The 71,615-nt window shown below is 44.3% G+C and overlaps 14 non-coding genes across 14 annotated transcripts; all 14 read left to right on the forward strand.

Moving 5' to 3' along the window:
- Positions 1-7,573: 7,573 nt before the first annotated feature.
- trnas-uga (transfer RNA serine (anticodon UGA)) lies at positions 7,574-7,656 on the forward strand. Its single transcript has one exon. It is a non-coding gene; the product is annotated as a tRNA-Ser (tRNA).
- A 20,542-nt stretch (positions 7,657-28,198) lies between these two features.
- trnar-ucg (transfer RNA arginine (anticodon UCG)) lies at positions 28,199-28,287 on the forward strand. Its single transcript is given in 2 exon segments — positions 28,199-28,235; positions 28,252-28,287. It is a non-coding gene; the product is annotated as a tRNA-Arg (tRNA).
- A 245-nt stretch (positions 28,288-28,532) lies between these two features.
- On the forward strand, positions 28,533-28,614 carry trnas-gcu (transfer RNA serine (anticodon GCU)). Its single transcript has one exon. It is a non-coding gene; the product is annotated as a tRNA-Ser (tRNA).
- Positions 28,615-32,349: 3,735 nt separating this feature from the next.
- trnas-gcu (transfer RNA serine (anticodon GCU)) lies at positions 32,350-32,431 on the forward strand. Its single transcript has one exon. It is a non-coding gene; the product is annotated as a tRNA-Ser (tRNA).
- Positions 32,432-34,681: 2,250 nt separating this feature from the next.
- trnas-gcu (transfer RNA serine (anticodon GCU)) lies at positions 34,682-34,763 on the forward strand. The gene has a single exon. It is a non-coding gene; the product is annotated as a tRNA-Ser (tRNA).
- Positions 34,764-36,687: 1,924 nt separating this feature from the next.
- Positions 36,688-36,776, forward strand: trnar-ucg (transfer RNA arginine (anticodon UCG)). Its single transcript is given in 2 exon segments — positions 36,688-36,724; positions 36,741-36,776. It is a non-coding gene; the product is annotated as a tRNA-Arg (tRNA).
- A 245-nt stretch (positions 36,777-37,021) lies between these two features.
- Positions 37,022-37,103, forward strand: trnas-gcu (transfer RNA serine (anticodon GCU)). Its single transcript has one exon. It is a non-coding gene; the product is annotated as a tRNA-Ser (tRNA).
- A 1,925-nt stretch (positions 37,104-39,028) lies between these two features.
- trnar-ucg (transfer RNA arginine (anticodon UCG)) lies at positions 39,029-39,117 on the forward strand. The gene is given in 2 exon segments: positions 39,029-39,065; positions 39,082-39,117. It is a non-coding gene; the product is annotated as a tRNA-Arg (tRNA).
- Positions 39,118-39,362: 245 nt separating this feature from the next.
- On the forward strand, positions 39,363-39,444 carry trnas-gcu (transfer RNA serine (anticodon GCU)). Its single transcript has one exon. It is a non-coding gene; the product is annotated as a tRNA-Ser (tRNA).
- A 2,248-nt stretch (positions 39,445-41,692) lies between these two features.
- On the forward strand, positions 41,693-41,774 carry trnas-gcu (transfer RNA serine (anticodon GCU)). Its single transcript has one exon. It is a non-coding gene; the product is annotated as a tRNA-Ser (tRNA).
- Positions 41,775-44,050: 2,276 nt separating this feature from the next.
- On the forward strand, positions 44,051-44,132 carry trnas-gcu (transfer RNA serine (anticodon GCU)). Its single transcript has one exon. It is a non-coding gene; the product is annotated as a tRNA-Ser (tRNA).
- Positions 44,133-46,056: 1,924 nt separating this feature from the next.
- Positions 46,057-46,145, forward strand: trnar-ucg (transfer RNA arginine (anticodon UCG)). The gene is given in 2 exon segments: positions 46,057-46,093; positions 46,110-46,145. It is a non-coding gene; the product is annotated as a tRNA-Arg (tRNA).
- A 2,367-nt stretch (positions 46,146-48,512) lies between these two features.
- trnas-gcu (transfer RNA serine (anticodon GCU)) lies at positions 48,513-48,594 on the forward strand. The gene has a single exon. It is a non-coding gene; the product is annotated as a tRNA-Ser (tRNA).
- A 2,248-nt stretch (positions 48,595-50,842) lies between these two features.
- Positions 50,843-50,924, forward strand: trnas-gcu (transfer RNA serine (anticodon GCU)). Its single transcript has one exon. It is a non-coding gene; the product is annotated as a tRNA-Ser (tRNA).
- The last annotated feature ends 20,691 nt before the right edge of the window (positions 50,925-71,615 follow it).

Raw genomic sequence — 71,615 nt, forward strand, 5'->3', positions numbered from 1 at the left:
GGGGTTAATTAAAAGTCAAGTTGTCTGGGGTCCTTTAGCGAAGAGTAGCAAGAACTCGATTAAACTCGTTATTAAGATGGAAAGTGAAGTAGCCCAATCCGAATCTATGGTCCTAAATCTAAGCAAAGGAAACTACGAATGCATGGGGGATGAATTGCATGGGGTATGATAGATTGGGAAGAGTCAATAAACGTCATGTCGGTGGATGGGCAATGACTAACATTTCAGGAACGATTGTATCAATTGCGGCATGTTATACTTTCCTTTCTGGTGTAAAAAAAAGGATGCTGGCCCAACCATGGTAAACAAAATAAATTAAGGATAGTATTAGATTCAAAGAAGAGTTATACAAAGCTGCCAGAAAAATTAGCAAGCCTGAGGATGGGGAGCAATTTAGAATTCAGCACAAATGTGCCAAGAGATTGATTGAGAGGCGAGAAATAGAGTGTAAGAATGAACTTGCAAGAACATAAAAACCGGCTGCAGTAGATTCTACAAGTTCGTAAAAAGGAAAAGATTAGTGAAGACAAACGTAGGCCCTTTACAGACAGAAACGGGGGAATTTATAATGTGGAACCTGGAAATGGCAGGACAATTAAATAAATACTTCAGTTCTGTATCAGGGAGGACATAAATAACGTCCCAAAAATGCTTGTGAACCAAAGGTCTAGTGAGCAAGAGGAATTAACGGACATGATTTTTTGTAAGAAAATAGTGCTGAGGAAACTACTGGGAATGAAGGCAGATAAATCATCAGGGCCTGATGATCTGCATCCCAGAGTACGAAAAGAGGTTGCAACGGAAATAGTGCATGCATTGGTTGACAACTTCCAAACATCTATAGATTAAGGAACAGTTCCTGCAGTTTGCACGGTGGCAAATGTAACCCCACTGTTTAAAAATGGAGGGAGAGAGAAAATAAGGAACCACAGACCGGTTAGCCGAACACCAGTTGTAGGGAAAATGCGAGAATCTCTAGTCAAGGATATTATAACGGAACACTTAGAAAATACCAAATGGATTAGACAAAGTCAACATGAATTCATGAAAAGAAAATCATGTTTGACAAACCTACTCGAGTTTTTGAGGATGTAACTGATAGAAAGGTTGAGGGAGAAACAGTGGATATAGTGTATACAAGGCCTCTGATAAATTCCCACGTAAGATGTAGTGTGCAAAATTAAATCATATATGATTGGGGGTAATATACTAGCATGGATTGAAAATTGGTTAATGGACAGAAAACAGGATCGATGGGCAGAGGGACCTGGTGTCCTTGTAAAATAGTCTATTGAAAGCATACATGCAGTGCAGCAAGCAGTTAGGAAGGCAGATGGCATTTTGGCCTTCATTCCAAGAAGATGTGAGTAAATGAATAAAGATTTGTTACTACAGTTCTACAGGGCCTTGGTGAGACCGCATCTGGAGTATTGTGTGCAGTTTTTGTTCCGTTACCAAAGAGAGGATATACTTGCCATCGAGGGAGTGCAGTGAAGGTTCACCAGATAGATTATTGGGATGGCAGGACTGTCGTATGAGCAGAGATTGGGTCGACTCGGCCTGTATTCTGTAGAGTTTAGAAGAATGAGAGAGGATCTCATTGAAACGTATAGCATTATGAAAGGATTGAATAGAGTGGATGCGGGGAAGATGATTCACCTGATTGGGAAGGTTATAACAAGGGGTCACAATCTCAGAATACGGGGTATGAAATTTAGGAAGGAGAAGGTGAGATTTTTTTTCATTCAGAGAGTGGTGCAGCTGTGGAATTCCCTTCCACAGAAGGCTGTGAATGCCGAGTCACTGAATATATTTAAGAGGGAGATAGATTCCTAGACACAAAAGACATCAAGTGATATGGGTGGAAAGCGTGAATATGGTGTTGAGATTGAGGATTCGGAATGATCATATTAAATGGCGGTGCAGACTCGAAGGGCCGAATGGACTACTACTGCTCCCGTTTTCTTTGTTTCTATGTTCTAGGATCTAAATGGACTTATACTCTCTTGTAGAGCAAGCTCAAGGAACTGATCGGCTTCTGCCTCTCCGAAGGCTCAAATTTGAGGCGTTAATGGCCTCCTCCTTTCCCTGTGCAACAGTGCAGTACGGCTGAATGGCCTCCATCTAATTCTGTGTAACAGGAAAGTGTGCCTCCTCGTCATCTATGCTGCAGGTACGAGCGACCGAAGGTGTTCTACTATTCTGGTATAAAAAGCCCAAGGATCTGAATTACTTCCTCTTGTCCTTTGCAACTGGCTCGAGGGGCTAATGGAATTCTGCTGTCTTTCTGTGACAGGTTCGATGGCTTGCTCTTGTTCCCATGTAATAGACTCAGGATCTAAGAGAACTCAATGGAAAAGTGGATAGGATTGGAGCCACTTGTGTAGCAGGAATTGCAGGGAACGCAGTTTCCCTTCTCTGAAGTATTGATTTGCTGCAAAATGTACTGAGCTGCCGCAGAAACACCAGATCATGACCTAAATTCTGACTAAAATCCGACCTATCCAGACTAATGCCACTTTCCTGTTCTTGGTCCATAGCCTTTTAGGTTACTGGAATTGAATTGCACATTCAAGGACTTTTAAAAGTGGTGAGGACTTCTGCCTCTAAATCACTATCAGCAGTGAGTTCCAGACTCTCACCAACCCTGGGTGAAAACAGTGCACCTCAAATTCCGGAAAACATCCTACCAATTACTTTAAATCTATGACGCCTGGTTGTTGGCCACTCTGCGAAGAGAAATAAATCCTTTCTATGCACTCGACCTAGGCCACTCATAATTTTATTCACTTCAATAGGGACCCCCTTAGCCTCCTCTGTTCCAAAGAAAACAAACCCAGCCGATGCAATATTTACTCAGAGCTAAATTCACCATCCGCCTAAATCTAACCTGTATGCTCGCGAGTGCTGTCTGAACATTCCTGTAATGCGGTGACCAGAGAAGTATGCAATAATCTAGCGGTGGACCAACTATAGTTTTACACATTTGAAGCATAATTTCCTCGATCTTATATTGTATGGCTCATCTAATGAAGGCAAGTATTCCGTATTGCTTCTCAACATAGAAACATCGAAAATAGATTCAGTAGTACGCCATTCGACACTTTGAGCCTGCACCACTGCTCAATAAGATCATGGCTGATCATTCCCTCAGTACCGCTTTCCTGTTTCCTCCCTTACCCTTGATCCCTTTAGCCATAAGTGCCACAATAACTCCCTCTTGAATATATCCAATGAAATGGCATCAACAACTCTTTGCAGCAAGGAATTCCACAGGTAAACAACTCTCTGAGTGAAGAACTTTCTCCTCATCTTCGTTCGAAATGGTCTCCCCCTTATCTAAGACTGTGTCCCCTGGTTCTGGATTTTCCCAACATTTTGAACATTCTTCCCGCATCGAACCTGTCCAGTCCCGTCGCAATCTTATATGTTTCGATGAGATCCCCTCTCATCCTTCTAAACTCCAGTGTATAAAGGCCCAGTCGATCCAGTCTCTTTTCATATGTCAGTCTAGCCATCCCTGGAATCAGTCTGGTGAAACTTCGCTGCACTCCCTCAAAAGCAAGAACTTCCTTCCTCAGATTAGGAGACCAAAACTGAAGACAATATTCCAGGTGAGGTCTCACCAATGCCCATTTCAACTGCAGTGAGACGACCCTGCTCCTCTACTCAAATCCCCTAGCTATGAAGCCAACATACCATTTGCCTTCTTCACAGCCTGCTGTACCTGCGTGCCAACTTTCAATGACTGATGAACCATGACACCCAGGCCTCGTTACACCTCACCTTTTCCTAATCTGCCGCCTTGGAGATAATATTCTGCCTTCGTTGTTTTGCCATCAAAGTGGATAACCGCACATTTATCAACATTATACTGCATCTGCCATGTATTTGCCCACTCACCTAATCTGTCCAAGTCAACCTGCAGCCTCTTAGCATCCTCCTCACGGCTCACACCGCCAGCTAATTTAGTTCCATCTGCAAACCTGGAGATATTACACTCAATTCCTTCATCTGAATCATTAATGTATTCTGTGAAGAGCTGGGGTCCCAGCACTGAGCCCTGAGGCACTCCATTAGTCACTGCCGGCCACTCTGAAAAGGACGCGTTTATCCCGACTCTCTGCTTGCTGTCTGCCAACCAGTTCTCAACACTTCGGTTCTATATTCACAAAGGAAGATACAGATCACCTTCCGAATGTACTAGGGGACAGTGGGTCTAGTGAGAATGAGGAACTGAAAGATATCCTTATTAGGTGGGAAATTGTGTTAGGGAAGTTGATGGGATTAAAGGCCGATAAATCCCCGAGTCCTAATATTCTGCATGTCAGAGTACTGAAGGAAGTGGCCCGAGAAATATTGGATGCATTGGTGATCATTTTCCAACAATCTCTCGACTCGGGATCAGTTCCTATGGACTGGAGGTTAGCTAATGTTACGCCACTTTTTAAAAATGGAGGGAGAGACAAAGCGGCTTATTATAGACCGGTTAGTCTGACATCCGTTATGCGGAAAATGCTGGAATCAATCATTAAGCAGCCCATTTGGAAAGCAGTGACAGGATCGGACCGAGTCAGCATAGATTTACGAAAGGGAAATCGTGCTTGACGAATCTTCTAGAATTTTTTGAGGATGTAACTAGTAGAGTGCACAAGGAGAACCAATGGATGTGGTGTATTTGGGCTTTCAAAAAGCTTTTAACGAGGTCCAGCACAAGAGATTGGGATACAAAATCAAAGCGCATGGTATTGGTGGTAATGTACTGACGCGTATAGAGATCTGGTATGCAGACAGGAAGCAGAGAGTCGGGATAAATGGGTCGTTTTCAGAATGGCAGGCAGTGACTAGTAGAGTGCCGCAGGGCTCAGTGCTGGGACACCAGCTCTTTGCAATATACATTAACGATTTGGAAAAAGGGATAGAGTGTAATATCTTCAAGTTTGTGGATGACACTAAACTGGGTGACGGTATGAGCTGTGTGGAGGACGCTAAGAGGCTGCAGGGTGACGTGGACAGATTCGGTGAGTGGGCAAATACATGGCAGATGCAGTATAATTTGGGGGCAAAAACACGAAGGCAGAATATTATCTGAATGGTGGCAGACTAGAAAAAGGGGAGGTGCAGCGAGACCTGGGTGTCATGGTTCGTCAGTCACTGAAAGTGGGCACGCAGGAACAGCAGGTGGTAAAGAAGGCAAATGATATGTTGGCCTTCGTAGGTAGGGAATTTGAATATAGGAGCATGGTGGTCTTACTGCAGTTGTACAGTGCTTAATGAGGCCTCACCTGGAATATTGTGTTCAGTTTTGGTCTGCTAGTCTGAGGAAGGACGTACTTGCTATTGAGGGAGTGCAGCGAAGGATAGACTGTTGGAAAATGATCACGAATGCATCCACTATTTCTCGGGTCACTTCCTTAAGTACTCTGGGATGCAATACATCAGGCCCCGGGGATTTATCGGCCTTCAATCCCATCAATTTCACCAACACAATTTCCCATCTAATCAGCATATCCTTCAGTTCTTCCTTCGCACTCGACCCTCGGTCCCCTAGTACATACAGAAGGTTATTTGTGTCTTCTGTTGTGAAGGCAGAACCAAAGTATTGGTTCAATTAGTCTGCATTTTCTTTGTTCCCCATTATAAATTCACCTGAATCCGACTGCAAGGGACCTACGTTTGTCTTCACTAATCTTTTTATCTTCATATATATATGAAAGCTTTGGCAGTCATTTTTTACGCTTCCGGCACGCTTCGTCTCGTACTCATTTTTCCCCCTCTTAACGAAACCCTTAGTCCTCCTTGGCTAAATTCTAAATTTCTCCAGGTCCTCAGGTTTCCTGATTTTTCTGGCCAATTTATATAACTCTTCCTTGGATTTAACACTATCCTTAATTTCCCTTGTTAACCACGGTTGAGCCATCTTCCCCGTTGTATTTTTACTCCAGACAGGGATGTACAATTGTTGAAGTTCATCCATGTGATCTTTAAATGTTTGCCATTGCCTGTCCACCGTCAACCCTTTAAGTATCATTTGCCAATCTTTTCTAGCCAATTCACGCCTCATACCATCGAAATTACCTTTTCTGAAGTTCAGGTCCCTAGTTTCTGAATTAATTGTGTCACTCTCCATCTTATAAAGAATTCTACCATGTTATGGTCACGTATCCCCAAGGGGCCTCGCAAAATAAGAATGCCAATTAGTCCCTTCTCATTGCACATCACCTAGTCCACGATGGCAGCTCTCTCGGTGATTCCTCGACATATTGGGCTGGAAAACCATCCATAATCTACTCCAGGAAATCGTCCTCCACCGAATTGCTACCATTTTGGTCAGCCCAATCAATATATAGATTAAAGTCGCCCAAAATAACTGCTGTACCTTTATTGCACACATCCATTATTTCTTGTTTGATGCTGTCCCCAACTTCACTACTACTGTTTGGAGGTCTGTACACAATTACCAGTAGCGTTTTATGCCATTTTGTATTCTGCAGCTCCCCCCATACCGCTTCCAATTCATCCAAGCTAATGTCCCTCCTTATCATTGCATTAATTTCCTCTTTAACCAGCAACGCCACGCTGCCTTCTTTTCCTTTCTGTCTATGCTTCACAAGCATCTTATCTACCTGCCCTGCTACCGTCAAGGATTCTGTGGACATGCACTCCAAGGTCATTTGCACCTCTACACTCATCAGTGGCCTCACATTTAATGTTTATTCGCTTTCCCTATACGCACTCCCCAAATGCATTATCGAACACTTCTCCGGGTTGAATTCCATTAAACCCCTGACCAGTTCTTTGATATCTACCTGCAATGTACAGTTTTTTTCCTCATTATCAGGCATACCTGGTTGACCAATCATTTAGTCACCTGCGCTATTTTGTATTTAGTGGCTCGGTGTCAAATTTTTATCGCATAATACTCTTGTGAAGCGCCTTGGACGTTTCGCTAATTTCAAGCTGCTAATTATATATAAGTTGTTGTTGTTTAAAATGTGTGTTACATAACATTATATAGAGATTGCATCACAGAAAGAGACAATTGTACCTAACTGGTGTTGCTAGAGTTAATGCTGCACACTACCCTACTTCACTTGATCCTATCAGCATATTGTTCTATTGCTTTCTCAGTCATGTGCTTAGGTAATTTCCCTTTAAAATGAATCTGTGCTATTCGCTTCAACTACTGCTCGTGTAGCATCTTTCACATTCTAACCACTTTTGGTAAATAAGATGCTCTTGAATTTTCCACTGAATTTACCGGTGACCTCCCGTTATGAACTCCTGCACAACAGCAAACATTTTCTCCACATCAACTCGATCAAATACCTTCATAATGTTAAAAATATATCTCACTTGTTTTTCGAGAAAGAAGCTCCCCAGACTGTTCAGGTTTTCCCGAAATGTAAATTCTTTTAGTTCTAACCGAAATTTTTCCTTCTTTGCTGTGAGATTCTGCGATTCTATGATTTAATTTTCACATCGTCTGGGAGATCCAATCGGGCAAGCATGCAGGCGGTCTCTCTGATAAATTGCACCGACGATTCGACTATTAAAGCAGCTCCACAGTGTAGCTGCGATGGCCGAGTGGTTAAGGCGGTGGACTTGAAATCCAATGGGGATTTCCCTGCGCAGGTTCGAACCCTGCTCGCAGCGATTCTGCTCTTTTTTTATCGACTCACGGGGATCTCATTGGAATCTGTTCACAATTCCCTCCACTGCCGTTTATTACACTGATTGACGCGAAGCTGTTGTTCGAACTGGAAACATTAATAGTTTATCGGTATTAATTGTTGGTTTGTTGGACACTATCTGCAAAAATCAGTGAGCAATATACACAGTATGAAAAAATGCCTTTTAATAAAGTCAAGTGCATTGTTTGGGAGGAACTCACCTTTAGTTAATGAGTGCGAACGAGGTTTGGTTTTATAAAGATGAACAAGTTTTGCCAAAATGACCACGGCAGCGTTTGACGTTGCAATTTTCTGATAACATCAGTGTTTGCATCAAAATAGATGCCTTATCCATTAAGCGACGTGGCCCCTGCAGTTTGCAGCAGAATAATGTACAGCACAATTATAATGGGTCAAAGTGTAATAGAAAGGCAAGCATGAAATCTCGGTGCCGCAATGCAAGGAGTTATCGGAACCCAGGACAGGGCTCTGAGCTAGTTAGAGTGGGTGAGAGCTCAAATCACAGGACCCCAAAAATGCAAAAGGCAGGAGGCAACAGAGCAAAGTAGCACTCGGGAAAGTGTAAACGACAAGGTGATCGGAAGGGACAATATGTATGAATATAAAGAGGCTGCAGGAGGGGTCAAAACTAAAATTCCTGGTTTAAAAACTAGTATTAAAACACTCTACCTAACCGCACGCAGCTTTTGAAATAAAGTAAATGATTTGACTGCACAACTCATCATAAATGGGTATGATTTGTTGGCCATTACAGAAACGTTGCAGGTTGGCCAGAACAGGGAATTCAACATAAAGCGGTATCTGACAATTTGGAAGGATAGACAAGAAGGGAAAGGAGGTGGGGTAGCTCTGTTAATAAAGGATGATATCAGGGCAGGTGTGAGAGACGATATTGGCTCTAATTAACAAAATGTTGAATCATTGTGGGTAGATATTAGAGATAGTAAGGGGAAAAAGTCACTGGTGGGCGTAGTTTATAAGCCCCCAAATAATAGCTTCACGATGGGGCGGGCAATAATCAAGGGAATAATGGAGGCATGTGAAAAAGGAACGGCAGTAATCATGGGGGATTTTAACCTACATATCGATTGGTCAAATCAAATCGCACTGCGTAGCCTTGAGGAGGAATTCATAGAATGCATACGGGATTGTTTCTGAGAAGATTATGTTACAGAACGTAAAGGGGAGCAAGCTATCTTAGATCTGGTCCTGTGTAATGAGACAGGAATAATAAACGATCTCCCAGTACAAGATCCTCTCGGAATGAGTGATCACAGTATGGTTGAATTTGTAATACAGTTTGAGGGTGAGGAAGTAGTGTCTCAAACGAGCGTACTATGCTTAACCAAAAATGACTATAGTGGGATGAGGGCAGAGTTGGCTGAAGTAGACTCGAACACATACTAAACAGTGGCACAATTGAGGAACAGTGGAGGAATTTTATGGAGCTCTTTCATAGTGCTCAACAAAAATATATTCCAGTGAAAAAGAAGGGCGGTAAGAGAAGGGATAACCAGCCGTGGATAACCAAGGAAATAAAGGAGAGTGTCAAAATAAAAACCAATGTGTATAAGGTGGCTAAGGTTAGTGGGAAATTAGCAGATTGGGAAATTTTAAACGACAGGAAAGAATGATGAAGAAAGCAATAAAGAAAGGAAAGCTAGATTACGCAGGTAAACTTGCACAAAACATAAAAATAGTTAGTAAAAGCTTTTACCGATATATAAAACGGAAAAGAGTGACTACATTAAATGCTGGTCCCTGAGAAGGTGAGAAGGGGGATTTAATAATGGGAAATGTGGAAATGGCTGAGACCACAAACAATTATTTTGCTTCGGTCTTCACAGTGGAACACACAAAAACCATGCCAAAAATTGCTTGTCACGGGAATGTGGGAAGGAAGGACCTTGAGATAATCACTATCACTAGGGGGCTAGTGCTGGACAGGCTAATAGGACTCAAGGTAGACAAGTCCCTTATTCTGATGAAATTCAACCCAGGGTATTAAAAGAGATGGCGGACGTTCTAGCAGATGCATTCGTTATAATCTACAAAAATTCTCTGGATTCTAGGGAGGTACCAGTGAATTAAAAAGCAGCAAATATAACGCCTCTGTTTAAAAAAGGGGGCAGACAAAAGGCAGGTGACAATAAGCCGGTTAGTTTAACATCTGTAGTGGGGAAAATGCTTGAAGCTATCATGAAGGAAGAAATAGCGGGAACCTAGATAGGAATAGTGCAATCAAGCATACGCAACATGGATTCAGGAAGAGAAAAGCATGTTTAAATAATTTACTGGAATTCTTTGAGGATATAACGGGCATGGTGGATAGAGGTGTACCGATGGATGTGGTGTATTTAGATTTCCAAAAGGCTTTTGAGAAGGTGCCACACAAAAGGTTACTGCAGAAGATAAAGATACATGGAGTCATAGGAAATCTATTAGCATGGATAGAGAATTGGCTAAAGAACAGAAATCAGAAAGTCTGGATAAATGGGTCCTTTTCGGGTTGGAAATCGGTGGTTAGTGGTGTGCCACAGGGATCGCAGCTGGGACCACAACTGTTTACAATATACATAGATGACCTGGAAGAGGGGACAGAGTGTCGCGTAACAAAATTTGCAGATGACACAAAGATTACTGGGAAAGAGGATTGTGTAGAGGACACAGAGAGGCTGCAAAGAGATTTAGATCGGTTAAGCGAATGGGCTAAGGTTTGGCAGATGGAATACAATGTCAGAAAATGTGAGGTCATCCACCTTGGGGAAAAACAACAGTAAAAAGGAATATTATTTGAATGGGGAGAAATTACAACATGCTGAGGTGCAGAGGGACCTGGGGGTCCTTGTGCATGAACCCCAAAATGTTAGTTTGCAGGTGCAGCAAGTAATCAGGAAGGCGAATGGAATGTTGGCCTTCATTGCGAGAGGGATGGAATAGAAAAGCAGGGAGGTCCTGCTGTAAATGTATAGGGCATTGTTGAGGACGCACCTGGAGTATTCCGTGCAATTTTGATCACCTTTCCTTAGGAAGGTTATACTTGCTTTGAAGGGGGTAAAGAGACGATTTAATAGGCTGATTCCGGAGATAAGGGGGTTACCTTATTATGATAGATTGCCTAGACTGGGTCTTTACTCGTTGGAGTTTAGAAGGATGAGGGGTGATCTGAAAGAAACATTTAAACGAATGAAAGGGAGAGACAAGATAGAGGCAGAAAGGTTGTTTCCACTGGTCGGGGAGACTAGAACTAGGGGCACAGCCTCAAAATAAGGGGGAGCCAATTTAAAACCGAGTTGCGAAGGAATTTCTTCTCCAAAGGGTTGTGAATCTGTGCACTTCTCTGCCCAAGGAAGCAGTTGAGGTTAGCTCAATGAATGTATTCAAATCACAGATAGATACATTTTTAACTAATAAGGGAATTAGCGGTTACGGGTAGTGGCCAATTCCGTGGAGCTGAGTCCTCGGCCAGATCCGCCATGATCTTGTTGAATGGTGGATCAGGCTCAAGGGGCTAGATGGCCTACTCCTGTTCCTAATTCTTATGTTCTTATAATGAGAGATTATGCAGTAGAATTGTATTTAGATCAGTTCCATACTTGCACTACAAACCAATCAGCTGCAGTGAGCCTTTCACTGATTGAAATACGAGAAGTCACAAATCCCCGGAGGATATGGAATTATTCAATTAATGCTGGAAACTCTCCTCAGGGCCACCAGCTCTTGGCAGAACTAATGTTTTGCAGCATTGCTTCAATGTATTACAGGTTTGGTGTGAGTTTCGTCCCTGAATGTTTCAGCTGCTCTAAAATACTTGCAGGCCAACCGCACCACCAAAAATAAAATAAATGACCCGTAATGGGTTCGAACTCTCCAATTTGGCGTTAATAACACCAAGCGCTAACCAAGTGAGGCAACCGGCCTTAATGCTATGTACTTTCTTATGGCACTTTTACATTAAAATGATAGCATTCTATAGTGACTTTTACCTCAGCACTTCCCAAAGCAGTTCAGAGCAAATTAATTACTTTTAAAATGTGATCACTTTGTAGTGTAAGAAATGCAAAAATGTACAGCATGGAAGGAGGCCATTTCAGCCAATAGTGCCCGAGGAGGCCGATCAAGGGTTTTCCAGCCTAATTCCCACTTCCCAGCTCTAATTTGTCCTATGGGTTACAGCAATTTAAGTGGCATTCAAGTATTTTTAAAATGTGTGAGGGTTTCTGCCGCATTGAGGCATTGAGTTTCCGACTACCATGACGCCCTGGGTAAAGACATTTCTCCTCACAGCTCGTCTAACCCTCCCCCTAATTCATCATCATAGGCAGTCCCTCTGAATCGAGGAAGACTTGCTTCCACTCTTCTCATTTGTTCTTCGATGGCTGTACAGTTCAATACGGGAACCACAGTCTCTGTCACAGGTCAGACAGACCGTCGTTGAGGGAAAGGATGGGCAGGGAGCCTGGTTTGCCGCAGCTCCTTCCGCTGCCTGCACATGATTTCTGCATGCTCTCGGCGACGATACTCGAGGATCTCAGCACACTCCCGCATGCACTTTCTCCACTTAGGGCGATCTATGGCCAAATACTCCCAGGTCACAGTGGGGATGTCACACATTATCACGGAGGCTTTGAGTGTGTCTTTTTAATATTTCCTCTGTCTGCCTTTGGCTCATTTGCCGTGGACGAGTTCCGAGAAGAGCGCTTGCTATGGCAGTTTCGTGTCTGGCATATGGCCTGCCCAGCGGAGCTGATCAAGTGTGGTAAGTGATGCAATGCTGGGGATGATGTCTTGGACGAGGACGCGAATGTTTGCGCGTCTGTCCTGCCAGGCGATTTGCAGGATCTTGAGGAAACATCGCTGGTGGTATTTCTCCAGCAACTTGAGGTGTTTACTGCACATAGTCCACGTCCCTGAGCCATACAGGAGGGCGGGTATTACTACAGCCTTGTAGACCATGAGCTTGGTGAAAGTTTTGAGGGACTCATCTTTAAACACTCTTTTCCTCAGGCGGCCGAAGGCTGCACTGGCGTACTGCAGGCGGTTTTGGATCTCGTCATCAAAGCCTGCTCTTGTTGATAGGAGGCGCCCGAGATAGGGGAATTGGTCCAACCAGAAATTAGTTTAAATCTATTCCCCCTGGTTGTTGACCACTCTGCAAAGGGAAACAGGACCTTCCTTCCAACTCTATCTAGGGCCCTCATAAAGTTATGCACCTCAATATAGTCACCCCTCAGCCTGCTCTGGTCCAAAGAAAACAGACTCAGCATTTCCAATCTTTCCTCATCACCAAAATTCTCCATTCCAGGCAACTTTTTTTGTAAATCTCCTCAGTATCCTTTCCAGCGTAATCACATCTTTTTTTTGAAATATGGTGACCAGAACTGCACACAGTACTCCAGCAGCGGCCTAACCAATGTTTTATACAGTCAAGTACAATGTCCTTGCTGTAACTAGCAGAGTTACGGACCGAGAGCTGTTAAGTGGGATTAAGCTGGATAACCTTTTGTTGGCTGGCGCAGATACGATGGTAAGTACTGCAGGGATTCCTATACGGCCAAGTTAATCTCGTGGATTAATTTGATCGCGCAGATGGAGAGGAGTTTTAACAGATTTTTTTCCCACAATTAGCCTGGGGGATTTTTTTGCTTTTTTGCGTCTCCCATGCGTTCGCATGGCTCGGGTTGGGGTGGTGTGTATAATTTTTCGGTGCAAGGATTGTAGAAGTTGTGTGGGGTGGACTTATTGGGCTGGGCGTTCTTTATCTTTCCGCCATTATCATACATCACAGGTTCATATATAGCCTTCAGGGTTGTTGATCAAAGGGCCTTGTGGCTTTTTGTCGGCTTGCATGTATACTATGGGCCGAATTGGCCTCCTTCAGCGCTGTGGATTTCTAGATTTCTATGTACTTTCAAAGCCCCAGACAATTCCTTCACAGAGCCAGACAGCTGCAACACATATTCAGACGGCTCTTTCACAGTCCCAGACTCGACCTTCACAGATTCACAATCTTCCGACACAGTCCCACACTCTACCTTCACAGATCCAGACTTTTCCTGCACCGACCCAGACAGCGGCTAAACAGACCCAGGCAGCTCCCGTACAGAGGGGTACTGATCCTACACCGAGTCAGACATTACTGCACAGATCCATACACTCCTGTGCAGACAGGCAAAGCGCATACACAGCATCAAAATGCTTGTGTACAGACTGAGACATTTCTTTTCAGAGACCCAGCTTCACCTACACAGGAGCAAATATGTCCTCATCAGCTGCAGACTACACCAAAACATTTCCAGAGAGCTTCGACAGAGACACTGACATTTCCTTCGCGCGAAAGTCGGCAGCTCCTGTACAGAACCAGGCAGGTGCTACACTGAAGCAGGGATTAACAGCACAGGCACAAACTTTCCTACACAAACCCATACAGCTCCGTTCAGAGACATTGGGACCTCCGAGACAGATTAAGTCCCTCCTACATAGACATAGACAGCTCTACCCTGGCCAAGGCATCACCAACACAGATCGAAGAACTCCTGCACAGATATAAGCAGATCTTGTACGGGCGCAGACTGTTCCGACAAAGGACCACACTGCTCGTTCACCGAGCCAGACAGCTCGCTTCGGAGATGCAGACATCTCATTTAAAGATAAAGACAGCACCGGTACTGAATTACAAAGCTCAATGCAGAACCACACTGACCAAGGGAGATCAACCAGAGACAGACACACTCCATCACAGATGCAGACTCTCCGGCACAAATAGAGACAACTCTTGCAGAGACCCAGTCAGCTCCAAACCTGACACATGGAATTGCAACACAAAACCCAACGCTCCTACACAAACCCGGACAACACTTAAACAGACACAGTCAGCTCAAATTCTGACACAGGCAGCTACAACACAGACCCAGACAGCACCTAAAGAGACCCAGAAACTATTACACAGAAACAGAAGGCTCTTACAGTGACACAGACACTCCTACCTATACTCAGAGAGCTTCTCATTGAATCCACTGCATAATGCTGCAGATCGGCTTAAAAGGACAGCATAGCACATACTGCCTTTCTGGCTATTCTGACCGTGTCAGCGTTTAAGATCCACTCGAATATTCTGGAGTCTTTCTTGATTTAAATCTATCAGCATAGCCATCTATTCCTTTCTAACTCATATGCTTGTATAGCTTCTCCGTAACTGTATCTATACTATTCGCTTGAACCATTCCTACGCTTTTGAGTTCCACATTCTCATCACTCTTTCCAGAAAGAAGTTGCTTCTGAATTCTCTATTTGATTTCTAGATTTCTTGATGACTATCTCATATTGGTGGCCTCCAGTTATGCTCTTCCCCACATGTGAAAACATTCTCTCTGTAAACACTCCATCAAAATCTTTCATAATTTTAAATAAATCTATTAGGTCACCCCTATAGATCAATCTTCAATAGAAAAGAGACCCAGCTTGTTCATTATTTCCACTTATGAATAACCTCCCATTTCTGGTAGCATCCAAGTAAATCTTCTCTGCACCCTCCAAAATGCCTCTATATCATCTTTATAATAGGATGACCAGAACTGCTTACAGTACTCTAAGTGTGGTCTAAACGAGGTTCAATACAGGTTTAGCATAACCTTCCTATTTTGCAATTTTTTGCCAATAGAAATAACCTCCACTTCTTAGTTACCTTTGACAATTTTTGTGATTTGTGTAGTTGTACTCAGAGATCCTATTGTTCCTCTACCCCACCGAGAGTCGTTTGTGCCAAGTAATTAGTAACCTCAATATGCTTCCTACCAAAATGTAATACCTTACATGTATGTGTGTGGAACTTAATTGAAAATTATATGCCCATTCTGCGTGTTTATTAATGTTGTCCTTAATTTGTTGCAGCCCTACTCAGTATAAATTTCCTCCAATTTGGTATCATTGGCAAATTTGCAAATTCTGTTTTTAGTTCCAAATTCTAAATCGTTAATATAAATTGTGAACAATAGTGGTTCCGGCATTGATCCTTTTGGAACACCACTCCCCATCTTCTGCCAATATGAATATCTGCCTTTTACCTCCAATCTCTGATTTCAGTCTTGAAGCTAGCTCGCTATGCATTCTGCTGCTTATACCCTGACATTGCTCAGCAGGTTATTATTGGGTATCAGAGCGAGGGTCTTTTGAAAATCGAGATACCTTATACTTATTGCATGATCAATGTCTACCCTCTCTATAACATCTTCAAAAATTATGAGTTTGGTCCAGCAGTACTTTCCCTATTGAAATCCATGCTGATTATTCATTTTTATACTTTTGGTTTCTAGATGTTCTTCTATTTTCTCCATTAGTAAGGGTTTCATTATTTTCCTATCTAAGTGGCAATCATACCCCTTGACCAACGAGCTGGTTAGCTGAGACAAGCAGGGAGTACAGCATTTAATTCCCGCCGAAAGCGATTCAGCGATTCCCGCTTTCTATTTTGTAATACAGCGACATCAAGTTGTTGTACTGTCAGTCTCGGATCAGTCTTTATCTGTTTAAAAGGATTGCGCTCTCAGTGCTGCTTCATTCAGTGTGTGTTTAAAAAATGCGATGTGCTAGCTGCCGTGGCTGGGTGGTTAAATCTTTGGATTAGGAATGTAATCGAATTGCTTCTGAGTAAGTTAGAGCCCTGTTCACAATGAATCAGTAGCTGCAGGCATTCGCACGTAATCCGCTCTGTTTGAAGGTCGTTTGAGGTGTAATTGTTCTGAATTATTTTGCAGCAACTTTTCGGCCACCTGTTCCGTCACGCTCACCCAATCATCCACTCGCGCGTGTCCAGAGGATTGGGACATTTCTATAATCCAGCAAAGAATGACTAAAAATATGGTTAAAAGAGGGTAGATTATGAATGTTAACTTGAACGAAATATAAAAACAGATGGTAAGAGTTTCTACAGGTATGTAAAAAGGAAAAGAGTGGCTAAAGTAAATGTTAGTCTCGTGGAGGATGAGACTGGGGCATTAATAATCGAGAACAGGGAAATGGCAGAGACTTTGAACACATATTTTGTTTCAGTTCTCACGGTAGAAGCCAGTAAAAACATCCAACTAGTGGATAATCCAAGGGCTATATGGAGGGAAGAACTTAATACTATCATTATCACTGATGAAGCAGTATGAGGTAAAATAATGGGACTAAAGGCGGACAAGTCCCCTGGACCTGATGGCTTATATACTATGGATGCATTGGTTGTATCCACCGGATATAAGGCATCAGGTCCAGGGGTCCTCTGGAGGACTTGCTTCCACTCCGAAAGTGAATTCTTTGATGGCTGAGCAGTCCGATACGAGAGCCACAGACCCTTTCACAGGTGGGACAGACATTCGTCAGGGGAAGGGGTCAGTCGGGCTGGTTTGCCGCACGCTCCTTCTGCTGCGTGCGCCTGGGCTCTTCATGCTCCTTGCATCGAGCCTCAAAGAGCTCAACGCCCTCCCGGATGGATTTTCTCCACCTCGGGCGATCTGCGGCCAGGCTCTCACAGCTGTCAGTGGAGATGTCGCACTTTCCCAGCGAGGCTTTGAGGGTGTCCTTATAACGTTTACGCTGTCCTCCTTTGGCTCGTTTACCATGAAGGAGTTCCGCATAAAGCATTGCTTATGGAATATCACATCTGGCATGCGTGCTATGTGGCCTGCCCAGCGAAGCTGATCGAGTGTGGTCAGTGCTTCAATACTGGAGATGTTACCCTGGTCGAGGACAAGGAGGTTGATGCGTCTGTCCTCCCAGGAGATTTGCAGGATCTTGCGGAGACATCGTTGGTGATATATCTCCAGCGACCTGAGGTGCCTTCAGCACATCGTCCATGCCTCAGACCCATACTGGAGGGCGGGTACTATTACAGCCCTGTAGACCATGAGTTACGTGCTAGATTTGAGGGCCTGGTCTTCAAACAGTCTTTTCCGCAGGCGGCCGAAGCCTGCACTGGAGCTTTGGAGGAGATGCTGAATCTCCACATCAATTTCTGCCTTTGTTGATAAGAGGCACCCCCTCATTTCCAATGGAATTCTTCCAGTCGCACAGCCTTCGTTCAATCAAAAAATATCTAGATTATGAATCAATTATTTATTTAATTAAAACAAATCATATTCAATTTTTTTTAAATAAAAATTAAATGTATTTATTTTCTTAAGTTGTTTAATATATATATATTTGTAAATTGGCTTTCAGTGGGCTGGTTTTATGTACCTCCCTCTTTCCTGCCTGTCTATCACCTGTGGCTTCAATAACCGTCTCTGTCCAGCGTGGTCCTGAGCCCCACTGCACAGTTGCCTTCAGGGATCAGAGAAATCTCACTTTATTCTTTTAAAAGAGAATTGCAGTCAGTCAAGGGTGATTCTGCATCTGGGTAAAAGGGATGTCCTTGCAGTCCCCGATCATTCTCTATCTGTTTAAAAGGGTTGGTTGTCAGTTCCGGTTCATAATCACTCCCTTTAAAACGGATTTTCTCATAAACCTGGGTCATCCTGTATAGTTTGAGAAGGAGTATGATTTCAGCTGCAATGACCGAATAGTTAAACTGTGGTGTTCCAATTTACATTGGGGTTGCCTGCGCCGGGTTTGCACACAGATCGCCGTGCATCTGTTCATAGAAACATAGAAACTTAGAAAATAGGTGCAGGAGCAGGCCATTCAGCCCTTCTAGCCTGCACCGCCATTCAATGAGTTCATGGCTGAACATGAAACTTCAGTACCCCCTTCCTGCTTTCTCGCCATAACCCTTGATCCCCCGAGTAGTAAGGACTTCATCTAACTCCCTTTTGAATATTATTAGTGAATTGGCCTCAACTACTTTCTGTGGTAGAGAATTCCACAGGTTCACCACTCTCTGGGTGAAGAAGTTTCTCCTCATCTCGGTCCTAAATGGCTTACCCCTTATCCTCAGACTGTGACCCCTGGTTCTGGACTTCGCCAACATTGGGAACATTCATTCTGCATCTAACCTGTCTAAACCCATCAGAATTTTAAACGTTTCTATGAGGTCCCCTCTCATTCTTCTGAACTCCAGTGAATACAAGCCCAGTTGATCCAATCTTTCTTGATAGGTCAGTCCCGCCATCCCGGGAATCAGTCTGGTGAACCTGCGCTGCACTCCCTCAATAGCAAGAATGTCCTTCCTCAAGTTAGGAGACCAAAACTGTACACAATAATCCAGGTGTGGCCTCACCAAGGCCCCGTACAACTGCAGCAACACCTCCCTGCCCCTGTATTCAACTCGAAATATGCTCATCTTTTCCAAAATCCACTCCTTGATTTTGCTCGCAATATAGACAACAACACATTGGATGCTGGTGGCAGCGGCCGCGTGGTCTAATGGATACGATATCTGACTTCGATTATAACTGCGAACTTATCAAAACATTGGAGATTCGTATCTTGTCGCGGTTAATTAACTCGTTGCGTGAAATTTTATATTTGTTGCGATTCTGCCGAAAAAACAACAGTCTCTTCGAGTCACTCACCTGAAGTGAAGGAAGGCTGTTTGCTTTAAGAATCTAATGGCACGTGTTCATCATTGCCGATCTGCATGCACGGGCAGAGCAAGCTGTGAAGTGGAATTTCTTGCACATTATTTCTGTTGGGTTGCAAAAAGCAGGAGATTAAAGGCTGACGCTGGGCTGAATAAAAGGCGAGGTGGCCGAGAAATTAAGACGATGGACTATTAATCAATTTTGTTCTGCACGCATGAGTTCGAATCCCATCCTCATCGCATTTGTGCTCAGCTTTGACTCTGCTGGTCACTTTGTCAATCACATTAACCTCATCGGCGAATTTCCCTTTCACTGACAAGAATGCTGCACTTTGATCATGTCATGTCTCAAATTAATAATATATTCGTCAAATGGATAACATTTGTCGGACTGCGGAGAGGGTGACTAATTCGATAGGTCTCTGAGTGACAGCACAAGCACGATGGACCTAACATCTTTTCTCACTACCGTCAGAATCTGAGAGCTGCACTCTTCACTGTCGGCGGCTCGTTGGTCTCGGGGTATGATTCTCGCTTAGGAATGATCACATTTGAAATGCGAGAGGTCTCGGGCCAAATCCTGAACGAGCGCCGCCATTTTTTATTCAAAGTTCCGCTCCTCACAGCCGCTTCACATGTGAGAAAGCAGATATATTTCACATTAAAACGTGTGATTTTGCGGCGATTGTTCGCACAGCGTCCAAATCCCAGAGCAAACTGAAACTCACACAACTGAGTAAAGTTAAAATATCTCAGAGGTACTCGGCTCTGTTACTCGTTGGATAACCGAAGCCTGTGTTTAGTTCCGGACAATACGTGATCAGTATATCTTCCTGTCTGTGCGCATCAGCTATCCTCAATGGGGAAACGCATACATTCAGCGTCAATCTCCACCTCTGCCCTGAATATGAAAGCGTCCTGTTTCTCCAGAGCTGAAAAGATGTGAGAAGCTGGCTTTTGAATTAGCCTCTTGGTTGCCGAATTCAGAGCCGACAGGAAATCAATCCGGGCTGGCCAAGCTTCCTGGTCTGATTAAAAGGCGGTGACACCCTATATTGCAAGCATGTTCTCGTCTTCTGGCCTCAACATTAGGTTCAACGTATCGGGTTATAAGCACCGCTCCCATTGTCTGGTAATGGTTCTGCTATTCCCACTAACACCTACTCTGGACCATCCTTTGTTACGTTATTGCCCGATTACCACCCACTTTGCCTTTCTCCATTGTGCCATGTAATATTTAATCACTCCTGCATTCCACTGTATCACAGACGTTCCCATTTGACCTTTCTCGCTGCGTATTATTTCCAGGCGCTATTTTTGTTGAAAAATCTGTAATCTTTAACTTTTTCCTAAAATATAGGAATGATTATCCGACAGAACGTGAAACCGGGTTCTTCATCCACAAAATCTGCACGACCTGCTGTGTTTGACATATTTATCTGTTTTTATTCATCCTGTTTCCGTGTCCCTTTTACGGGGATGTGCTGTCTGTCTGGGATCATTCTCTGTCTATTTAAAATGGTGTGCTATCAGCTCTGCATCATTCTGTATCTGTTTCAAAGCGATGTGCTGCCTGTCCCGGAGTTCAAATTTCAAATTTCAAAAACGGCCTTTAGAGGGTGCAGGAATTTTAGTTTGTTTGTGTGTTTGTGTAAGCCAGTGTGTGTGCAAATGTGCTGTGCGATTTTACTGTTATGTGAGAAAAATGCATTACATGCAGCTTGAAACCGTACTGATTTGATTGAACACTCTTTCGTGGACTCTCGGACGGTAGAAGAATCTGCTGTGGGATTTTGCTATTCCACATCTGAACGAGGGGAAAATACACATGTTAGAAATATAGCGATTTTATCGAGGGCTTACATGTGGGCTGTGTGATGTGATGACATCCTCCACCCTTATTTTTTAATTCAAATCAAATAAAATAAAATGAAGACAAGACGAGACAAGACATGACTGACTGACTGACTTTGTATATATATATATATATATATATATATATATTTATATCCATCTCCCAACTTTTTAACTTCCAAATTCAATGTACTTTTTCTGTTCCGCCTGCACCGGGCTCTATTACATTTGACCTCTTTCACAGCACAAGCAGCTGCTGTCAGATCCACCAGAAAGTCATACGCGACTTTAAAAGATCGCCTTTGTAGCCCACAGCTTCCCTCGTGTCTTGTCTTCCAGCATGGGCTTCCTGTGTTTGCGTATTTATTGACTGCACCTCCTCATTTCCAATCTAATTCTTCCAGTCACACAGCATTCGTTCAATCAAAAATATATGGATTATGAATCAATTATTTATTTATTTAAAACAAATCAAATTCAATTAAAAAAATAATTAAATGTATTTATTTTCTTAAAATGTTAAATATATCTATATTTAAAAATTGGCTTTCAGTCTGGGCTGATTTTACGTCCCTCCCTCCTTCCTGCCTGTCACTCACCTGTGGCTTCAATAACCGTCTCTGTCCCGCGTGCTCCTGAGCCCCACTACACAATTGCCTTCAGGGATGATAGAAATGTCACTTTATTCTTTTAAAAGGGACCTGCTGTCAGTCCAGGCTCATTCTGCATCTGAGTAAAAGGGATGTCCTTGCAGTCCGGGATCATTCTGTGTCTGTTTAAACGGGCTGGTTGTCAGTTCCGATTCATAATCTTTCCTTTTAAAACGGATTTTCTCATAAACCCGGGTCATCCTGTATAGTTTGAGAAGGAGTATGATTTCAGCTGCAATGACCGAATTGTTAAACTGTTGTGTTCCCACTTACATTGGGGTTGCCTGCGCCGGTGCACACCCAGATCGCAGTGCATCTGTTCATTTACTCGAAATATGCTCATCTTTTCCTGAATCAACTCCTTGATATTGCAGTTGCCCCGAATTTGCTCTCAATATAACCAACAACACAATGTACACTGACGGCAGAGGCCGCTTGGCCTAATGGTTAAGGCGTCTGACTTCGATTTATAACACAATCCTGCTTCGGTCAATTAGCTCGCTGCCAGAAAGGTTATATTCTTTGTTGTGATTCTGCCAAAAAAAAACAACCATCGCTTCCAGTCACTCAACTGAAGTAAAGGAAGGCTGTTTGCTTTATCAATCTCATGGCAAGTTTTCATCATTGTCGATCTGCATGCATGGGCAGAGCAAGCTGTGAAGTGAACTTTCTTGCACTTTATTTCTGTTTGGATACAAAAAGCAGGAGATTGAACGGCTGAGGCTGCGCTGAGTGAGAGATGAAATGGCCGAGAGGTTAAAGCGGTGGACTGTTAATCCACCATGCCCTGACACGGGTTTTTTCGAATCTCATCCTCGTCGGTGTTGTATTACAGCTTTGTCCCCCGCCTGGTCCTATTGTCAATCACATTTAACCTCATCGCCAAAATCCCCTTTCACTGACAAGGATGCTGTATTTGCTCATGTCATGTCTCAAATTAATAATATATTCGTCAAAAGGATAACATTTGCAGGACGATGGGGAGGTGGACTAATTAGATAGGTCTCTGAGGGACAGCACAAGTACGAGGGTCCTCATATCTTTTCTCACAACCGTCAGAATTTGAGAGCTACGCTCTTCACTGTGGCGGCTCGTTGGTCGAGGCGTACGATTCTCGCTTAGAGTTGCTCACATTTGAAATGCGACAGGTCTCAGGCCAAATCTCGGACGAGCCCCGCCATTTTTTACTCGACATGTGAGAAAACAGCCATATTTCATATTAAAATGTGTGATTTTGCGCGGATGTTCCCACAGCGTCCAAAACCCAGAGCAAAGTGAAACTCACCCAACTGAGTAAAGTTAAAGTATCTCAGACGTACTCGGCTCTGTGACTGGTTGGATAACGTAAACCCGTGTTTGGTTCCGGCCAATACTTGACCAGTGTGTCTTCCTCTCTGTACGCATAAGCTCACCTCACAGGGGATAAGCATACATTCAGCGTCAATCTCCACCAATGCCCTGAATATGAATGTGCCCTGTTTCTATAGAGCTGACAAGATGTGAGAAGCTGGCTTTTGAATTAGTCCATTGGCTACCGAATTCCAAGCGGAGAGGATATCAATCCGGGGTGTCCAAGCTGCCTGGTCTGATTAAAAGGCGGTGACACCTTTTATTGTCCGCATGTTACAGTCTTCTAACCTCAACATTAGGTTCAACGTATCGGATCATAAGTGCCGCTCCCATTGTCTGGTAATGGTTCTGCTATTCCCACTAACACCTCCTCTGGAACATCCTATGTTACGTTATTGCCCGATTACCACCCATATTTTGCCTTACTCCATTGTGCCATTTATTATTTAATCGCTCCTGCTTTCCACTGTATCACAGACGTTTCCATTTGACCTTTGTCGCTGCGTATATTTTTCCAGGTGCTATTTTAGTTGAAAAAATCTGTAATCTTGAAATTTTTCCTAAAATATAGGAATGATTATCCGACAGAACGTGAAACCGGGTTCTTCATTCACAGAATCTGCACGACCTGCTGAGTTTTACATATTTATCTGTTTTTATTCATTCTGTTTCATTGTCCCTTTTAAGGTAATGTGCTCTCTGTCCGTGAACATTCTCTATCTGATTAAAATGGTGTGCGCTCAGTCCCTCATCATTCTGTGTCTGTTTAAAAGCGATGTGCTTTCTGTCCCGGATTTAAAATTTCAAATTTCAAAAACTGCCTTTGGAGGGTGCAGGAATTTTAATTTGTGTGGTTGTTTGTGTAAGCCACACTGTGTGCAAACGTGTGTACGAACTTACTGTGCATTTCATGTCATGTGAGAAACATGCATTACTTGCAACTTGAAGCCATACTGATTTAATTGAACCCTCCTTCGTGGACTTTCTGGCGGTAGAATAATCTGCTGTGTGATTTTGCTATTCCACATCTGAAAGAAGGTAAAATACACAACTTAGAAATATAGTGATTTTAGCCAGGGCTTGCGTGTGAGCTGTGTGACATGATGATATCCTCCACCCGTATTTTGAAATTCAAATCAAATCAAATCAAGACAAGACAAGACATAACTCACTCACAGACTGTGTGTATACATGTATATATATATATGTATACATGAATGCAATCTGAACTTTTTAACTTTCACAATAAAAGTGCTTTTTCTGTTCTGTCTGCATTGGCTCTATTACATTTGACCTCTTTCAACAGCACAAGCAGCTGCTGTCAGATCCAGCTGAAAGACACACGCGACTTCAAAAGATCGCCTTTGGAGCCCACATCTTCCATCGTGGCTTGTCTTCCACCATGGGCTTACGGCGTTCGGGTATTTATTGACTGCACCCCTCATCTCCAATGAAATTCTTCTCACCACACAGCCTTCGTTCTATCAGAAAATATATCCAGATAACGATTCATTTATTTATTTATTTCAAACAAATCAAATTCAATTAGTGTAAAATAAAATTTAAATGGATTAATTTTCTTAAAATGTCAAATATATATATGTTTGAGTGTGGGCTGGTTTTACGTCCCTCCCTCCTTCCTGCCAGTCGATCACCTGTGGCTCCAATAACCGTCTCTGCCCCGCGTGTTCCTGAGCCCCACTGCACAATTTCCTTCTGGGATGATAGAAATCTCACTTTATTCTTTTAAAAGGGAACTGCTGTCAGTCAAGGCTCATTCTGCTTCTGGGTAAAAGGGATGTCCTTGCTGTCCCGGATCATTCTGTGTCTGTTTAAACGGGCTGGTTGTCAGTTCCGGTTCATAATTGTTCCCTTATTCTCATAAACACGGGTCATCCTGTATTGTTTGAGAAGGAGTATGATTTTAGCTTCAATGACCGAATTGTTAAACTGTTGTGTTCCAATTTATATTGGGGCTGCCTGCGCCGGTGCGCACCCAGATCGCAGTGCATCTGTTCATTCACTCGAAATATGCTCATCTTTTCGTCAATCCACTCCTTGATGTTGCAGTTGTCCCGAATTTTCTCCCAATATACACAACAACACAATGCACCTTGTTCGCAGCGGTCGCGTGGCCTGAAGGATAAGGCGTCTGTCTTCGATGAAAACCGCGAAATTATCAGAAGAGTGCTGCCACGGTCAACTTAGCTCATGCGTGAAATGTTTGATTCTTTGTTTTGATACTGCCGACAAAGCAACCAACTCGTCCAGTCACTCACCTGAAGTAAAGGAAGGCTGTTTGCTTAAAGAAGCTCATGGCAAGATTTCATCATTGTCGATCTGCATGCTCGGGCAGAGAAAGCTCTGAAGTGGACATTCTTGCACCTTATTTCTGGTAGGATACAAAAAGCAGGAGAATGAATGGCTGACGATGTATTAAGGCAGGGACGAGGTGGCCGAGAGGTTAAGGCGATGGACTCGTCGTCGTTGGCTTACAGCTTGACCACGTTTTGACATTCACATTTAACCTCATCGCAAAATTCCCCTTTTACTTACAGGGATGCTGTACTTTCCTCATGTCATGTCTCAAATTAATAATATATTCATCAGAAGGAGAACAGTTTCAGTACAATGGCGAAGGGCACTAATTAGATAGGTATCTGAGAGACAGCACATGCACGATGGGCCATAATATCATTTCTCACCACCGTCAGAATCTGAGAGCTGCGCTTTTCACTGTCGGCGGCTCGTTGGTCCACGATTATGATTCTCCCTTCGGAATGATCACATTTGAAATGCGAGAGTTCACGGGCCAAATCCCGGACGAGCCCCGCCATGTTTTACTCAAAGTTCCGCTTCTAACAGCCGATCGACATGTGAGAAAACAGACGTATTTCACGTTAAAACGTGTGATTTTACGCCGATGTTCCCTTACCATCCAAATCCCAGAGCAAAGTGAAACCAGCCATACTGAGTAAAGTTAAAATATCTCAGAGGTACTCGGCTCTGTGACTCGTTGGATAACCTAAAGACTTGTTTGGTTTTTGCCGATACTTGATCAGTATATCTTCCTGTCTGTACGCATAAGTTCACCTCAATTGGGAAAAGCATTCATTCAGCGTCCATCTCCACCTCTGCCCTGAATAAGTGTGCGTCCTGTTTCTCGAGAGCTGAAAAGATGAGAGAAGCTGTCTTTTGAATTCGTCCCTTGGCTGCCGAATTAAAAGCGGACAGGAAATCAATCCGGGCTCGAAAAGCTGCCTGGTCTGATTAAAAGGCGTTGATACCCTCTATTGTAGGCATGTTCTCGTCTTCTGGCCTCAACATTAGGTTCAACGTATCGGATGATAAGCACCGCTCCCATTGTCTGGTAATTGTTCTGCTATTCCCACAAACACCTCCTCTGGACCATCCTTTGTTACGTTGTTGCCCGATTACCACCTACTTTGCCTTTCTCCATTGTGCCATGTATTATTTAATCACTCATGCGTTCCGCTATTTCACAGACGTTCCCATTTGACCTTTCTCGCTGCGTATTTTTTCCAGGCGCTATTCTTGTTGAAAACATCTGTAATCTTTAACTTTTTCCTGAAATATCGGAATGATTATCCGACAGAACGTGAAACCGGATTCTTCCTCCACAAAATCTGCACGACCTGCCGAGGTTTACATATTTATCTGTTTTTATTCATTCTATTTCCGTGTCCCTTTTAAGGGGATTTGCTGTCTTTCCGAGATCATTCTCTGTCTCTTTAAAACGGTGTGCTATCAGACCCTCATCATTCTGTGTCTGTTTAAAAGGGATGTGCTGTCTGTCCCGGGTTTCCAATTTCAAATTTCAAAACCTGCCTTTGGAGGTTAAGGAATTTTAGTTTTTTGTGTTTTTGTGTAAGCTAGAGAGTGTGCAAACGTGCTGTGAGATCTTACTGTCATGTGAGAAAAATGCATTACATGCAACTTGAAACCGTACTGATTTGATTGAACACTCCTTCGTGGACGCTCTGACGGTAGAAAAATCTGCTGTGGGATTTTGCTATTCCACATCTGAAAGAAGTGAATATACACAAGTTAGAAATATAGCGATTTTAGGCAGGGCTTGCGTGTGGGCTGTTTGACATGACGACATCCTCCATCCTTATTTGCAAATTCAAATCAAATCAAACCAAATACAAGACATGACTGACTGACTGACTTTGTTTATACATATATATACATATGTGTATATTTATATATAATCCCAAATTTTTTACTTCCAAAATAAATATGCTTTTTCTGTTCTGCCTGCGCTGGGCCCTCTTACATTTGACCTCTTTCGCAGCACAAGCAGCTGCTGTCAGATCCAGCGGAAAGACACACTCGACTTTAAAAGATCGCCCTTGTCGCCCACATCTTCCCTCATGGCTTGTCTTCCACCTTGGGCTTACTGTGTTTGGGAAGTTATTGACTGCACCTATCATTTCCAATGGAATTCTTATCGTTACACAGCCTTCGTTCAATTAAAAAATACATAGATTAAGAATCAATTATTTATTTCATTAAACCAACTCAAATTTCAATTTTTTTTTAATACAATTTAAATGCATTTATTTTCTTAAAATGTTAAATATTTATATATTTCAGACTGGGCTGGTTTTACATCCCTCCCTCCTTCCTTGCTGCCTGTCTATCACCTGTGGCTTCAATAACCGTCTATGCGCCGCGTGGTCCTGAGCCCCACTGCACAATTGCCTTCAGGGATGAACGAAATCTCACTTTACTCTTTTAAAAGGGAATTGCTGTCAGTCAAGGTTCATTCTGCATCTGGGTAAAAGGGATGTCCTTGCAATCCCGGATCATTCTGTCTCTGTTTAAATGGGCTGGTTGTCAGTTCCGGTTCATAATCATGCCCTTTAAAACGGATTTTCTCGGAAACCCGGGTCATCCTGTATTGTTTGAGAAGGATTATGATTTCAGCTGCAATGACCGAATTGTTAAACTATAGTGTTCCAATTTACATTCGGGTTGCCTGCGCTGATGCCCACCCAGATCGCAGTGCATCTGTTCATTCACTCGAAATATGCTCATCTTTTCCTCAATCCACTCCTTGATATTGCAGTTGCCCCGAATTTGCTCGCAATATACACAACAACACAATGAATGGTGCTGGCAGCGGCCGCGTGGCCTAATGGACAAGGCGTCTGACTTCGATCACAACCGCAAAGTTATCAGAAGATTGCAGGTTCGAATCCTGCCGTGGTCAACTTAGCTCGCTACCTGAAATTTTATATTCTTTGTTGTGATTCTGCCGAGAAACCAACCATCTCTTCCAGTCACTCACTTGAAGTGAAGGAAGGCTGTTTGCTTCAAGAATCTCATGGCAAGTTTTCATCATTCTCAATCTGCATGCACGGGCAGAGCAAGCTGTGAAGTGGACTTTCTTGCACATTATTTCTGTTTGGATACAAAAAGCAGGAGATTGAATGGCTGACGCCGTCTTATAGAAGAGACTAGGTGGCCGAGAGGTTAAGGCGATGGACTGCTAATCCATTGTGCTCTGCACACATGGGTTCGAATCCCATTCTCGTCGTCGTAGGCTTGCAGCTTAACCACTTTTTGACATTCACATTTAACCTCATAGCCAAATTCCCCTTTTACTCACAGGGATGCTGTACTTTCCTCATGTCATGTCTCAAATTAATAATATATTCGTCAAAAGGAGAACAGTTGCAGTACAATGGCGAGGGGCACTAATTAGATAGGTATCTGAGAGACAGCACATGCACGTTGGGCCATAATATCCTTTCTCACCACCTTCAGAATCTGAGAGCTGCGCTTTTCACTGTCGGCAGCTCCTTGGTCCACGGTTATGATTCTCCCTTCAGAATGATCACATTTGAAATTCGAGAGGTCGCGGACCAAATCCCGGACGAGCCCCGCCATGTTTTACTCAAATTTCCACTTTTAACAGCCGCTCGAGATGTGAGAAAACCGACATATTTCACGTTAAAACGTGTGATTTTACGCCGATGTTCCCTTAGCATCCAAATCCCAGAGCAAAGTGAAACCCGCCAAACTGAGTAAAGTTAAAATATCTCAGAGTTACTCGGCTCTGTGACTCGTTGGATAATCTGAAGCCTTGTTTGGTACCGGCCGATACTTGATCAGTATATCTTCCTGTCTGTACGCATTAGTTCACCTCAACTGGGATAAGCATACATTCAGCGTCAATCTCCACCTCTGCCCTGAAGCAATACGGTGGAGGAGGATTTCCTGTACTGCATAAGGGATGGTTTTTTAGACCAATATGTCGAGGAACCAACGAGGCGGGAGGCCATCTTAGACTGGGTGTTGTGAAATGAGACAAGATTAATTAGCAATCTTGTTTTGCGAGGCCCCTTGGGGAAGAGTGACCATAATATGGTGGAATTCTGCATTAGGTTGGAGAATGAAACAGTTAATTCACAGACCATGGTCCAGAACTTGAAGAAGGGTAACTTTGAAGGTATGAGGCGTGAATTGGCTAGGATAGATTGGGGAATTATACTGAAGGGGTTGACTGTGGATGGGCAATGGCAGACATTTAGAGACTGCATGGATGAACTATAAAAATTGTACATTCCTGTCTGGCGGAAAAATTAAAAATGGAATGTGGCTCAACCGTGGCGATCAAGGGAAATCAGGGATAGCATTATAGCCAAGGAAGTGGCATACAAATTGACCAGAAATAGCAGCGAACCCGGGGACTGGGAGCAATTTAGAATGAAGCAGAGGAGGACAAAGGGTTTGATTAGGGCAGGGAAAATGGAGTACGAGAAGAAGCTTGCAGGGAACATTAAGACGGTTTGCAAAAGTTTCTATAGATATGTAAAGATAAAAAGGTTAGTAAAGACAAACGTAGGTCCCCTGCAGTCAGAATCAGGGGAAGTCATAACGGGGAACAAAGAAATGGCGGACCAATGGAACAAGTACTTTGGTTCGGTTTTCACTGAGCAGGACACAAACAACCTTCTGGATATAAAAGGGGTCGGAGGGTCTAGTAAGGAGGAGTAACTGAGGGAAATCCTTATTAGTCTGGAAATTGTGTTGGGGAAATTGTTGGGATTGAAGGCCGATAAATCCCCAGGGCCTGATGGACTGCATCCCGGAGTACTTCAGGAGGTGGCCTTGGAAATAGTGGATGCATTGACAGTCATTTTCAAACATTCCATTGACTCTGGGTCAGTGCCTATGGAGTGGAGGGTAGCCAATGTAACCCCACCTTTTAAAAAAGGAGGGAGAGAGAAAACAAGGAATTATAGACCGGTCAGCCTGACATCGGTAGTGGGTAAAATGATGGAATCAATTATGAAGGATGTCATAGCAGTGCATTTGGAAACAGGTAATATGATAGGTCCAAGTCAGCATGGGTTTGTGAAAGGGAAATCATGCTTGACAAATCTTCTGCAATTCTTTGAGGATGTTTCCAGTAGAGTGGACAAGGGAGAACCAGTTGATGTGGTATATTTCGACTTTCAGAAGGCTTTCGACAAGGTCCCACACAAGAGATTAATGTGCAAAGTTAAAGCACATGGGATTGGGGGTAGTGTGCTGACATGGATTGAGAACGGGTTGTCAGACAGGAAGCAAAGAGTAGGAGTAAATGGGGACTTTTCAGAATGGCAGGCAGTGACTAGTGGGGTACCGCAAGGTTCTGTGCTGGGGCCCAAGCTGTTTACATTGTACATTAATGATGTAGACGAGGGGATTAAATGTAGTATCTCCAAATTTGCGGATGACACTAAGTTGGGTGGCAGTGTGAGCTGCGAGGAGGATGCTATGAGGCTGCAGAGTGACTTGGATAGGTTAGGTGAGTGCGCAAATGCATGGCAGATGAAGTATAATGTGGATAAATGTGAGGTTATCCACCTTGGTGGTAAAAACAGAGAGACAGACTATTATCCGAATGGTGACAGATTTGGAAAAGTGGAGGTGCAAAGAGAACTGGTTGTCATGGTACATCAGTCATTGAACGTTGGCATGCAGGTACAGCAGGCGATTAAGAAAGCAAATGGCATGTTGGCCTTCATCGCAAGGGGATTTGAGTACAGGGGCAGGGAGGTGTTGCTACAATTGTACAGGGCCTTGGTGAGGCCACACCTGGAGTATTGTGTAAAGTTTTGGTCTCCTAACCTGAGGAAGGACATTCTTGCTATTGAGGGAGTGCAGCGAAGGTTCACCAGACTGATTCCCGGGATGGCGGGACTGACCTATCAAGAAAGACTGGATCAACTGAGCTTGTATTCACTGGAGTTCAGAAGAATGAGAGGGGACCTCATAGAAATGTTTAAAATTCTGACGGGGTGAGACAGGTTAGATGCAGGAAGAATGTTCCCAATGTTGGGTAAGTCGAGAACCAGGGGACACAGTCTAAGGATAAGGGGGAAGCCATTTAGGACCGAGATGAGGAGGAATTTCTTCACCCAGAGAGTGGTGAACCTGTGGAATTCTCTACCACAGAAAGTTGTTGAGGCCAATTCAATAAATATATTCAAAAAGGAGTTAGATGAAATCCTGACCACTAGGGGAATCAAGGGGTATGGTGAGAAAGCAGGGATGGGGTACTGAAGTTGCATGTTTCAGCCATGAACTCATTGAATTGCGCTGCAGGCTAGAAGATCCGAATGGCCAATACCTGCACCTATTTTCTATGTTTCTATGAGTGCGTCCTGTTTCTCTAGAGCTGAAAAGATGAGAGAAGCTGCTTTTTGAATTCGTCCCTTGGCTGCCGAATTAAAAGCGGACAGGAAATCAATCTGGGCTGGCAAAGCTGCCTGGTCTGATTAAAAGACGGTGACACCCTATATTGTAGGCATGTTCTCGTCTTCTGGCCTCAAAATTTGGTTCAACGTATCGGATGATAGGCACCGCTCCCATTGTCTGGTAATGGTTCTGCTATTCCCACTAAGACCTCCTCTGCACCATCCTTTGTTACGTTATTGCCCGATTCCGACCCACTTTGCCTTTCTCCATTGTGCCATGTATTATTTAATCACTGCAAAGTTATCAAAAGATTGCAGGTTCGAGTCCTGCCGCGTTCAACTTAGCTCGCTCCGAGAAATTTAATATTCTTTGTTGTGGTTCTGCCGAGAAACCAACCATCTCTTCCAGTCACTCACCTGAAGTGAAGGAAGGCTGTTTGCTTCAAGAATCTCATGGCAAGTTTTCATCATTGTCGATCTGAATGCACGGGCAGAGCAAGCTGTGAAGTGGACTTTCTTGCACATTATTTCTGTTTGGATACAAAAAGCAGGAGATTTAATGGCTGACGACGTCTTATAAAAGAGACCAGGTGGCCGACAGGTTAAGGCGTTGGACTGCTAATCCATTGTGCTCTGCACGCATGGGTTCGAATCCCATTCTCGTCGTCGTTGGCTTGCAGCTTAACCACTTTTGACATTCACATTTCACCACATCGCCAAATTCCCCTTTTACTAACAGGGATGCAGTACTTTCCTCATGTCATATCTCAAATTAATAATATATTCGTCAAAAGGAGAACAGTTGCAGTACAATGGCCAGGGGCACTAATTAGATGAGAGATAGCTCATGCACGATGGGCCATAATATCATTTCTCACCACCGTCAGAATCTGAGAAGTGCGCTTTTCACTGTCGGCGGCTCGTTGGTCCACGGTTATGATTCTCCCTTCGGAATGATCACATTTGAAATGCGAGAGCTCACGGGCCAGATCCCGGACGAGCCCCGCCATGTTTTACTCAAAGTTCCGCTTCTAACAGCCGCTCGACATGTGAGAAAACAGACGTATTTCACGTTAAAACGTGTGATTTTACGCCGATGTTCCCTTAGCATCCAAATCCCAGAGCAAAGTAAAACCCGCCAAACTGAGTAAAGTTAAAATATCTCACAGGGACTCGGCTCTGTGACTCGTTGGATAACCTAAAACCTTGTTTGGTTCCGGCCGATACTTGATCAGTATATCTTCCTGTCTGTTCGCATAAGTTCACCTCAATTTGGAGAAGCATACATTCAGCGTCAATCTCCACATCTGCCCTGAATATGAGTGCGTCCTGTTTCTCGAGAGCTGAAAAGATGAGAGAAGCTGCCTTTTAAATTCGTCCCTTGGATGCAGAATTCAAAGCGGACAGGAAATCAATCCGGGCTGGCAAAGCTGCCTGGTCTGATTAAAAGGCGGTGACACCCTATATTGTAAGCATGTTCTCGTCTTCTGGCCTCAACATTAGGTTCAACGTATCGGATGATAAGCACCGATCCCATTGTCTGGTAATGGTTCTGCTGTTCCCACTAACACCTCCTCTGGACCATCCTTTGTTACGTTATTGCCCGATTACCACACACTTTGCCTTTCTCCATTGTGCCATGTATTATTTAATCACTCCTGCGATCCGCTGTATCACAGACGTTCCCACTTGACCTTTCTCGCTGCGTATTTTTGCCAGGCGCTATTCTTGTTGAAAATATCTGTAATCTTTAACTTTTTCCTGAAATATCGGAATGATTATCCGACAGAACGTGAAAACAGATTCTTCATCCACAAAATCTGCACGACATGCCGAGTTTTACATATTTATCTGTTTTTATTCATTCTATTTCCGGGTCCCTTTTACGTGGATTTGCTGTCTGTCCGAGATCATTCTCTGTCTCTGTAAAATGGTGTGCGATCAGACCCTCATCATTCTGTGTGAGTTGAAAAGGGATGTGCTGTCTGTCCCGGATTTCCAATTTCAAATTTCAAAACTTGCCTTTGGAGGTTAAGGAATTTTAGTTTGTTTGTGTGTTTCAGACTGGGCTGGTTTTACGTCCCTCCCTCCTTGTCTATCACCTGTGGCTTCAATAACAGTCTCTGCGCCGCGTGGTCCTGAGCCCCACTGCACAATTGCCTTCAGGGATGAACAAAATCTCACTTTATTCTTTTAAAAGGGAACTGCTGTCAGTCAAGGTCCATTCTGCATCTGGGTAAAAGGGATGTCCTTGCAATCCCGGATCATTCTGTGTCTGTTTAAATGGGCTGGTTGTCAGTTCCGGTTCATAATCTTTCCCTTTAAAACGGATTTTCTCGGAAACCCGAGTCATCCTGTATTCTTTGAGAAGGTTTATGATTTCAGCTGCAATGACCGAATTGTTAAATTATAGTGTTCCAATTTACATTGGGGTTGCCTGCGCCGGTGCGCACCCAGATCGCAGTGCATCTGTTCATTCACTCGAAATATGCTCATCATTTCCTAAATCCACTCCTTGATATTGCAGTTGCCCCTAATTTTCTCGCAATATACACAACAACACACTGAATGCTGCTGGCAGCTGCCGCGTGGCCTAATGGATAAGGCGTCTGATTTCGATGATAAACGCAAAGTTCTCGGAAAATTGCAGGTTCGAGTCCTGCAGCGGTCATCTTAGCTCGCTACGTGAAATTTTATATTCTTTGTTGTGATTCTGCCGAGAAACCAACCATAGCTTCCAGTCAGTCACCTGAAGTGAAGGAAGGCTGTTTGCTTCAAGAACCTCATGGCAAGTTTTCATCATTCTCAATCTGCATGCACCGTCAGAGCAAGCTGTGAAGTGGACTTTCTTGCACATTATTTCTGTTTGGATACAAAAAGCAGGAGATTGAATGGCTGACGACGTCTTATAGAAGAGACGAGCTGGCCGAGAGGTTAAGGCGATGGACTGCTAATTTATTGTGCTCTGCACGCATGGGTTCGAATCCCATTCTCGTCGTCGTTGGCTTGCAGCTTAACGACCTTTTGACATTCACATTTAACCTCATCGCCAATCTCCCCTTTCACTTCCAGGGATGCTGTACTTTCCTCATGTCATGTCTCAAATTAATAATATATTCGTCAAAAGGATAACATTTGCAGTACAATGGCGACGGGCACTAATTAGATAGGTATCTGAGAGACAGCACATGCACGATGGGCAATAAATCATTTCTCACTACCGTCAGAATCTGAGAGCTGCGCTTTTCACTGTCGGCGGCTCGTTGCTCCACGGTTATGATTCTCCCTTCGGAATGATCACATTTGAAATGCGAGAGCTCAAGGACCAAATCCTGGACGAGCCCCGCCATGTTTTACTCAAAGTTCCGCTTCTAACATCCGCTCGACATGTGAGAAAACAGACGTATTTCACGTTAAAACGTGTGATTTTACGCCGATGTTCCCTTAGCATCCAAATCGCAGAGCAAAGTGAAACCCGCCAAACTGAGTAAAGTTAAAATATCTCACAGGTACTCGGCTCTGTGACTCGTTGGATAACCTAAAACCTTGTTTGGTTCCGGCCGTTACTTGATCAGTATATCTTCCTGTCTGTTCGCATAAGTCCACATCAATTTGGATAAGCATACATTCAGCGTCAATCTCCACCTCTGCCCTAAATATGAGTGCGTCCTGTTTCTCCAGAGCTGAAAAGATGAGAGAAGCTGCCTTTTAAATTCGTCCCTTGGATGCCGAATTCAAAACGGACAGGAAATCAATCCGGGCTGGCAAAGCTGCCTGGTCTGATTAAAAGGCGGTGACACCCTATATTGTAAGCATGATCTCGTCTTCTGGCCTCAACATTAGGTTCAACGTATCGGATGATAAGCACCGCTCCCATTGTCTGGTAATGGTTCTGCTGTTCCCACTAACACCTCCTCTGGACCATCCTTTGTTACGTTATTGCCCGATTACCACCCACTTTGCCTTTCTCCATTGTGCCATGTATTATTTAATCACTCCTGCGTTCCGCTGTATCACAGACGTACCCACTTGACCTTTCTCGCTGCGTATTTTTTGCAGGCGCTATTCTTGTTGAAAACATCTGTAATCTTAAACTTTTTCCTGAAATATCGGAATGATTATCCGACAGAACGTGAAACCGGATTCTTCCTCCACAAAATCTGCACGACCTGCCGAGTTTTACATATTTATCTGTTTTTATTCATTCTATTTCCGTGTCCCTTTTACGTGGATTTGCTGTCTGTCCGAGATCATTCTCTGTCTCTGTAAAATGGTGTGCGATCAGACCCTCATCATTCTGTGTGTGTTGAAAAGGAATGTGCTGTCTGTCCCGGATTTCCAATTTCAAATTTCAAAACTTGCCTTTGGAGGTTAAGGAATTTTAGTTTGTTTGTGTGTTTCAGACTGGGCTGGTTTTACGTCCCTCCCTCCTTGTCTGTCACCTGTGGCTTCAATAACCGTCTCTGCGCCGCGTGGTCCTGAGCCCCACTGCACAATTGCCTTCAGGGATGAACGAAATCTCACTTTATTCTTTTCAAAGTGAACTGCTGTCAGTCAAGGTTCATTCTGCATCTGGGTAAAAGGGATGTCCTTGAAATCCCGGATCATTCTGTGTCTGTTTAAATGGGATGGTTGTAAGTTCCGGTTCATAATCTTTCCCTTTAAAACGGATTTTCTCGGAAACCCGGGTCATCCTGTATTCTTTGAGAAGGATTATAATTTCAGCTGCAATGACCGAATTGTTAAACTATAGTGTTCCAATTTACATTGGGGTTGCCTGCGCCGGTGCGCAGTCAGATCGCAGTGCATCTGTTCATTCACTCGAAATATGCTCATCTTTTCCTAAATCCACTCCTTGATATTGCAGTGGCCCGGAATTTGCTCGCAATATACACAACAACACAATGAATGGTGATGGCAGCGGCCGCGTGGCCTAATGGATAAGGCGTCTGACTTCGATGACAATTGCAAGGTTATCAGAAGATTGCAGGTTCGAGTCCTGCCGCGGTCAACTTAGCTCGCTACGTGAAATTTTATATTCTTTGTTGTGATTCTGCTGAGAAACCAACCATCTCTTCCAGTCACTCACCTGAAATGAAGGAAGGCTGTTTGCTTCAAGAATCTCATGGCAAGTTTTCATCATTCTCAATCTGCATGCACGGGCAGAGGAAGCTGTGAAGTGGACTTTCTTGCACATTATTTCTGTTTGGATACAAAAATCAGGAGATTGAATGGCTGACGATATCTTATAGCAGAGACGAGGTGGCCGAGAGGTTAAGGCGATGGACTGCTAATCTATTGTGCTCTGCACGCATGGGTTCGAATCCCATTCTCGTCGTCGTTGGCTTGCAGCTTAACCACTTGTTGACATTCACATTTAACCTCATCGCCAAATTCCCCTTTTACTTACAGGGATGCTGTACTTTCCTCATGTCATGTCTCAAATTAATAATATATTCGTCAAAAGGAGAACAGTTGCAGTACAATGGCGAGGGACACTAATTAGATAGGTATCTGAGAGACAGCACATGAACGATGGGCCATAATATCATTTCTCACCACCGTCAGAATCTGAGAGCTGCGCTTTTCACTGTCGGCGGCTCGTTGGTCCACGGTTATGATTCTCCCTTCAGAATGATCACATTTGAAATGCGAGAGCTCACGGGCCAGATCCCGGACGAGCCCCGCCATGTTTTACTCAAAGTTCCGCTTCTAACAGCCGCTCGACATGTGAGAAAACAGACGTATTTCACGTTAAAACGTGTGATTTTACGCCGATGTTCCCTAAGCATCCAAATCCCAGAGCAAAGTGAAACCCGCCAAACTGAGTAAAGTTAAAATATCTCACAGGGACTCGGCTCTGTGACTCGTTGGATAACCTAAAACCTTGTTTGGTTCCGGCCGATACTTGATCAGTATATCTTCCTGTCTGTTCGCATAAGTTCACCTCAATTTGGATAAGCATACATTCAGCGTCAATCTCCACATCTGCCCTGAATATGAGTGCGTCCTGTTTCTCGAGAGCTGAAAAGATGAGAGAAGCTGCCTTTTGAATTCGTCCCTTGGCTTCCGAATTCAAAGCGGACAGGAAATCAATCTGGGCTGGCAAAGCTGCCTGGTCTGATTAAAAGGCGGTGACACCCTATATTGTAAGCATGTTCTCGTCTTCTGGTCTCAACATTAGGTTCAACGTATCGGATGATAAGCACCGCTCCCATTGTCTGGTAATGGTTCTGCTGTTCCCACTAACACCTCCTCTGGACCATCCTTTGTTACGTCATTGCACGATTACCACACACTTTGCCTTTCTCCATTGTGCCATGTATTATTTAATCACTCCTGCGATCCGCTGTATCACAGACGTTCCCACTTGACCTTTCTCGCTGCGTATTTTTTCCAGGCGCTATTCTTGTTGAAAATATCTGTAATCTTTAACTTTTTCCTGAAATATCGGAATGATTATCCGACAGAACGTGAAAACGGATTCTTCCTCCACAAAATCTGCAGGACATGCCGAGTTTTACATATTTATCTGTTTTTATTCATTCTATTTCCGTGTCCCTTTTACGTGGATTTGCTGTCTGTCCGAGATCATTCTCTGTCTCTGTAAAATGGTGTGCGATCAGACCCTCATCATTCTGTGTGAGTTGAAAAGGGATGTGCTGTCTGTCCCGGATTTCCAATTTCAAATTTCAAAACTTGCCTTTGGAGGTTAAGGAATTTTAGTTTGTTTGTGTGTTTCAGACTGGGCTGGTTTTACGTCCCTCCCTCCTTGTCTATCACCTGTGGCTTCAATAACCGTCTCTGCGCCGCGTGGTCCTGAGCCCCACTGCACAATTGCCTTCAGGGATGAACAAAATCTCACTTTATTCTTTTAAAAGGGAACTGCTGTCAGTCAAGGTTCATTCTTCATCTGGGTAAAAGGGATGTCCTTGCAATCCTGGATCATTCTGTGTCTGTTTAAATGGGCTGGTTGTCAGTTCCGGTTCATAATCTTTCCCTTTAAAACGGATTTTCTCGGAAACCCGGGTCATCCTGTATTGTTTGAGAAGGATTATGATTTCAGCTGCAATGACCGAATTGTTAAACTATAGTGTTCCAATTTACATTGGGGTTGCCTGCGCCGGTGCGCAGTCAGATCGCAGTGCATCTGTTCATTCACTCGAAATATGCTCATCTTTTCCTAAATCCACTCCTTGATATTGCAGTGGCCCCGAATTTGCTCGCAATATACACAACAACACAATGACTGGTGCTGGCAGCGGTCGCGTGGCCTAATGGATAAGGCGTCTGACTTCGATGACAACCGCAAAGTTATCAGAAGATTGCAGGTTCGAGTCCTGTCGCGGTCAACTTAGCTCGCTACGTGAAATTTTATATTCTTTGTTGTGATTCTGCCGAGAAACCAACCATCTCTTCCAGTCACTCACCTGAAGTGAAGGAAGGCTGTTTGCTTCAAGAATCTCATGGCAAGTTTTCATCATTCTCAATCTGCATGCACAAACAGAGCAAGCTGTGAAGTGGAATTTCTTGCACATTATTTCTGTTTGTATACAAAAAGCAGGAGATTGAATGGCTGACGACGTCTTATAGAAGAGACGAGGTGGCCGAGAGGTGAAGGCGATGGACTGCTAATCCATTGTGCTCTGCACGCATGGGTTCGAGTCCCATTCTCGTCGTCGTTGGCTTGCAGCTTAACGACTTTTTGACATTCACATTTAACCTCATCGCCAAATTCCCCTTTTACTTACAGGGATGCTGTACTTTCCTCATGTCATGTCTCAAATTAATAATATATTCGTAAAAAAAAAACATTTGCAGTACAATGGCGAGGGGCACTAATTAGATAGGTATCTGAGAGACAGCACATGCACGATGGGCCATAATATAATTTCTCACCATCGTCAGAATCTGAGAGCTGCGATTTTCACAGTCGGCGGCTCGTTGGTCCACGGTTATGATTCTCCCTTTGGAATGATCACATTTGAAATGCGAGAGGTCACGGGCCAAATCCCGGACGAGCCCCGCCATGTTTTACTCAAAGTTCCGCTACGAGCAGCCGCTCGACATATGAGAAAACAGACGTATTTCACGTTACAACGTGTGATTTTACGTCGATGTTCCCTTAGCATCTAAATCCCAGAGCAAAGTGAAACCCGCCAAACTCAGTAAAGTTAAAACATCTCAGAGGTACTCGGCTCTGTGACTCGTTGGATAACCGAAAGCCTTGTTTGGTTCCGGCCGATACTTGATCAGTATATCTTCCTGTCTGTACGAATAAGTTCACCTCAATTGGGATAAGCAGACATTCAGCGTCAATCTCCACCTCTGCCCTGAATATGAGTGCGTCCTGTTTCTCTGGAGCTGAAAAGATGAGAGAAGCTGCCTTTTGAATTCGTCCCTTGGCTGCCGAATTCAAAGCGGACAGGAAATCAATCCGGGCTGGCAAAGCTGCCTGGTCTGATTCAAAGGCGGTGATACCCTATATTGTAAGCATTTTCTCGTCTTCTGGCCTCAACATTAGTTTCAACGTATCGGATGATAAGCACCGCTACCATTGTCTGGTAATGGTTCTGCTATTCCCACTAACACATCCTCTGGACGATCCTTTGTTACGTTATTGCCCGATTACCACCCACTTTGCCTTTCTCCATTGTGCCATGTATTATTTAATCACTCCTGCGTTCCGCTGTATCACAGACGTTCCCATTTGACCTTTCTCGCTGCGTATTTTTTCCAGGCTCTATTCTTGTTGAAAATATTTGTAATCTTTAACTTTTTCCTAAAATATCTGAATGATTATCCGACAGAACGTGAAACCGGATTCTTCCTCCACAAAATCTGAACGACATGCCGAGTTTCACATATTTATCTGTTTTTATTCATTCTATTTCCGTGTCCCTTTTAAGTGGATTTGCTGTCTGTCCGAGATCATTCTCTGTCTCTGTAAAATAGTGTGCTACCAGACCCTCATCATTCTGTGTCTGTTGAAAAGGGATGTGCCGTCTCTCCCGGATTTCCAATTTCAAATTTCAAAACCTGCCTTTGGAGGTTAAGGAATTTTAATTTGTTTGTGTGTTTCAGACTGGGCTGGTTTCACGTCCCTCCCTCCTTGTCTATCACCTGTGGCTTCAATAACAGTCTCTGCGCCGCGTGGTCCTGAGCCCCACTGCACAATTGCCTTCAGGGATGATCGAAATTTCACTTTATTCTTTTAAAAGGGAACTGCTGTCAGTCAAAGGTCATTCTGCATCTGGGTAAAAGGGATGTCGTTGCAATCCCGGATCATTCTGTGTCTGTTTAAATGGGCTGGTTGTCAGTTCCGGTTCATAATCTTTCCCTTTAAAACGGATTTTCTCATAAACCCGGGTTATCCTGTATTGTTTGAGAAGGAGTATGATTTCAGCTGCAATGAGCGAATTGTTAAACTATAGTGTTCCAATTTACATTGGGGTTGCCTGCGCCGGTGCACACCCAGATCGGAGTGCATCTGTTCATTCACTCGAAATATGCTCATCTTTTCCTAAATCCACTCCTTGACATTGCAGTTGCCCCGAATTTGCTCGCAATATACACAACAACACAATGCATGTTGCTGGCAGCGGCCGCGTGGCCTAATGGATAAGGCGTCTGACTTCGATGACAACCGCAAAGTTATCAGAAGATTGCAGGTTCGTGGTCAACTTCGCTCGCTACGTGAAATTTTATATTCTTTGTTGTGATTCTGCCGAGAAACCAACCATCTCTTCCAGTCACTCACCTGAAGTGAAGGAAGGTTGTTTGCTTCAAGAATCTCATGGCAAGTTTTCATCATTGTCGATCTGCATGCAAGCGCAGAGCAAGCTGTGAAGTGGACTTTCTTGCACATTATTTCTGTTTGGATACAAAAAGCAGGAGATTGAATGGCTGACGATGTCGTCTAGCAGAGACGAGGTGGCCGAGAGGTTAAGGCGATGGACTGCTAATCTATTGTGCTCTGCACGCATGGGTTCGAATCCCATTCTCGTCGTCGTTGGCTTGCAGCTTAACGACTTTTTGACATTCACATTTAATCTCATCGCCAAATTCCCCTTTGACTGACAGGGAAGCTGTACTTTCCTCATGTCATGTCTCAAATTAATAATATATTCGTCAAAAGGAGAACAGTTGCAGTACAATGGCGAGGGGCACTAATTAGATAGGTATCTGAGAGACAGCACATGCACGATGGGCCATAATATTATTTCTCACCACCGTCAGAAACTGAGAGCTGCACTTTTCACTTTTGGCGGCTCGTTGGTCCACGGTTATGATTCTCCCTTCGGAATGTTCACATTTGAAATGCGAGAGGTCACGGGCCAAATCCCGGACGAGCCCCGCCATGTTTTACTCAAAGTTCCGCTACGAACAGCCGCTCGACATATGATTAAAACAGACGTATTTCACGTTACAACGTGTGATTTTACGCCGATGTTCCCTTATCATCTAAATCCCAGAGCAAAGTGAAACCCGCCAAACTCAGTAAAGTTAAAACATCTCAGAGGTACTCGGCTCTGTGACTCGTTGGATAACCGAAAGCCTTGTTTGGTTCCGGCCGATACTTGATCAGTATATCTTCCTGTCTGTACGAATAAGTTCACCTCAATTGGGATAAGCAGACATTCAGCGTCAATCTCCACCTCTGCCCTGAATATGATTGCGTCCTGTTTCTCTAGAGCTGAAAAGATGAGAGAAGCTGCCTTTTGAATTCGTCCCTTGGCTGCTGAATTCAAAGCGGACAGGAAATCAATCCGGGCTGGCAAAGCTGCCTGGTCTGATTCAAAGGCGGTGATACCCTATATTGTAGGCATTTTCTCGGCTTCTGGCCTCAACATTAGTTTCAACGTATCGGATGATAAGCACCGCTACCATTGTCTGGTAATGGTTCTGCTATTCCCACTAACACATCCTCTGGACCATCCTTTGTTACGTTATTGCCCGATTACCACCCACTTTGCCTTTCTCCATTGTGCCATGTATTATTTAATCACTCCTGCGTTCCGCTGTATCACAGACGTTCCCACTTGACCTTTCTCGCTGCGTATTTTTTCCAGGCGCTATTTTTGTTGAAAACATCTGTAATCTTTAACTTTTTCCTAAAATATCGGAATGATTATCCGACAGAACGTGAAACCGGATTCTTCCTCCACAAAATCTGCACGACCTGCCGAGTTTTACATATTTATCTGTTTTTATTCATTCTATTTCCGTGTCCCTTTTAAGGGGATTTGCTGTCTGTCCGAGATCATTCTCTGTCTCTTTCATATAGTGTGCTATCAGACCCTCATCATTCTGTGTCTATTTAAAAGGGATGTGCTGTCTGTCCCGGATTTCCAATTTCCAATTTCATAACCTGCCTTTGGAGGTTAAGCAATTTTAGTTTGTTTGTGTGTTTCAGACTGGGCTGGTTTTCCGTCCCTCCCTCCATCCATCCTTCCTGCCTGTCTATCACCTGTGGCTTCAATAACAGTCTCTGCGCCGCGTGGTCCTGAGCCCCACTGCACAATTGCCTTCAGGGATGATGGAAATCTAACATTATTCTTTCAAAAAGGGAACTGCTGTCAGTCAAGTGTCATTCTGCATCTGGGTAAAAGGGATGTCCTTGCAATCCCGGTTCATTCTGTGTCTGTTTAAATGGGCTGGTTGTCAGTTCCGGTTCATAATCTTTCCGTTTAAAACGGATTTTCTCATAAACCCGGGTCATCCTGTATTGTTTGAGAAGGAGTATGATTTCAGCTGCAATGAGCGAATTGTTAAACTATAGTGTTCCAATTTACATTTGGGTTGCCTGCGCCGGTGCGCACCCAGATCGCAGTGCATCTGTTCATTCACTCGAAATATGCTCATCTTTTCCAAAATCCACTCCAAGATATTGCAGTTGCCCCGAATTTGCTCACAATATACACAACAACACAATGAATGATGCTGGCAGCGGCCGCGTGGCCTAATGGATAAGGCGTCTGACTTCCATGACAAACGCAAAGTTATCCAAAAATTGCAGGTTCGAGTCCTGCCGCGGTCAACTTAGCTAGCTACGTGAAATTTTAGATTTTTTGTTGTGATTCTGCCGAGAAACCAACCATCTCTTCCAGTCACTCACCTGAAGTGAAGGAAGGCTGGTTGCTTAAAGAATCTCATTGCAAGTTTTCATCATTCTCAATCTGCATGCACCGTCAGAGCAAGCTGTGAAGTGGACTTTCTTGCACATTATTTCTGTTTGGATACAAAAAGCAGGAGATTGAATGGCTGACGACGTCTTATAGAAGAGACGAGGTGGCCGAGAGGTTAAGGCGATGGACTGCTAATTTATTGTGCTCTGCACGCATGGGTTCGAATCCCATTCTCGTCGTCGTTGGCTTGCAGCTTAACGACTTTTTGACATTCACATTTAACCTCATCGCCAAACTCCCCTTTCACTTCCAGGGATGCTGTACTTTCCTCATGTCATGTCTCAAATTAATAATATATTCGTCAAAAGGAGAACATTTGCAGTACAATGGCGAGGGGCACTAATTAGATAGGTATCTGAGAGACAGCACATGCACGATGGGCCATAAATCATTTCTCACCACCGTCAGAATCTGAGAGCTGCGCTTTTCACTGTCGGCGGCTCGTTGGTCCACGGTTATGATTCTCCCTTCGGAATGATCACATTTGAAATGCGAGAGCTCAAGGGCCAAATCCTGGACGAGCCCCGCCATGTTTTACTCAAAGTTCCGCTTCTAACATCCGCTCGACATGTGAGAAAACAGACGTATTTCACGTTAAAACGTGTGATTTTACGCCGATGTTCCCTTAGCATCCAAATCCGAGAGCAAAGTGAAACCCGCTAAACTGAGTAAAGTTAAAATATCTCACAGGTACTCGGCTCTGTGACTCGTTGGATAACCTAAAACCTTGTTTGGTTCCGGCCGTTACTTGATCAGTATATCTTCCTGTCTGTTCGCATAAGTTCACCTCAATTTGGATAAGCATACATTCAGCGTCAATCTCCACCTCTGCCCTGAATATGAGTGCGTCCTGTTTCTCTAGAGCTGAAAAGATGAGAGAAGCTGCCTTTTGAATTCGTCCCTTGGATGCCGAATTCAAAACGGACAGGAAATCAATCCGGGCTTGCAAAGCTGCCTGGTCTGATTAAAAGGCGGTGACACCCTATATTGTAAGCATGATCTCGTCTTCTGGCCTCAACATTAGGTTCAACGTATCGGATGATAAGCACCGCTCCCATTGTCTGGTAATGGTTCTGCTGTTCCCACTAACACCTCCTCTGGACCATCCTTTGTTACGTTATTGCCCGATTACCACCCACTTTGCCTTTCTCCATTGTGCCATGTATTATTTAATCACTCCTGCGTTCCGCTGTATCACAGACGTTCCCACTTGACCTTTCTCGCTGCGTATTTTTTCCAGGCGCTATTCTTGTTGAAAACATCTGTAATCTTTAACTTTTTCCTGAAATATCGGAATGATTATCCGACAGAACGTGAAAACGGATTCTTCCTCCACAAAATCTGCACGACATGCCGAGTTTTACATATTTATCTGTTTTTATTCATTCTATTTCCGTGTCCCTTTTACGTGGATTTGCTGTCTGTCCGAGATCATTCTCTGTCTCTGTAAAATGGTGTGCGATCAGACCCTCATCATTCTGTGTGTGTTGAAAAGGGATGTGCTGCCTGTCCCGGATTTCCAATTTCAAATTTCAAAACTTGCCTTTGGAAGTTAAGGAATTTTAGTTTGTTTGTGTGTTTCAGACTGGACTGGTTTTACGTCCCTCCCTCCTTGTCTATCACCTGTGGCTTCAATAACCGTCTCTGCGCCGCGTGGTCCTGAGCCCCAATGCACAATTGCCTTCAGGGATGAAAGAAATCTCACTTTATTCTTTTAAAAGGGAACTGCTGTCAGTCAAGGTTCATTCTGCATCTGGGTAAAAGGGATGTCCTTGCAATCCCGGATCATTCTGTGTCTGTTTAAATGGGCTGGTTGTCAGTTCCGGTTCATAATCTTTCCCTTTAAAACGGATTTTCTCGGAAACCCGGGTCATCCTGTATTGTTTGAGAAGGATTATGTTTTCAGCGGCAATGACCGAATTGTTAAACTATAATGCTCCAATTTACATAGGAGTTGCCTGCGCCGCTGCGCACCCAGATCGCAGTGCATCTGTTCATTCACTCGAATCATGCTCATCTTTTGCTCAGTCCACTCCTTGATATTGCAGTTGCCCCGAATTTTCTCGCAATATATACAGCAACACAATGAATGGTGCTGGCAGCGGCCGCGTGGCCTAATGGATAAGGCGTCTGACTTCGATGACAACCGCAAAGTTATCAGAAGATTGCAGGTTCGAGTCCTGCCGCGTTCAACTTAGCTCGCTACGTGAAATTTTATATTCTTTTTTATGATTCTGCCGAGAAAGCAACCATCTCTTCCAGTCACTCACCTGAAGTGAAGGAAGGCTGTTTGCTTCAAGAATCTCATGGCAAGTTTTCATCATTCTCAATCTGCATCCACTTTTTGACATTCACATTTAACCTCATCGCCAAATTCCCCTTTTACTTACAGGGATTCTGTACTTTCCTCATGTCATGTCTCAAATTAATAATATATTCGTCAAAAGGAGAACATTTGCAGTACAATGGCGAGGGGCACTAATTAGATAGGTATCTGAGAGACAGCACATGCACGATGGGCCATAATATAATTTCTCACCACCGTCAGAATCTGAGAGCTGCGATTTTCACAGTCGGCGGCTCGTTGGTCCACGGTTATGATTCTCCCTTTGGAATGATCACATTTGAAATGCGAGAGGTCACGGGCCAAATCCCGGACGAGCCCCGCCATGTTTTACTCAAAGTTCCGCTTCTAACAGCCGCTCGACATGTGAGAAAACAGACGTATTTCACGTTAAAACGTGAGATTTTACGCCGATGTTCCCTTAGCATCATAATCCCAGAGCAAAGTGAAACCCGCCAAACTGAGTAAATATCTCAGAGGTACTCGGCTCTGTGACTCGTTGGATAACCTAAAGCCTTGTTTGGTTCCGGCCGATACTTGATCAGTATATCTTCCTGTCTGTACGAATAAGTTCACCTCAATTGGGATAAGCAGACATTCAGCGTCAATCTCCACCTCTGCCCTGAATATGAGTGCGTCCTGTTTCTCTAGAGCTGAAAAGATGAGAGAAGCTGCCTTTTGAATTCGTCCCTTGGCTGCCGAATTCAAAGCGGACAGGAAATCAATCCGGGCTGGCAAAGCTGCCTGGTCTGATTCAAAGGCGGTGATACCCTATATTGTAAGCATTCTCTCGTCTTCTGGCGTCAACATTAGTTTCAACGTATCGGATGATAAGCACCGCTACCATTGTCTGGTAATGGTTCTGCTATTCCCACTAACACATCCTCTGGACGATCCTTTGTTACGTTATTGCCCGATTACCACCCACTTTGCCTTTCTCCATTGTGCCATGTATTATTTAATCACTCCTGCGTTCCGCTGTATCACAGACGTTCCCATTTGACCTTTCTCGCTGCGTATTTTTTCCAGGCTCTATTCTTGTTGAAAATATTTGTAATCTTTAACTTTTTCCTAAAATATCGGAATAATTATCCGACAGAACGTGAAACCGGATTCTTCCTCCACAAAATCTGAACGACATGCCGAGTTTTACATATTTATCTGTTTTTATTCATTCTATTTCCGTGTCCCTTTTAAGTGGATTTGCTGTCTGTCCGAGATCATTCTCTGTCTCTGTAAAATAGTGTGCTACCAGATCCTCATCATTCTGTGTCTGTTGAAAAGGGATGTGCCGTCTGTCCCGGATTTCCAATTTCAAATTTCAAAACCTGCCTTTGGAGGTTAAGGAATTTTAATTTGTTTGTGTGTTTCAGACTGGGCTGGTTTCAAGTCCCTCCCTCCTTGTCTATGTCTGTGGCTTCAATAACAGTCTCTGCGCCGCGTGGTCCTGAGCCCCACTGCACAATTGCCTTCAGGGATGATCGAAATTTCACTTTATTCTTTTAAAAGGGAACTGCTGTCAGTCAAAGGTCATTCTGCATCTGGGTAAAAGGGATGTCGTTGCAATCCCGGATCATTCTGTGTCTGTTTAAATGGGCTGGTTGTCAGTTCCGGTTCATAATCTTTCCCTTTAAAACGGATTTTCTCATAAACCCGGGTTATCCTGTATTGTTTGAGAAGGAGTATGATTTCAGCTGCAATGAGCGAATTGTTAAACTATAGTGTTCCAATTTACATTGGGGTTGCCTGCGCCGGTGCACACCCAGATCGGAGTGCATCTGTTCATTCACTCGAAATATGCTCATCTTTTCCTAAATCCACTCCTTGACATTGCAGTTGCCCCGAATTTGCTCGCAATATACACAACAACACAATGAATGTTGCTGGCAGCGGCCGCGTGGCCTAATGGATAAGGCGTCTGACTTCGATGACAACGGCAAAGTTATCAGAAGATTGCAGGTTCGTGGTCAACTTCGCTCGCTACGTGAAATTTTATATTCTTTGTTGTGATTCTGCCGAGAAACCAACCATCTCTTCCAGTCACTCACCTGAAGTGAAGCAAGGTTGTTTGCTTCAAGAATCTAATGGCAAGTTTTCATCATTGTCGATCTGCATGCAAGCGCAGAGCAAGCTGTGAAGTGGACTTTCTTGCACATTATTTCTGTTTGGATACAAAAAGCAGGAGATTGAATGGCTGACGATGTCGTCTAGCAGAGACGAGGTGGCCGAGAGGTTAAGGCGATGGACTGCTAATCTATTGTGCTCTGCACGCATGGGTTCGAATCCCATTCTCGTCGTCGTTGGCTTGCAGCTTAACGACTTTTTGACATTCACATTTAATCTCATCGCCAAATTCCCCTTTGACTGACAGGGAAGCTGTACTTTCCTCATGTCATGTCTCAAATTAATAATATATTCGTCAAAAGGAGAACAGTTGCAGTACAATGGCGAGGGCACTAATTAGATAGGTATCTGAGAGACAGCACATGCACGATGGGCCATAATATTATTTCTCACCACCGTCAGAAACTGAGAGCTGCACTTTTCACTTTTGGCGGCTCGTTGGTCCACGGTTATGATTCTCCCTTCGGAATGATCACATTTGAAATGCGAGAGGTCACGGGCCAAATACCGGACGAGCCCCGCCATGTTTTACTCAAAGTTCCGCTACGAGCAGCCGCTCGACATATGAGAAAACAGACGTATTTCACGTTACAACGTGTGATTTTACGTCGATGTTCCCTTAGCATCTAAATCCCAGAGCAAAGTGAAACCCGCCAAACTCAGTAAAGTTAAAACATCTCAGAGGTACTCGGCTCTGTGACTCGTTGGATAACCGAAAGCCTTGTTTGGTTCCGGCCGATACTTGATCAGTATATCTTCCTGTCTGTACGAATAAGTTCACCTCAATTGGGATAAGCAGACATTCAGCGTCAATCTCCACCTCTGCCCTGAATATGAGTGCGTCCTGTTTCTCTGGAGCTGAAAAGATGAGAGAAGCTGCCTTTTGAATTCGTCCCTTGGCTGCCGAATTCAAAGCGGACAGGAAATCAATCCGGGCTGGCAAAGCTGCCTGGTCTGATTCAAAGGCGGTGATACCCTATATTGTAAGCATTTTCTCGTCTTCTGGCCTCAACATTAGTTTCAACGTATCGGATGATAAGCACCGCTACCATTGTCTGGTAATGGTTCTGCTATTCCCACTAACACATCCTCTGGACGATCCTTTGTTACGTTATTGCCCGATTACCACCCACTTTGCCTTTCTCCATTGTGCCATGTATTATTTAATCACTCCTGCGTTCCGCTGTATCACAGACGTTCCCATTTGACCTTTCTCGCTGCGTATTTTTTCCAGGCTCTATTCTTGTTGAAAATATTTGTAATCTTTAACTTTTTCCTAAAATATCGGAATGATTATCCGACAGAACGTGAAAGCGGATTCTTCCTCCACAAAATCTGAACGACATGCCGAGTTTTACATATTTATTTGTTTTTATTCATTCTATTTCCGTGTCCCTTTTAAGTGTATTTGCTGTCTGTCCGAGATCATTCTCTGTCTCTGTAAAATAGTGTGCTACCAGACCATCATCATTCTGTGTCTGTTGAAAAGGGATGTGCCGTCTCTCCCGGATTTCCAATTTCAAATTTCAAAACCTGCCTTTGGAGGTTAAGGAATTTTAATTTGTTTGTGTGTTTCAGACTGGGCTGGTTTCACGTCCCTCCCTCCTTGTCAATCACCTGTGGCTTCAATAACAGTCTCTGCGCCGCGTGGTCCTGAGCCCCACTGCACAATTGCCTTCAGGGATGATCGAAATTTCACTTTATTCTTTTAAAAGGGAACTGCTGTCAGTCAAAGGTCATTCTGCATCTGGGTAAAAGGGATGTCCTTGCAATCCCGGATCATTCTGTGTCTGTTTAAATGGGCTGGTTGTCAGTTCCGGTTCATAATCTTTCCCTTTAAAACGGATTTTCTCATAAACCCGGGTTATCCTGTATTGTTTGAGAAGGAGTATGATTTCAGCTGCAATGAGCGAATTGTTAAACTATAGTGTTCCAATTTACATTGGGGTTGCCTGCGCCGGTGCACACCCAGATCGGAGTGCATCTGTTCATTCACTCGAAATATGCTCATCTTTTCCTAAATCCACTCCTTGACATTGCAGTTGCCCCGAATTTGCTCGCAATATACACAACAACACAATGCATGTTGCTGGCAGCGGCCGCGTGGCCTAATGGATAAGGCGTCTGGCTTCGATAACAACCGCAAAGTTATCAGAAAATTGCAGGTTCGTGTTCAACTTCGCTCGCTACGCGAAATTTTATATTCTTTGTTGTGATTCTGCCGAGAAACCAACCATCTCTTCCAGTCACTCACCTGAAGTGAAGGACGGTTGTTTGCTTCAAGAATCTAATGGCAAGTTTTCATCATTGTCGATCTGCATGCAAGCGCAGAGCAAGCTGTGAAGTGGACTTTCTTGCACATTATTTCTGTTTGGATACAAAAAGCAGGAGATTGAATGGCTGACGATGTCGTCTAGCAGAGACGAGGTGGCCGAGAGGTTAAGGCGATGGACTGCTAATCTATTGTGCTCTGCACGCATGGGTTCGAATCCCATTCTCGTCGTCGTTGGCTTGCAGCTTAACGACTTTTTGACATTCACATTTAATCTCATCGCCAAATTCCCCTTTGACTGACAGGGAAGCTGTACTTTCCTCATGTCATGTCTCAAATTAATAATATATTCGTCAAAAGGAGAACAGTTGCAGTACAATGGCGAGGGCACTAATTAGATAGGTATCTGAGAGACAGCACATGCACGATGGGCCATAATATTATTTCTCACCACCGTCAGAAACTGAGAGCTGCACTTTTCACTTTTGGCGGCTCGTTGGTCCACGGTTATGATTCTCCCTTCGGAATGATCACATTTGAAATGCGAGAGGTCACGGGCCAAATCCCGGACGAGTACCGCCATGTTTTACTCAAAGTTCCGCTACGAACAGCCGCTCGACATATGAGAAAACAGACGTATTTCACGTTACAACGTGTGATTTTACGCCGATGTTCCCTTAGCATCTAAATCCCAGAGCAAAGTGAAACCCGCCAAACTCAGTAAAGTTAAAACATCTCAGAGGTACTCGGCTCTGTGACTCGTTGGATAACCGAAAGCCTTGTTTGGTTCCGGCCGATACTTGATCAGTATATCTTCCTGTCTGTACGAATAAGTTCACCTCAATTGGGATAAGCAGACATTCAGCGTCAATCTCCACCTCTGCCCTGAATATGATTGCGTCCTGTTTCTCTAGAGCTGAAAAGATGAGAGAAGCTGCCTTTTGAATTCGTCCCTTGGCTGCCGAATTCAAAGCGGACAGGAAATCAATCCGGGCTGGCAAAGCTGCCTGGTCTGATTCAAAGGCGGCGATACCCTATATTGTAGGCATTTTCTCGTCTTCTGGCCTCAACATTAGTTTCAACGTATCGGATGATAAGCACCGCTACCATTGTCTGGCAATGGTTCTGCTATTCCCACAAACACATCCTCTGGACCATCCTTTGTTACGTTATTGCCCGATTACCACCCACTTTGCCTTTCTCCATTGTGCCATGTATTATTTAATCACTCCTGCGTTCCGCTGTATCACAGACGTTCCCACTTGACCTTTCTCGCTGCGTATTTTTTTCAGGCGCTATTTTTGTTGAAAACATCTGTAATCTTTAACTTTTTCCTAAAATATCGGAATGATTATCCGACAGAACGTGAAACCGGATTCTTCCTCCACAAAATCTGCACGACCTGCCGAGTTTTACATATTTATCTGTTTTTATTCATTCTATTTCCGTGTCCCTTTTAAGGGGATTTGCTGTCTGTCCGAGATCATTCTCTGTCTCTTTCATATAGTGTGCTATCAGACCCTCATCATTCTGTGTCTATTTAAAAGGGATGTGCTGTCTGTCCCGGATTTCCAATTTCAAATTTCATAACCTGCCTTTGGAGGTTAAGCAATTTTAGTTTGTTTGTGTGTTTCAGACTGGGCTGGTTTTCCGTCCCTCCCTCCATCCATCCTTCCTGCCTGTCTATCACCTGTGGCTTCAATAACAGTCTCTGCGCCGCGTGGTCCTGAGCCCCACTGCACAATTGCCTTCAGGGATGATCGAAATCTAACATTATTCTTTTAAAAGGGAACTGCTGTCAGTCAAGTGTCATTCTGCATCTGGGTAAAAGGGATGTCCTTGCAATCCCGGTTCATTCTGTGTCTGTTTAAATGGGCTGGTTGTCAGTTCCGGTTCATAATCTTTCCGTTTAAAACGGATTTTCTCATAAACCCGGGTCATCCTGTATTGTTTGAGAAGGAGTATGATTTCAGCTGCAATGAGCGAATTGTTAAACTATAGTGTTCCAATTTACATTTGGGTTGCCTGCGCCGGTGCGCACCCAGATCGCAGTGCATCTGTTCATTCACTCGAAATATGCTCATCTTTTCCTAAATCCACTCCAAGATATTGCAGTTGCCCCGAATTTGCTCACAATATACACAACAACACAATGAATGGTGCTGGCAGCGGCCGCGTGGCCTAATGGATAAGGCGTCTGACTTCCATGACAACCGCAAAGTTATCCAAAAATTGCAGGTTCGAGTCCTGCCGCGGTCAACTTAGCTAGCTACGTGAAATTTTAGATTTTTTGTTGTGATTCTGCCGAGAAACCAACCATCTCTTCCAGTCACTCACCTGAAGTGAAGGAAGGCTGGTTGCTTAAAGAATCTCATTGCAAGTTTTCATCATTGTCGATCTGCATTTCTTCCTTAATAATAGCTTCAATCATTTTCACCAATACAGATGTTAAACTAACGGGCCGAGAGTTAACTGCCTTTTGTCTGCCCCCTTTTTTAAACAGAGGCGATACATTAGCTGATTTCCAATCCGCTGGTACCTCCCCAGAGTCCAGGGAATTTTGGTAGATTATAACGAATGCATCTGCTATTAATTCCGCCATCTCTTTTAATACCCTAGGATGCATTTCATCAGGACCAGGGCACTTGACTACCTTGAGTCCCATTAGCCTGTCCAGCACTACCCCGCTAGTGATAGTGATTATCTCAAGGTCCTCCCTTCCCACATTCAGGTGACCAACAATTTTTGGCATGGTTTTTGTGTCTTCCACTGTGAAGACCGAAGCAAAATAATTGTTTAGTGTCTCAGCCATTTTCACATTTCCCATTATTAAATACCCCTTATCATCTTCTAAGGAACCAACATTTACTTTAGTCACTCGTTTCCGTAATTTTTATCGGTAAAAGCTTTTACTATTTTTTTTAATGTTTTGCGCAAGTTTACTTTCGTAATCTATCTTTCCTTTCTTTATTGCTTTCTTAGTCATTCTTTGCTGTCGTTTAGAATTTTCCCAATCTGCTAGTTTCCCACTAATCTTGGCCGCCTTGTCTACGCATTGGTTTTAATTTGATACTCTCCTTTATTTCTTTGGTTATCCACGGCTGGTTATCCCTTCCCTTACCGCCCTTCTTTTATACAGGAATATATTTTTGTTGAACACTATGAAAGAGCTCCTTAAATGTCCTCCACTGTTCCTCAATTGTGTCATCGTTTAGTCTGTGTTTGCAGTCTACTTTCGGCAACTCTGCCCTCATCCCACTGTAGTCCCCTTGTTTAAGCATAGTACGCTCGTTTGAGACACTACTTCCTAATCCTCATTCTGTATTTCAAATTCAACCATACTGTGATCACTCATTCCGAGAGGATCTTTTACTAGGAGATCATTTATTATTCCTCTCTCATTACACAGGACCAGATCTAAGATAGCTTGCTCCCTTGTAGGTTCTGTAACATACTGTTCTAAGAAACAATCCCGCATGCATTCTATGAATTCCTCCTCAAGGCTAGCCCGTGCGATTTGGTTTGACCAATCGATATATAGATTAAAATCCCCCATGATTACTGCCCTTCCTTTTTCACATGCCTCCATTATTCCCTTGATTATTGCCCGCCCCACCGTGAAGTTATTATTTGGGGACCTATAAACTACGCCCACCAGTGACTTTTTCCCTTTACTATCTCTAATCTCCACCCACAATGATTCAACATTTTGTTCATTCGAGCCGATATCGTCTCTCACAACTGGCCTGATATCATCCTTTAGTATCAGAGCTACCTCACCTCCTTTTCTTTCTTGTCTATCTTTCCGAATTGTCAGATACCCCTGTATGTTTAATTCCCAGTCTTGGCCACCCTGCAACCATGATTCTGTAATGGCCACCAAATCTTACCCATTTGTAATGAATTCTGCCGTCAACTCATTTACTATATTTCGAATGCGGCGTGCGTTTAGGTAGTGTGTTTTAATACTAGTTTTTAAACCATGATGTTTGGTTTTGACCCCTCCTGCAGCCCCTTTATATTCAGACATATTGTCCCTTCCTATCACCTTGTGGTTTACACTTACCCCAGTGCTGCTCTGCTCTGTTGCCTCCTGCCTTTTGTATTCTTTCTTGGGATCGTGATCATCTGAGCTCTCATCCACTCTAACGAGCTCAGAGCCCTCTCCTGGGTTCAGAATACTCCTTGCATTGAGGAACCGAGCCTTCATGATTGCTTTTTTAATACACTTTGACCCTTTAGAATTTTGCTGTACAGTGGCCATTTTTGTTTTTTGCCTTGGGTTTCTCTGCCCTCCACATTTACTCATCTCATTTCTGTCTTTTGCTTTTGTCTCCATTTTGTTTCCCTCTGTCTCCCTGCATTGATTCCTATCCCCCTGCCATATTAGTTTAATTCCTCCCCAACAGCACTAGCAAACACTGCCCCGAGGACATTGGTTCTAGTCCTGCCGAGGTGCAGACCGTCCGGTTTATACTGGTCCCACCTCGCCCAGAACAGTTTCCAATGCCCCAGGAATTCGAATCCCTCCCTGCTGCACCACTACTCAAGCCACGTATTCTTCTGAGCTATCCTGCGATTTCTACTCTGACTAGCACGTGGCACTGGTAGCAATCCTGAGATTACTACTTTTGAGGTCCGACATTTTAATTTAGCTCCTAGCTCCTTAAATTAGTCTTGTAGGACCTGAACCCTTTTACCTATATCGTTGGTACCAATGTGCACCACTACAACTGGCTGTTCACCCTCCCTTTTCAGAATGTCCTGCACCCACTCCGAGACAACCTTGACTCTTGCACCAGGGAGGCAACATACCATCCTGGAGTCTCGGTTGCGGCCGCAGAAACGCTTATCTATTCCCAGTACAATTGAATCCCCTATCACTATCGCTCTGCCACACTTTTTCCTGCCCTCCTGTGCAGCAGAGCAAGCCACGGTGCCATGAACTTGGCTGCTGCTACCCTCCCATGATGAGTCACCCCCCTCAACAGTACTCAAAGCAGTGTATCTGTTTTGCAGGGGGATGACCGCAGGAGACCCCTGCACTACTTTCCTTGCACTGTTCTCCTGCTGGTCTTCCCTTCCCTAGCTGGCTGTGGACCCTTAACCTGCGGTAAGACCAACTCGCTACGCGTGCTACTCACATCATTCTCAGCATCGTGGATGCTCCAGAGTTAATCCACCCTCAGCTCCAATTCCAAAACGCGTACTGCCAGGAGCTGGAGGCGGATGCACTTCCTGCACACGTAGTTGTCAGGAACACCGGAAGTGTCCCTGAGGTTCCACATGGTACAGGAGGAACATATCACATGTCCGAGCTCTCCTGCCATGATTTAACCCTGAGATTAAATTAATTGGCAACAACAGTATTACAAGTTCCTCACTGATATAGAAGAGGAAAAAGAAAAACTACTTACAAGTCACCAGCCAATCACTTACCCTCTTGGCAGTGACATCACCTTTCTATTTCTTTCTACTTCTTTTTTGCCTCCTCCTGTAGTCGCACAAGCACAGATTCGGAAAAGGGGAGGTGCAACGACAACTGGATGTCATGGTACATCAGTCATTGCAGGTTGGCATGCAGGTACAGCAGACGGTTAAGAAAGCAAATGGTATGTTGGCCTTCATAGCGAGGGGATTTGAGTACAGGGGCAGGGAGGTGTTGCTACAGTTGTACAGGGCCTTGGTGAGGCCACACCTGGAGTATTGTGTACAGTTCTGGTCTCCTAACTTGAGGAGGGACATTCTTGCTATTGAGGGAGTGCAGCGAAGGTTCACCAGACTGATTCCCGGGATGGCGGGACTGACCTATCAAGAAAGATTGGATCAACTGGGCTTGTATTCACTGGAGTTCAGAAGAATGAGAGGGGATCTCATAGAAACGTTTACAATCCTGATGGGTTTAGACAGGTTAGATGCAGGAAGAATGTTCCCAATGTTGCGGAAGTCCAGAATCAGGGGTCACAGTCTAAGGATAAGGGTTAAGCCATTTAGGACCGAGATGAGGAGAAACTTCTTCACCCAGAGAGTGGTGAACCTGTGGAATTCTTTTCCACAAAAAGTTGTTGAGGCCAATTCGCTGAATTTATTCAAAAAGGAGTTGGATGAAGTCCTTACTACTTGGGGGATCAAGGGGTATGGCGAGAAACAGGAATGGGGTACTGAAGTTGCATTTTCAGCCATGAACTCATTGAATGGCGGTACAGGCTAGAAGGGCCGTATGGCCTACGCCTGCACCTATTTTCTATGTATCTATATTTGTATGTTTCTCTCCAATGAACCTCCTCGACGCTGCTCCCGACTCAGTATAGGGGGAGGTTGTGGGGGACTGGGGTTGTCGGGGTGGGGGTTGTGGGGGGGTAGTTATAGGGGTGGGAGTTTTGGGGGGGCTTGTAAGATTGGTTGCTGTCGGGGATGGGGTTGTAGGGTTGGGGTTGTAGGGGTGGAGGTTGTTGTGACGGGAGCTGTAGGGGTGGTGGTTTTGGGCGAGCAGGGTTGTATGGGGTGGAGGGTGTATGGGAGGCGGGTGTAGAGTTGGGTTGTGAGGGAGTGTTGCATGGGTGGGGGTTGTGGGGGGTGTAGGGGCAGGGTTTGTGGGGGGTGTAGGGGTGGGGGTTGTGTGAGGTGTAGGGACACGTGTTCTGGTGGGTGTAGGAGGTGGGGGTTGTGGCGGTTGTAGGGGGTGGGGATTGTGGGGGGTGTAGGCGTAGGGTTTTTGTGGAGTGAACGGGTGGAGGTTGTGGGGTGTGTAGGTGCTGGGGGTTCTGGGGAGTGTAGGGGGTGAGGGTTGTGGGGGATGTAGGGGTGGGGGTTGTGGGGGGTGTAGGGGTTGGTTAGAGGGGGGTGTAGGGTTGGGGTATGTGGGGGGTGTCGGGGGTAGGGGTTGTGTGGGCGGTGTAGGGGTGCGGGATGTGGGGGGTGTAGGGGGTAGGGGTTGTGGGGTGTGTAGGGGATGGTGTTTGTGGGGTTGTGGGTGGGGTGTAGAGGTGGGTGTTGTCGTGGGTGAGGGCGCGGAGTTTGGTGAACGGTTTCCTTTATGTTTAATTTCTATCTCCCTGAGGTGCAGAGGATTGGCAGAATAGTCATTCCCCCACAACACTGACCAAGTGCCACCTATACTCACTCACAATCCCGATGTCCAATTGAACTGGTTTACCTCCTTCCTGCATGATGCATTCTCCACCCCAGCCAGTACTATCAGCCAATCGAAAGCTCAGAGTTCGATGATTGATGGGGTTGAGTGCCGTTTCATTCAATCTTTGATTTTCAGTCTTGACAACCAAAAATGTCTGCACCAACAACCCAAGAATACCCAGGCGAGCAGACTTGCCTTTGATGCTTGATGGGCCAAAGTGTCTTTTAATTCATGAAAAATGTTTGGCCACGAGTTTGGCTTCATTCTTAGAAATGGAGAAAAGAGAAGACCCAGAAAACGGAGCTTGGTGCCACCTTCATTATAATAATGGCATCACACACATGAAAACTTATGCTGGGGGAGAAGATGGATTCATGGCTGTCCATTTATCTGACGTCATTTCTGTGCAAAGCCTCCATATTTTAGGTTGTGTTCTGCCGTGCCCAAGCTATGCCAGGATTGTGCCAGACTCCATATGGACCCAGGCAACTTTTAGTCGTTCAGAGCACACGCCTGAAAACAACGGCTGGTCGAACAAATACATGTAAATCAGGATTCGGCGCCTGGTTAATGATCCCTCGGCTCAATTTGATCTTGGAAGCACTGTATTTGATTTGTAACATAAAATCTGACTGCAAAAGCTTCTATAGATATGTGAAGAGAAAAAGATTAATGAAGACAAATTTGGGACCCTTGTGGTCAGAATCAGGTGAATTTATAATTGGGAACAAAGAAATGGCAGACCAATTGAACAAATTTTTTGGATCTGTCTTCACCAAGGAAGACACAAAGACCTTCCGGGAATACTAGGGGTTCGACGGTCTAGCGAAAAGGAGGAATTGAACTAAATCCTTATTAGTCAGGAAATTGTGTTCGGGAAATTGATGTGATTGAAGGCCGATAAATACCTAGGGCCTGATAGTCTGCATCCCAGAAGTGGCCCTAGAAATAGCAGATACATTGGTGATCATTTTCCAACATTCTATTGACTCTGGATCAGTTCCTATGGACTGGAGGGTAGCTAATGTAAAACCACTTTTTAAAAAAGGAGGGAGAGAGAAAACAACGCATTATAGACCGGTTAGCCTGACATCGGTGGTGGGGAAAATGTTGACATCAATTATTAAAGATGAAATAGCAGCGCATTTGGAAAGCATTGACAGGATCGGTCCAATTCAGCATGGATTTATAAAAAGGAAATCATGCTTGACAAATCTTCTAGAATTTTTTGAGGATGTAACTAATAGAGTGGACAAGGGAGAACCATTGGATGTGATGTATTTGGACTTTCAAAAGGCTTTTGACAAGGTCCCACACAAGAGATTAGTGTGCAAAATTAAAGCACATGTTATTGGGGGTAATGTATTGACGATTGACATGGATGGAGAACTGGTTGACAGACAGGAAGCAGAGTCGGAATAAACGGGTCCTTTTCAAAATGGCAGGCAGTGACCAGTGGGGTGCAGCAGGGTTCAGTACTGGGACCCCAGCTATTTACAATATACATCAATGATTTAGATGAAGGAATTGAATGTAATATCTCCAAGTTTGAAGATGACACTAAGCTGGGTGGTGGTGTGAGCTGTGAAGAGGATGCTAAGAGGCTGCAGGGTGACTTGGACATGTTAGGTTGGTGGGCAAATGCATGGCAGATGCCTATTAATGTGGATAAAAGTGAGGTTATCCACTTTGATGGCAAAAACAGGAAGACAGAATATTATCTGAATGGTGACAGATTAGGAAAAGGGGAGGTGCAACGAGACCTGGGTGTCAGGTTACATCAGTCATTGAAGTTTGGCATGCAGGTACAGCAGGCGGTGAAGAAGGCAAATGGCATGTTGGCATTCATAGCGAAGGGACTTGAGTATAGTAGCAGTGAGGTCTTACTGCAATTGTACAGAGCCTTGGTGAGGCCACACCTGGAATATTGTGTTCAGTTTTGTTCTCCTAATCTGAGGAAGGACGTTCTTGCCATTGAGAGAGTACAGCGAAGGTTCAACAGACTGATTCCCTTGATGGCAGGACTGACATATGAGGAGAGACTGGATCAACTGGGCTTGTATCCACTAGAGTTTAGAAGAATGAGAGGGGATATCATAGAAACATATAAAATTCTGACGGGTTAGAACCAGGAAGAATGTTCCCGCTGTAGGGGAGTTCCAGAACCAGGGGTCACAGTCTAAGAATCAGGGGTAAACCATTTAGGACCGAGATGAGGAGAAACTTCTTCACTCAGAGAGTGGTTAACCTGCTGAAGCATTTACCGCAGAAAGTTGTTGAGGCCAGTTCATTAGATATATTCAAAAGGGAGTTAGATATGGCCCTTCTGGCCAAAGGGATCAAGGGGTATGGAGAGAAAACAGGAAAGAGGTAGTGAGGGAATTATCATCCATGATCTTATTGAATGGCGATGCAGGCTGGAAGTGCCGAATGGCCTGCTCCTGCACCTCATTTCTATGTTTCTGTGTATGATCTGTATGAAGTGCTGTATCCCAAAGCAAGCGCCCTACGCGGAACTCCTACACGGCAAGTGAGCCCCAGATGGGTAGAGGAAATGTTTCAAAGACACCCTCAAAGCCTCCCTGATAAAGTGCAACATCCCCACTGACATCTGGGGTGTCCCTGGCCAAACATCGCTCTAAGTGGAAGAAGAGCATCCGGGAGGGTGCTGAGCACCTCGAGCCTCGTCGCCGAGAGCATGCAGCAAACAAGCGCAGACAGCAGAAGGAGCGTGCTGCAAACCAGACTCCCCACTCACCCTTTCCTTCAGCCACTCTCTGTCCCACCTGTGACAGAGACTCTAATTCCCATATTGGACTGTTCAGTCACCTGAGAACTCACTTTGAGAGTGGAAGCAATTCGATTTCGAGAGACAGTCTATGATGTTACTTTGCTCAATAACAACAACAACTTCCATTTATATGGCGTGTTTAGTATAGCTCATTGTAAAACCTGCCCACAAACCCTTGATGATGACAGTTGGGTAAAGGCTGTCATTTAACACTATTTACTGGGATGCTCAGCAACATTCTGGCAAGTCTCTGGTACTTTGTAAATGTGGTGAGGTTTTCTGCCTCTACCACCCTTTCAGGCAGTGAGTTCCAGATCCCCACCATCCTCTGGGTGAAGGAATTTCACCTCAAACCCCCTGTTACCTTCCCCCCAATTAGTTTAAAGCTATGCCCGGTCTGCTAAGGGAAATAGGTCCGTGTTATCAACTCTATCTAGGCCCCTCATAGTTTTCTAAACCTCACTAAGGTCTCCCCTCAGCCTCCTCTGTGCCAAAGAAAACAAACCCAATTTCTGACTGTGTTCGCTGCTCTCACTGAGTTCTAAAATTGTGAATCTGAAGCTGCAGGTCAATCTGGCCAGGGGCTTGTGAACAAAGTCACTCTGCCCACATTGGGCATCTTGCTCAGTCTGCCCCAGGGGCTGGAGTACAGCAATGTTGGAGAGGAGAAAAGCCTGCAGCTGCTGGGAAGGGTAGGAGGGTAGAGAGCAGGAGGGGAGGATACAGGAGGGGAGGGTGCAGGAGGGGAGGGCATATGAGGGCAGGGTGAAGGAGGGGAGGGTTTAGGAGGGGAGGGTGTAGGAGGGCAGGGTGTAGGAGGGGAGGGTTTAGGAGTGGAGGGTGCAGGAGGGGAAGGTGTAGGAGGGGAGGGTGCAAGTTGCCTTATACCACCCGAGTGCACAGGAACAGAACATCTTTCCAGTGGGCATCCCTCAGGTTCTCGGCAAAATCGATAGAACCCACATAAACCTGTGCGCCACTCATCCAACAATCAGCCATAGTGTGATAACAGGCAGAGCATCATACAGGTCTGCGCTTGGAAAAGTGATCAAGGGGTATGGAGAGAAAGCAGGAGTGGGGTACTGAAGTTGCACGATCAGCCAACTTCAGTACCCCACTTGAACGGCGGTGCAGGCTCGAGGGACCGAACGGGCCACTATCGCACACATGTACCATGTTTCTATGTTTCGTGCCAGTTGTCACGATGCCTTTAGCCCTCACAGGCCTCAATCCCACCATCTCTTCTAGCCATACCATCAAGTGTCAGGCTTGCTGCTTGTGAACAAGTGTATCTCCTGAGGACGTGGCTTCTGGCAGCTGTCAGGAAGCCGACCTCAGATACAGGGAGCATTACAGTCAGAGCCACGCCTCTACCAAAGCTCTAATTGAGCAAACAGTTGAAGCAGAGGTTGCGTCGCTTGGATAGATATGAAGGCATCTTGCAATATATCCCCGATAGAGTCTGCAGATTTGTTTTAATTTGCTGCATGCTCCATAACTTTGTTCTGCATTTTGGGCTCCTGGGGAGGGAGAAATGGATGCGCGGGAGCAGTAAGAGCAGCAGACGCTGCGGTTACCGAGCAACAATAAGGGCCACTAATTCTACCCGCTACCAGGACTGAACAACAACAAATCATCAACCTAATAGAGGCATTTAACTATGTGAAAGGTTTTGGTAGAGTAGACACAGAGAGAATGTTTCCACTTGTGGGGTGAGCAAAACTAGAGGCCATCAATTTCAGAGAGTCACCAAGGAATCAAACAGGTATTCAGAAGAACCTTCTTTACCCAGAGAGTGGTGAGTATGTGGAACCCGCTAACACAGGGAGTGATTGAAGCGAATAGTAACGATGCATTTAAGGGGAGGCTGGACAAGCATTTGAGGGGGAAGGGAATAGAGGGTTATGTTGATTCACTTAGATGAGGAAAGATGGGAGGAGGCTCGAATGCAGCATAAACGCCGGCATGGACTGGTTAAACATACAAACATAAGGAATAGGAGCAGGAGTCGGCCATTCAGCTCCTCGAGCCCGCTCCGCCGCCCAACAAATATAATTTCCGATTTTCCACCTCAACTTCACTTTCCTGCACTATCCTCATATCCCTTGATTCCCAAATGGTCTGTTTCTGTGCTGTATATCCTGTGTAATCCTATGATCATCATCACAGGCAGTCCCTCGTAATCGAGGAAGGCTTGCTTCCACTCTGAATGTGTATAAAATTATGAGGTGCCTAGATCGAGTGGATAAGACCTATTTCCCTTAACAGAACGCGGCCGGGCCATTGTCAGCAGCATTGTCAGCAGCACCCGGTAAGTCCAGGGTACTGCTGACAACACTAGGTTCGGTGTGACTCCTGTGGCCCAGAAAATATTCTGGTCAAGTTCCAAGGGTGTCGCACTGGAGAGGTTCAACTGTCTGCGTATCACCTCACTAGGCATGGTCAAGCTAATCCAAAGAAACAGCGCACACCAGGAGATTGTTTCCAAATCGTTCATTTTTCAGTTGTGAACAAAAATGTCGGAGAACTAAAGGTCACTGTCAGGCAAACGCTTATTGCCTGTCTGCAGTGCTCCATTGTCTAATCTGGAACCCCCCCGAAACGCCAGCCCAGTGGCTATGACGTGGGAGGTGGAAGGCAATGATCATCCCTAGAGGGCCAAAACACACGAATGTCCAGCTGCAGTCTGCAGCCTGTTGGTGTCCGCTGGGGCAGTCTGGCACCAACCCGAGAACTGGTCAATGGGCTGGCAGAGAGAGCACGTATGCTATTGATGATTGTAATGAGCAGGAATGTGAACTCTAGCTGATTTTCTCCACTCCCGATCCCAGAAGAGCATTGGAGGCCAATAGTGACATCTTTAACGCCATTGCAGCTGAGACCCACGAACTGAACAAGAGACCGGTTGTTAAAGGAGAGACCTTTTGGTTTGCTTGGATCAATGCATTCCCTCCTGCCCCTCCCCAATGCCCCCTCTCCGCCTGAATGTTATTGGGAGTGAGAGCTAGTTTCCTTTACACTTCATTTTTATCTCCCTGAGGTGAGACGACGGATGGGCAGTATAGTATCCCCCCTCCCCCCACCCAGCCGACCACCCAAGGGCCACCTGTACTCTTCCAGAAGCAAGGCATCCAATTGACATTGGTTTACTGTTCCCTCTTAGTCTTTGTCTCCTTCTCTCTGATTTCAAAATATGTCACTCCACACTCCTCGCTGCAGGAACTTAGCGCGGGTGAACTCCACTGTTGGCTTCACCAATTCCATCAAGCCGGACTGCTCCACTCCTGTCGTAGATTTATGTCCCCCAGTCATAAGAAATAGGAGCAGGAAAAGGCCATACGGCCTTCAACTCCCAGGTCACAGCCACTGGACCAGCAACTCACAGGGGCATCAGATTAGGCAAAGTAGCACTTTAGTATTCAATAGCTTATCAGAAAATCCCTGGACAATGTTCTTTTTATTATTCATTAAGTTATAACAGTGGACATGGCTCGATTCTCTAACATAGCTGCATATTTCACAAAGGAAACAGGATGCAAGTATATAAATCAATCGACTGTCAATAGAAATGGTGATATTTCAGGTGGATGGCAAACCTTCCTTTATTGCAAATCGAAGTCCTTAAATCTATGCTACAAGTACTTTACAGATAATGCCTTACTAGAGACTACGCATTATCACATGCAGCTAACTGGAAACAAAAACATGGATTGTCATTAATAAAAATCTTTTTATTTCGACTTTCACCAATGCTCCCCCACTCCATTACTCTCCCCACATGGGCCCACCCCGCTTCAACTGAGTATGAGCCATATTTATCAGGCAACTTTTAGGCCATCTCAGCAGTTAGCTTGAGTTGTACATGTGTTACGCGTTACACGTACCTCCTGAAGCCCTAGATCATTCAAGCATGCCCATTCTAAATTGGAAGAATGCAGTGAACCCCCGTGGAGCCCTGTGAGTAAGAATATTGAAGAAATCAACAGAAAGGAAGGGATGGGCGTGGAAACTGATCATCTAGGATTGATGTATGAACACCATTCTTGGTACTTAACGGCTAGGTGAAATTCTCCTTAGCATGAGTCTTTGGTACCAATTTAGGCTGACATGCTACTCTAATTAAACAATCTTCCTTAGAGAGGCTGCAAGAGTAGAGAAACAGACTGTAGATGGTCCTCCGCCGAGGTTGGACTTGGTTGGGCCTGTGAAAGGTGACCTCTTTAATTAATTCGATGAACGATATACATCTAATTGGAAGCACTTAATGGAAAAATGTTGATCAACCCTTAACTTGAATGACCACATAGTCTCACTGAAGCTGTATTTTTTAATTTTAAGACGAGTTATACAGGGCAATCCATTCAACCATAAGGCTAGACTAACAAGATCCTTGCTGGCAATATAGCAAAACAATCAGGAAATTGGGCAAAAATTAATAAATGTCCAAACCAGATGTTTGTCAGTGTAGTTACTTGGTTCAACTCCAGATAATTTATTTGAATGCTGATGCGATGTGAATGTTATGCTTTGTTTCCACCGAGCTTGTGGTATTGTACCCAAGGGACCACCTTCGAGGAAGTGCCATGTTACCCTTGCGATTAGGAAGAAGATTTCGAGTTGTTTCAGGCTTCAAGCCTGGATTCAAGCCCTCGCACCTTCACTCAGATCATTGGGATCCGAAGTCAGATTGGTCAACACCACGTGCGTGAGCAGAGCTTTGCCAGAACCGGTTTTGGCCTGCATTCTCAAACTAGGAGCCTCATCTCCAATATTTGGAAGTCCCGAATTGGATTAAAGAAGCCAAAGTGGAAAGAAAGTTAATGCAGTTCTGATTCACAACGTCTCGATGTCTTCAACACGTTTTGAAGGCAATAATATTTATTTTGCTAATTTTTTACTGAAGAACCTGGGTGCAAGTTCACGGATCATAGTGCAAAGCACCAGGATTGAAAATATTAAGAGAGAAGATTAGATAAATCAAGTGGCGGTTGGGTGACGCCATGCCTTAGATTTGAATGCCGATGGAAGGGAACAATGTCCACAGTTCTGAATCCTATAAAGGAATGAATTGGCGATAGTGCGATCCTGGTTAACCCATGACACTGGATAAAGACCCGGCACTGTCAAGCCCGCCCGGCGGCCGATGTGCAACGACCACCACACATCAAAACATAGAAACATAGAAAATAGGTGCAGGAGTAGGCCATTCGGCCCTTCTCGCCTGCACCGCCATTCAATGAGTTCATGGCTGAACATGCAACTTCAGCACCACATTCCTGCTTTCTCGACATTCCCCTTGATCCCCCTAGCAGTAATGACTTCATCTAACTCCTTTTTGAATATATTATTGAAATAGCCTCAACAACTTTCTGTGGTAGAGAATTCCACAGTTTTACCGCTCTCTGGGTGAAGACGTTTTTCCTCATCTCGGTACTAAATGGCTTACCCCTTATCCTTAGACTGTGACCCCTGGTTCTGGACTTCCCCAACATTGGGAACATTCTTCCTGCATCTAACCTGTCTAAACCCATCAGAATTTTAAACATTTCTATGAGGTCCCCTCTCATTCTTCTGAACTCCAGTGAATACAAGCCCAGTTGATCCAGTCTTATTTGATAGGTCAGTCACGCCATCCCGGGAATCAGTCTGGTGAACCTTCGCTGCACTCCCTCAATAGCAAGAATGTCCTTCCTCAAGTTAGGAGACCAGAAATGTACACAATACTCCAGGTGTGGCCTCACCAAGGCCCTGTACAACTGTAGCAACACCTCCCTGCCCCTGAACTGAAATCCCCTCGCCATGAAGGCCAACATGCCATTTGCTTTCTTAACCGCCTGCTGTAGCTGCATGCCAACCTTCAATGACTGATGTACCATGACATCCAGGTCTCGTTGCAGCTCCCCTTTTCCTAATCTGTCACCATTCAGATTATAGTCTGTCTCTCTGTTTTTACCACCAAAGTGGATAACCTCACATTTATCCACATTATACTTCATCTGCCATGCATTTGCCATCTCACCTAACCTATCCAAGTCAATCTGCAGCCTCATAGCATCCTCCTTGCAGCTCATACTGCCACCCAACATAGTGTCATCCGCAAATTTGGAGATACTACATTTAATCCCCTCGTCTAAATCATTAATGTACAGTGCAAACACCTGGGGCCCCAGCACAGAACCTTGCGGTACCACACTAGTCACTACCTGCCATTCTGAAAAGTACCCATTTACTCCTACTATTTGCTTTCTGTCTGACAACCAGTTCTCAATCCATGTCAGCACACTACCCCCAGTGCCATGTGCTTTAACTTTGCACGTTAATTTCTTGTGTGGGACCTTGTCGAAACCCTTCTGAGAGTCAAAATAAACCACATAAACAGGTTCTCCCTTGTCCACTCAACTGGAAACATCCTCAAAAAATCCAGAAGATTTGTCAAACAGGATTTCCCTTTCACAAATCCATGCTGACTTGGACCTATCATGTCACCTCTTTCCAAATGCGCTGCTATGACATCTTTAATAATTTATTTCAGCATTTTACCAACTACTGAGGTCAGGCTGTCCGGTCTATAATTCCCTGTTTTCTCTCTCTCTCCTTTTTTTAAAAGTGTGGTTACATTGGATACACTCCATTCGATAGGAACTGATGCAGAATCTTTTGAATGTTGGAAAATGACTGTCAATGCATCCGCCATTTCCAAGGGCACCTCCTTAAGGACTCTGGGATGCAGTCCATCAGGCCCCGGGGATTTATAGGCCTTCAATCCCATCAATTTCCCCAACACAATTTCCCGACTAATAATGATTTCCCTCAGTTCCTCCTTCTTACGAAACCCTCTGACCCCTTTTATATCCGGAAGGTTGTTTGTGTCATCCTTAGTGAATACCGAACTAAAGTACTTGTTCAATTGGTCTGCCATTTCTTTGTTCCCCGTTACAACTTCCCCTGATTCTGACTGCAGGGGACCTACATTTGTCTTTGCTAACCTTTTTCTCTTTACATATCTATAGAAACTTTTGCAGTCCGTCTTAATGTTCCCTGCAAGCTACTTCACGTACTCCATTTTCCCTGCCCTAATCAAACCCTTTGTCCTCCTCTGATGAGTTCTAAATTTCTCCCAGTCCCCAGGTTCACTGCTATTTCTGGCCAATTTGTGTGCCACTTCCTTGGCTTTAATACGATCCCTGAATTCCCTTGATAGCCACGGTTGAGCCACCTTCCCATTTTTTATTTTTACGCCAGACAGGAATGCACAATTGTTGTAGTTCATCCATGCGGTCTCTAAATATCTGCCATTGACCATCCACAGTCAACTCCTTCAGTTTCATTCGACAATCTATCCTAGCCAATTCACGCCTCATACCTTCATAGTTTCGCTTCTTTAAGTTCTTGACCATGGTCTCTGAATTAACTATTTCATTCTCCATCCTAATGTAGAATTCCACCATATTATGGTCACTCTTCCCCAAGGTGCCTCGCACAACGAGATTGCTAATTAATCCTCTCTCATTGCACAACACCCAGTCTAAGATGGCCTCCCCCCTCGTTGGTTCCTCGACATATTGGTCTAGAAAACCATTCCTTATGCACTACAGGAAATCATCCTGCACCGTATTGCTTCCAGTTTGGTTAGCCCAATCTATATGCATATTAATGTCAACCATTATAACTGCTGCACCTTTATTGCATGCACCCCTAATTTCCTGTTTGATGGCCTCCCCAACATCATTACTACTGTTTGAAGGTCTGTACACAACTACCAGTAACGTTTTTTGCCCTTTGCTGTTCTGCAGCTCTACCCATATAGATTCCACATCATCCAAGCTAATGTCCTTCCTAACTATTGCATTAATCTCCACTTTAACCAGCAATGCTACCCCACCTCCTTTTCCGTTTATTCTATCATTCCTGAATGTTGAATACCCAAGAATATTGAGCTCCCTGCCCGAATCATCCTGGAGCCACGTCTCTGTAATCCCAATCACATCATATCTGTTAACATCTATTTGCACAGTTAATACATTCACCTTATTACGGATACTATTTGCATTGACAAACAAAGCCTTCAGGCTTGGTTTTTTAACACCCTTTGTCCTTTTAGAATTTTGCTCTGTCGTGGCCCTTTTTGTTTTTTGCCTTGGGTTTCTCTGCCCTCCACTTTTACTCATCTCCTTTCTGTCTTTTGCTTATGTCTCCTTTTTGTTCTACAAATTTTTTTTTTTTATTCATTCGATTTCCGTGTCCCTTTTAAGGGGATATGCTGTCTGTCCGAGATCATTCTCTGTCTGTTTAAAATGTTGTACGATCAGCCCCGCATCATTCTGTGTCTGTTTAAAAGCGATGTGCTATCTGTCCCGGATTTCCAATTTCAAATTTCAAAAACTGCCTTTGGAGGGTGCAGGGATTTTACTTTGTTTGTGTGTTTGTGTAAGCCATAGTGTGTGCACACGTTCTGTGCGATCTTACTGGCATGTGAGACAAATGCATTAACTGCAACTTGAGACCGTACTGATTTGATTGATCACTCCTTCGTGGACTCTCTGACTGTATAAGAATCTGCTGTGGGATTTTCCTATTCCACATCTGAAAGAAGGGAAAATACACAAGTTAGAAATAGATCGATTTTAGCCAGGGCTTGCGTGTGGGCTGTGTGGCATCCTCCATCCTTATTTTCAAATTCAGATCAAATCAAACCAATTCAAGACAAGACATGAATGACTGACTGACTATGTTTAGATACGTATATATATGTGTATATTTATATATAATCCCAAATGTTTAACTTGCAAAATAAATATGATTTTTCTGTGCTGCCTGCACCGGGCTCTATTACATTGGACATATTTCACAGCACAAGCATCTGCTGTCAGATCCAGCAGAAATACACACGCGACTTCACAAGATCGCCTTTGTGGCCCACATCTTCCCTCGTGGCTTGTCTTCAATCATGGGCTTACTGTGTTTGGGTATATATTGACTGCACCCCTTATTTCCAATGAATTTCTTCTGTTCACACAGCTTTCGTTCAATCAAAAAATATATAGATTCTGAATTATTATTTATTTTTTCATAACAAATCAAATTCAATTTTTTAAAAATAAAATTAAATGCATTTATTTTCTTAAAATGTTAAATATATATATATTTCAGTTTTGGTTGGTTTTACGTCCCTCCCTCCTTCCTGCCTGTCTTTCACCTGTGGCTTCAATAACCGTCTCTGCACCGCGTGGTCCTGAGCCCCACTGCACAATTGCCTTCAGGAATGATAGAAATCTCACTTTATTCTTTTAAAAGGGAATTGCTTTCAGTCAAGGGTCATTCTGCATCTGGGTAAAACGGATGTCTTTTCAGTTCCGGATCATTCTGCGTCTGTTTAAACGGGCTGGTTGTCAGTTCCGGTTCATAATCTTTCCCTTTAAAACGGATTTTCTCATAAACCCGGGTCATCCTGTATAGTTTGAGAAGGAGTATGATTTCAGCTACAATGACCGAATTGTTAAACTGTTGTGTTCCACTTTACATTGGGGTTGCCTGCGCCGGTGCGCACCCAGATCGCAGTACATCAGTTCATTCACTCGAAATATGCTCATTTTTTCCGAAATCCACTCCTTGATGTTGCAGTTGCCCCGACTTTGCTCCCAATATACACAACACAATGTCCACTGATGGCAGAGGCCGCGTGGCCTAATGGATAAGCCGTCTGACTTCGATTATAACTTCGAAGTTATCAGCAGATTGCAGGTTCGAGTCCTGCCGTGGTCAACTTAGATCGCTGCGTGAAATTTTATATTCTTTGTTGCGAATCTGGCAAGAAACCAATGATGTCTTCCAGTCACTCACCTGAAGTAAAGGAAGGCTGTTTGCTGAAAGAATCGAATGGCACGTTTTCATCATTGTCGATCTGCATGCACGGGCAGAGCAAGCTGCGAAGTGGACTTTCTTGCAAATTATTTATATTTGGATGCAAAAATTATGAGATTGAATGGCTGACAGAGCGCCAAATAAGCGACGAGGTGGCCGAGAGGTTAGAGCGAGTGCCTACTAATCCATTGTGCTCTGCACACATGGGTTCGGAAATCATCCTCATCATCGTTATCTTACAGCTTTGACCTTCCTGGTCGTTTTGTCATTCACTTGTAACCTCATCGCCAAATTCCCCTTTTACTTACAAGGATGCTGTACTTTAATCACGTCATGTCTCAAATTAATAATATATTCGTCAAAAGGATAACATTTGCAGGACTATGGAGAGGGGGACAAATTCGTTAGGTCTCTGAGGGACAGCAGAAGCACGATGGGCCTAATATCTTTTCTCACCACCGTCAGAATCTGAGAGCTGCGCTTTTCCCTGTCGGCAGCTCGTTGGTCAAGGGGTTTTATTCTCGGTTAGGAATGATCACATTTGCAATGCGAGAGGTCTCGGGCAAAATCCTGGACGGCTGACATGTGAGAAAACAGACACATTTCACCTTAAAACGTGTGATTTTGCGCCGATGTTCCCGCAGCTTCCAAATCCCAGAGCAAAGATTTAATCCCCTTCCCACTGAATACTGCGGACAGACATGGTCACCTTGGTAACGGAATGGTCATTCTGACATCAAGTTCTGAACAATCGCACACAAGACAATGAGTCATCAACAAATGGTAAATTAATTAAACACTCTGCAATTACATTGTAAACAATAGGAAATAAAATGCTGGATAATAACTGGTGCAGATAATAGCTTATCTCGAGCAAAGATTAAGAATGATGTGTTTTGTTTACACACACACGCACATAGCAACGACTCTGTGTGCAGTCTTTTCAGTTGTTCTACTTAACCTGATGCAATTAAATTTCTTCGGACTTTAGGAACCTGAGGGAAACCATCCGGCGGTGTTTGCTGTGTCAGTATCTCAAGAGATAGCGCGCCATTGCTCCTCCCACTGCCTGGGGGAATGGGGCAGCTATTTAAAGGGACAGGGACTCTCTTTTCTCTGCCTATTTATATCTACA

The sequence above is a fragment of the Pristiophorus japonicus genome, unplaced genomic scaffold (genome assembly GCF_044704955.1).
Source record: "Pristiophorus japonicus isolate sPriJap1 unplaced genomic scaffold, sPriJap1.hap1 HAP1_SCAFFOLD_210, whole genome shotgun sequence".
NCBI lineage: Eukaryota > Metazoa > Chordata > Chondrichthyes > Pristiophoridae > Pristiophorus > Pristiophorus japonicus.